Here is a 70,865-nt window from a genome sequence, read left to right as displayed (position 1 = left end):
CCTGGGCCAATGACTTCATTTTCCCCATGGAAAATGGCCTCCATTTCTGGCCTCTCACCCTGGCCAATAGGGTGGTGCCCAGCAAGAAATTTGCAATCTTTGCTGGATTGCTCCAAATCTAACGCTGCCAGTAAGAAGTACCCTGCATGTCCTTAGAGCCCCAAAGGCCACCTTTCATTTCATTTGAAGACCGTGGGGAAAGGACTTCTTTTTCCCATGGGAAATGGCCTTCATTTGTGGCCACTTGGCCTGGCAGGCAGGGCAGTGCCAAGCCAGGAATCTACAAACTCTGCTGGATCCTTCCAGAACGAAAGCTGCCAGCAACTAGGACCCTGCAAGTCCTTAGAGCCCCAGACGCCACCTTTCATCTGACACCCAGAGCCTGGGCCAATGACTTCGTTTTCCCCATGGAAAATGGCCTCCATTTCTGGCCTCTCACCCTGACCAAGAGGGTGGTGCCCAGCAAGAAATTTGCAATCTTTGCTGGATTGCTCCAAATCTAAAGCTGCCACTTGTTGTTGTTCTATTTCTCTAGAGTCCCATCATGCTGTTCTCAGATTGCTAAAGTCCATGCCTCCTCGGTGTGTTCTTATGGCTGCAGATCTTCACAGCACAGACGCTTTCTTCTGCATGCTGTTCTTTCCCAGTTCAGGGCTCCTTCAAGGCTCTCCCTGAATGGCTAAGCCGCCCCCTTTTATCCCAGTTCTCTTCAATGCTCACAGCTGCAGCCCATCAAGGACAACCAGGACCTGTGGGGCAAAGCCTCTAGACAGATATTCAAATAGAATCCATTTCCTCTACTCTACCCAGTAAGTACTACCCTACAAGTCCTTAGAGCCCCAAAGGCCACCTTTCATCTGACACCCAGACCCTGGGGAAAGGACTTCTTTTTCCCATGGCAAATGGCCTCCCTTGGCAGCCACTCACCCTGGCAGAAAGTGGGAGCCTAGCTAGAATGATGCAATCGTTGCTGGATTTTTCCAAAAGAAAAGCTGGCAGCAACTAGGGCCCTGGAAGTACTTAGAGCCTCAAACGCCACCTTGAAAATATTACTGAGACCCTGGGAAAGGACTTCTTTTTCCCATGGGAAATGGCCTTCATTTGTGGCCACTTGGCCTGGCAGGCAGGGCAGTGCCAAGCCAGGAATCTACAAACTCTGCTGGATCCTTCCAGAACGAAAGCTGCCAGCAACTAGGACCCTGCAAGTCCTTAGAGCCCCAGACGCCACCTTTCATCTGATACCCAGAGCCTGGGCCAATGACTTCGTTTTCCCCATGGAAAATGACCTCCATTTCTGGCCTCTCACCCTGACCAAGAGGGTGGTGCCCAGCAAGAAATTTGCAATCTTTGCTGGATTGCTCCAAATCTAAAGCTGCCACTTTTGTTTGTTCTATTTCTCTAGAGTCCCATAATGCTGTTCTCAGATTGCTAAAGTCCATACCTCCTCGGTGTGTTCTTATGGCTGCAGATCTTCACAGCACAGACGCTTTCTTCTGCATGCTGTTCTTTCCCAGTTCAGGGCTCCTTCAAGGCTCTCCCTGAATGGCTAAGCCGCCCCCTTTTATCCCAGTTCTCTTCAATGCTCACAGCTGCAGCCCATCAAGGACAACCAGGACCTGTGGGGCAAAGCCTCTAGACAGATATTCAAATAGAATCCATTTCCTCTACTCTAGCCAGTAAGTACTACCCTACAAGTCCTCAGAACCCCAAAGGCCACCTTTCATCTGACACCCAGACCCTGGGGAAAGGACTTCTTTTTCCCATGGCAAATGGCCTCCCTTGGCAGCCACTCACCCTGGCAGAAAGTGGGAGCCTAGCTAGAATGATGCAATCGTTGCTGGATTTTTCCAAAAGAAAAGCTGGCAGCAACTAGGGCCCTGGAAGTACTTAGAGCCTCAAACGCCACCTTGAACATATTACTGAGACTCTGGGGAAAGGACATCTTTTTCCCATGGAAAATGGCCTTCATTTGTGGCCACTTGGCTTGGCAGGCAGGGCAGTGCCAAGCGAGAAATTTGCAAACTCTGCTGGATTCTTCCAAAACTAAAGCTGGCAGCAACTAGGAGCCTGCAGCTCCTTAGAGCCCCAAATTTCACCTCTCTGCTGATACCCACATGATGGGGAAATTACTTCATTTTCCCATAGAAATAGTATCCCTGTGCTGCAACTTGCCCTGGCAGAAAGTAGGGTGCCAAGCAGGAAATTTGAAAATTCTGCTGGATTTCTCCAAACCTAAAGCTGGCAGCAACTAGGACCCTGCAAGTCCTTAGAGCCCCAGACACCACCTTTCATCTGATACCCAGAGCCTGGGCCAATGACTTCATTTTCCCCATGGAAAATGGCCTCCATTTCTGGCCTCTCACCCTGGCCAATAGGGTGGTGCCCAGCAAGAAATTTGCAATCTTTGCTGGATTGCTCCAAATCTAACGCTGCCAGTAAGAACTACCCTGCATGTCCTTAGAGCCCCAAAGGCCACCTTTCATTTCATTTGAAGACCGTGGGGAAAGGACTTCTTTTTCCCATGGGAAATGGCCTTCATTTGTGGCCACTTGGCCTGGCAGGCAGGGCAGTGCCAAGCCAGGAATCTACAAACTCTGCTGGATCCTTCCAGAACGAAAGCTGCCAGCAACTAGGACCCTGCAAGTCCTTAGAGCCCCAGACGCCACCTTTCATCTGACACCCAGAGCCTGGGCCAATGACTTCGTTTTCCCCATGGAAAATGGCCTCCATTTCTGGCCTCTCACCCTGACCAAGAGGGTGGTGCCCAGCAAGAAATTTGCAAGCTTTGCTGGATTGCTCCAAATCTAAAGCTGCCACTTGTTGTTGTTCTATTTCTCTAGAGTCCCATCATGCTGTTCTCAGATTGCTAAAGTCCATGCCTCCTCGGTGTGTTCTTATGGCTGCAGATCTTCACAGCACAGACGCTTTCTTCTGCATGCTGTTCTTTCCCAGTTCAGGGCTCCTTCAAGGCTCTCCCTGAATGGCTAAGCCGCCCCCTTTTATCCCAGTTCTCTTCAATGCTCACAGCTGCAGCCCATCAAGGACAACCAGGACCTGTGGGGCAAAGCCTCTAGACAGATATTCAAATAGAATCCATTTCCTCTACTCTAGCCAGTAAGTACTACCCTACAAGTCCTTAGAGCCCCAAAGGCCACCTTTCATCTGACACCCAGACCCTGGGGAAAGGACTTCTTTTTCCCATGGCAAATGGCCTCCCTTGGCAGCCACTCACCCTGGCAGAAAGTGGGAGCCTAGCTAGAATGATGCAATCGTTGCTGGATTTTTCCAAAAGAAAAGCTGGCAGCAACTAGGGCCCTGGAAGTACTTAGAGCCTCAAACGCCACCTTGAAAATATTACTGAGACCCTGGGAAAGGACATCTTTTTCCCATGGGAAATGGCCTTCATTTGTGGCCACTTGGCCTGGCAGGCAGGGCAGTGCCAAGCCAGGAATCTACAAACTGTGCTGGATCCTTCCAGAACTAAAGCTGGCAGCAACTAGGAGCCTGCAGCTCCTTAGAGCCCCAAATTTCACCTCTCTGCTGATACCCACATGATGGGGAAATTACTTCATTTTCCCATAGAAATAGTATCCCTGTGCTGCAACTTGCCCTGGCACAAAGTAGGGTGCCAAGCAGGAAATTTGAAAATTCTGCTGGATTTCTCCAAACCTAAAGCTGGCAGCAACTAGGACCCTGCAAGTCCTTAGAGCCCCAGACGCCACCTTTCATCTGATACCCAGAGCCTGGGCCAATGACTTCATTTTCCCCATGGAAAATGGCCTCCATTTCTGGCCTCTCACCCTGGCCAATAGGGTGGTGCCCAGCAAGAAATTTGCAATCTTTGCTGGATTGCTCCAAATCTAACGCTGCCAGTAAGAAGTACCCTGCATGTCCTTAGAGCCCCAACAGCCTCTTATGAACTGATCCCGAGACCCTGGGGAAATTACTTCTTTTTCTCGTGGAATTTGGCTTCCGTTTGTGGATACCCGCAATAGCTGACAAGGGGTGGCCAAGCTCAAATTTGCCAAACTGAACTTGATTTCTCCAAAGCTAAAGCTGTCAGCATCTAGGACCCAGCAAGTCCTTAGACCCCGAAAGGCCACCTTTCATCTGCGACCTAGACCCTGGGGAAAGGACTTCTCTTTCCCATGAAAAATGGCATCCGTTTGCAGACACTGGCACTTGGTCTCTGGAGGATGCATAGTGTGAAATTGGCAAACTGAGCTGGATTACTCCAAAACTAAAGCTGTCAGCAACTAGGACGCAGCAAGTTCTTAGACCGCGAAAGGCCACCTTTCATCTGAGACCCAGACCCTGGGGAAAATACTTCTTCTTCCCATGGAATATGGCCTCGGTTTGTGATCACTCACACTGGTTGACAGTGCAGTGCCAAGCTGGAAATTTGCAAACTTTGCTGGATTTTTCCAAAGTTAAAGCTGCCAGCAACAAGGACCCTGCAAGTCCTTAGAGCCCCAAAGGCCACCTTTTATCTGAGATGCAGACACTGGGGAAATGACTTCTTTTTCGCATGGAATATGGCCTCCATTTATGGCCATTCACCCTGGTTGATAGAGAGGTGCCAGGCTAGCAATTGGCAAGTTTGCTGGATTTTTCCAAAGCTAAAGCAGCCAGCAACGAGGACCCTGCATTTCCTTAGAGCCCCAAAGGCCTCTTATAAACTGATCCCCAGACCCTGGGGAAATGACTTCTTTTTCCCATGGAATATGGCCTCCAAGACAAGCTAGGACGGAGATATGGAGCTCTCTGAAGCTGCACTCTGCTCCTGGGTGTCTTTTGGCTGTAGTCATTCTCCGGAGAGCACCGCGACCAGCACTATGCTCTGAGCATGACGAAGTCTCTTCTTTTCCTCCGGGCGACGGAGAACGTGACACCATCCAAGAGACCAAGAACGGAGCCACACAACTCTGGTACTGTGGGCGCAGCTTTCAATCTGAGGAAGAGTAGTATCTTACTACTCTCCTGCCATTTCCATTCACATTAACATTTGAATAGAAGGAGTTTTGGACCACTTTCCTCTCCTTCTTGCTAAACACTATGCAGCCCTCTCTGGAAGCTCTAGGCCAAGATCGGGGGACGTATTATGTACCGGCACAGTTTCTTCGTGCAAGACATAGTGGATAAGCTTTTCGCTTAAATATTGGCAACAATAGATGGAGAATACAGAGGCACGGAGCTCTCCGAAGCTAAGTGCCCATCCCGGGCATCTTTCGGCAGAAGCTGCGCTCCGGAGTGCACCACGACCGGCACAATGCTCTGTGTGCAAAGAAGCCGCTTCTTCGCCTCCAGGGAACGGAGAAAGTGCCACCTTATGAGAAGTGAAGAACGAAGCCGCACAAAACCGGGATTGTGTGCACAGCTTTCAAACTGAGAGAGGACAGTACCTTAATACTCTCCTCTCTTTTACATTCATATTCACATTGGCATGAGAGGAGTTCCAAAACAACTTTCTTTTGCTTCTTGCTAAACACTCTGCAGTCCTCTGTAGAAATTCTATGGACAGATCGAGGGACGTTTTCTGTGCTGGCATAGTTTATCCTTGCGAGACATAGTGGAAAATCTTATCGCTAAGATGCACACGACAAGAGATGCAAAACACGGAGATATGTATCTCTCTGAAGCGACAAGCCAGAGCCAGGCGTGTTTTGGCAAAGAGTAGGCGGCACCATGTTAGAAATTAGAAAACTTTGCTGGATTTCTCTCAACTAAAGCTGCGAGTAACTAGGACCCGGCAAGTCCTTAGAGCCGCAAAAATCACCTTTCAACTGATACCCAGACCCAGAGGAAAGGACTTCTTTTTTTCTATTGGAAATGACCTCCATTTGAGGCCACTCGCCCTGTCCGACATGGCAGTGGCAAGCACGGAATTGGCAAACTTTGCTGGATTATTCCAAAACTAAAGCTGCCAGCAACTAGGACCCTGCATGTATATAGAGCCCCAAAGGCCATCATTCATCTAAAACGAAGATGCTGGGGAGAGGACTTCTTTTTCCCATGCAAAATGGCCTCCGTTTGCGGCCACTTGTCCTGACCAACACGGTGGCGACAGGATAAAAATTGGCAAACTTTGCTGGATTTCTCCAAAACTAAAGCTGCCAGCCTGCAAGTCCTTAGAGCCCCAAAGACCACCTTTAAGCTGATACCCAGACCCTGGGGAAATGACTTCTTTTTCCCAGAGAAAATTGCCTCTGTTTGGGGCAACTTGCCCTGTCTGACAGGGAGGTGCCAAGCTCGAAATTGGGAAAACTTTGGTGTATTTCTCCAAAACTAAAGCTGCCAGCAACTAGGACCCTGCAAGTCCTTAGAGCCCCAAACGTCACATTCCAACTGATACCCAGACCCTAGGGAAAGGATTTCTTTTTCCCACAGGAAATCACCTTGGTTTCTAGCCACAGGATAGAGCAGGCGACAGGATAGAAATTGGGAAACTTTACTGGATTCCTCCAAAATTGAAGCTGCCGGCACTAGGACCCTGCAAGGCTTTAGAGCACCAAAGGCCACCTTTCAACTGATACCCAGACCCTGAGGAAAGGAGTTTTGTTCCACATGGGAAATGGCCTCTCTTTGCACCCACTCTCCCTTCTGACAGGGTGGTGTAAAGCTCGAAATTGGCAAACTTTGATGGATTTCTCCAAAACAAAACCTGCCAGCAACTAGGACCCTGCAAGTCCTTAGAGCCCCAAGACCACCAGTCATTGCATACCAAGGGGAGCGGACTTCTTTATCCCATGGAAAATGTCCTCGGTTTTTGGCCACTCACCTTGACTGACAGGGCGGCACCAGGTTAGAAATTGGGAAACTTTGCTGGATTTCTCCAAAACTAAAGCTGCCAGCAACTAGGCCCTTGCAAGGCCACAGAGACTCAAAGGCCACCTTTCATCTGATACCCAGACCAGAGGAAAGGACTTCTTTTTTCTATTGGAAATGGCCTCCGTTTGAGGCCACTCGCCCTGACTGACAGGGCAGCACCAGGTTAGTAATTGTCAAACTTTGCTTGATTACTCCAAATCTAAAGCAGCCAGCAACGAGGACCCCGCATGTCCTTAGAGCCCCAAAGGCCAGCTTTCAACTGATACCGAGACCCTGGGGAAAGGACTTTTTTTCCCATGGGAAATGGCCTCCGTTTGCAGCATCTCATCCTGACTGACAGGGTGGCACTTGGTTGGAAATTTGGTTAACTTTGCTGGATTTCTCCAAAACTAAAGCTGCCAGGAAACAGGATCCAGCAAGGCTGCAGAGCCTCCAATGCCACCTTTTAACTGATGCCGAGACCTTGGGGAAAGGACTTATTTTTCCTTTAGGAAATGGCCTCCGTTTGCAGCATCTCATCCTGACCGACAGGGCGGCGCCTGGTTGGAAATTTGGTGAACTTTGCTGAATTTCTCCAAAACTAAAGCTGCCATCAACTAGGACCCTGCAAGTTCATAGAGCCCCAAAGGCCACCTTTCATCTGATACCTAGACTCTGGGGAAATTACTCTTTTTTTCCTATGTAAAATTGCCTCTGTTTGAGGCCACTCGCCCAGGTGGAACTTCGGCCGCTTTTTCTTCAATGTCCAGGGCCAGCTGACCACCTTTGAGTTCTGCCAGTTGACTTGATCCACCTTGTCCTTCAGTGGCCTCTGCGACCTGCCATGTGGGGCTTCATATGGCTGCTTTCAACTTCTGGTTCATCCCTAAGATGCGACAGGAACTGTCAGTGAAAAGAACATAGCGCCTTTCCTCTGGTGGCCTTTGGTTATAGGGAGAAGCCTCTTCAGCCCATGTCACTGGTTCCTGTCCTTCATCTGTGACACCAAAATTCTCACCTTCGGGCCAATTTGTAATTACCTCCAAAATCCCAGGGCAATTCAGTTTCCCTATATGGGCGTGCTGGGTGATAAGAGCAATCCAGTTGCTCCATGTAGCACTGGTGGCATGGTGAGTGGAAGGAACCTTGCCTTTGAACATCCACCCCAGCACCGGTAGTCGGGGTGCTGGGAGGAGTTGTGCTTCTGTACCAATCACCTCTGAGGTGTCTTGGACTCCTCCATAGGGAGCCAAGATTTCTTTCTCTGTTGAAGTGTATTTGGCTTCAGAGCCTCTGTAGCTTCAACTCCAAAATCCTAGTGGTCGACCCCGAGTCTCCCCAGGCACTTTCTGCCAAAGGCTCCAGGACAAACCATGGTTCCTGGCTGCAGAGTAGAGCAGGTTCTTCACCTCTGGTCCCATCCTGACTGGGTCAAGAGCTACTGCATGAGCGATCTCCTGCTTGATCTGGACAAAGGCTTGTTGCTGCTCAGGGCACCAGTGGAAATTGGTCTTCTCGTGGGTGACTGGGTAAAGAGGGCTCACCATCTGACTGTACTCAGGAATGTGCATCCTCCAAAAGCCTATGGCACCTAGGAAAGCTTGTATCTCCTCCTTATTGGTGGTGGAGACATAGCTGTAATCTTGTTGATGACATCTGTAGGAATCTGATGCTGTCCATCTTGCCACTTTACTCCTAGGAACTGAATCTCATGAACTGGTCCCTTTACTTTGCTCTTTTTAATGGCGAAACCAGCTCCCAGGAGGATTTGCATGATTCCCTCCTTTTTCAAACACTTCTGTGGCTGTGTTCCCCCACACAATGATGTCATCAATATACTGTAGATGTTCTGGAGCCTCACTCTTTTTCAGTGCAGTCTGGATCAGTCCATGGCAGATGGTAGGACTGTGCTTCTGTCCCTGGGGCAGTCAGTTCCAGGTATACTGCACTCCCCTCCATGTGAAAGCAAACTGAGGCCTGCATTCTGCTGCCAGAGGAATGGAGAAAAATGCATTGGCAATGTCTATAGTGGCGTACCACCACGCTGCCTTGGACTCAAGCTCATACTGGAGTTCTAATATGTCTGGAACAGCAGTGCTCAGTGGTGGAGTCACTTCATTCAATGCACAGACCACAGTCTACAGTCCACAGTCCACTGACAACAGTCAATCTCCATTCAATGCACAGTCCACAGTCAATCCTCATTCCCCTTTAGATTTGCACACAGGTCAAATGGGGCTGTTGAAGGGTGAGTGGGTTTGGCTGACCACCTCTTGGCTCTCCAGCTCTTGGATCATCTTATGGATGGGAATCACAGCATCTCGAGTGGTTCTATACTGTTGATGATGCACTGTGGAAGTGGCTATTGATACGGTTGCTCTTCTCCCTTCAGAAGTCCTACTGTAGATGGATTCTCGGATACTCCAGGCAAGGGGTGTTCAATTGCTGGATGCCCTCTGTCACTACAGCCGCTATCCCAAATGCCCACCTGAGTTCCTTTGGGTCTTTGAAATACCCTCTTTGGAGGTAATCTAGGCCCAAGATACATGGGGCCTCTGGGCCAGTCACAATAGGATGTTTCTTCCACTCATTTCCAGTCAGGCTCACATCAGCTTCCACCAAAGTGAAATCCTGGGATCCCCCTGTCACACCAGCAATAGAAACAGACTCTGTCTCCACAAGTCTCGATGGGATTAATGTACATTGCGCGCCAGTATCTACCAAAGCTTTATACTCTTGTGGTTCCGATGTGCCAGGCCAACGAATCGACACAGTCCAGAAAACACCGTTTTCCCTAGCCTCTACCTGGCTAGAGGCAAGGCATCTCTAAGCCTGGTTATCCTTCTTCCCTTGGACATATGTCTTGTATGTCCCTTCAAGGGGATTGGACATGTCATCATCATCATCATACCTGGCAGTTCGGTTACGGGCAACTGGAGCTGCTTTCCTTTTGGTGGAACTCCCTCTCTGAGCCCTGTCTTCCCTCAATTCACACACCCTTTGTGCCAGAGCAGCAGTAAGTTTTCCATCCCATCTCCTCGTGTTTTCTCCACAATCACGCAGGTAGAACCACAGCTCAGCTCATGGGGTGTACCTTCTCTCACCATCTGGGAAACATCTGCCTTGGATACCTGAACCTCTGATCTATACTGCTGAGATTTGGAGAAGGTCTTCTTTAATCTCCTCTCTGAGCTTCTTATGATTCTCCTCTATCTTGTCCTCTAATTTCTGCAGATGTGTTTCCATCACTGCAATTCTGGCATGTGTTGGGCCATGTACAGCATCTGCATATGCTTGGAGCTTCTTTGCCATATCAAGCACAGTCTCATCCCTCTCATCCCTCTTCATTACGGCTAAAGTGGAAGCATATTTGTGTGGCCCAAGTCATACAAGTTTCCACCACATCACAGATGTGCATGGCACCAAGTCTGGGTTCCTAGTTGTTACATCATCTGAGAAGATAATCTCTGCCACTGCCATTTCTCTCAGGCGTTGGATCCCTTGCTATATGGTCTTCCACTGGGTTTGCTGCTTATAAAGATCATCTGCAGACAGGTATCTTTGTGCTACACTTTCCAAGACCCCTGCCCAGAGGCTTTGAGGGCTAGCCCCTCTCATCATTCCTTGGTCGATGACAGGATCATGTGACAGGGATCCCAACTGCCTTGCTTCAGTGCCATCCAGAATTGTAGCCTCAACTGAAGCATCCCAGAGATGGACTAACCAATTAATTATGGATTCATCAGGTCGTCAAGTTTAATCCTTCTGTAGGCCACGAAGGTCCTTCAGGGAAAAGGACTCAATATGCACCTGCTGCTTTGACTCCTGATTTTATGTCAGGAAGCGTTGAGGGTCCTTCTCCTGCATCATCATCATCATCCACTGGCCGATCGGTCTTGTCCGTGCACTTTCCACTTCTAGTGCTGGCAGCAACAGCCATTGGTTGAGGCTTATTGTCTGGTTTGGCTGCTGGCTTCGAGCCTGGGGTTTTTGTTGTAGCCTGAGTGATTGGGACTGGGATAGCTGCTGATTTATCTCCCTGCCCCCCTGCCTCTGTCTGCTGCCCGACAGTATCTAGCAATGTGCAATAAGCACAAGCCAGGGCCCGGCTCACTGCAATGATCTTTTCCTCCTTAGGGTCATCCTGCTACTTCTCTTTCAGGTATTTCCCTACCTCAGCTGGGTTCTGAATTTGTTCATGGGGAAAGTCCCAGACTAGAGGATCAGAGAATTCCTTCAGGATTTGGCCCATATCCTCCCATTTCCCACACCACTCAGGATTTTCCACACCTGGGTCTACTCCTGGGTCAGGGGTCTCATCAGCCCATCTAGAAATCTCAGCCCTCATTCTAGAGAAGCTGCAGACTGTATAGAGGAAGGTTACCAGATGGAATACCAGAAAGATGGTTTCTTTAACATTCAGGGGAAACTGAACATTCTCCAATAGCCATGTAACAGATTCAGAGGAGAAGAAGGAAAGCAAAGGCTGAAAACCCTCATTCCCTGCTGCTCCTCCTCTAACAAACTGGGTGCATAACCATAGCCATGAACCATTCATACTTGGAACAGACCACAGCATGTTTATAACCTTCTTCCAAATCATTTACCACCAAGCTATTCTGGTCACTGCCCCTCTGCTGTAAAAACTACCTATTAGGGACAATACTAGAGATATTTCTGGATAAGAAAATAAACCTAGGGACTACAGAGGTATTAAGATCTCAAAAAAACCTAGGGACCAGAAACGCATGCAAGCCTTCACCCCAAGAGACAGTATGAATTCAAAAAGCATGGCTATTAACTGCTTTATATGAACACAGAGTAATGGCAACCAAAATGCACTCGAAACAGGGTTTTTTCCTCTCTCTTTCGAGCCCCACACGTTGGGCACCAAATTTTGTCCATTTGATGGACAAAACCATCAAATTTTGGTTTAGGGCAAATTTGGGAGAAAACCTCCAAAAGTGTGCCCCTCCAGAAAGCAAACCCACATGGCCCCTCCCCACAACTGGATCGGGAAGGATTCCTTGGAGACAAGTGGAAAGAACCTGTTTATTTAACAGGCAAAGCACCCCCCAGCACACAAAAGGAACAATACCAGATGACACCACTCTTTCACCGCTCTGAAAAAGATGACAACTTCAGAAAGTTTCTCTTGGGGGTGGTCACTCTGTTATCAGTCCCTCCGGTGCTGGAGTAGCTGCTGCAGGCCACAAGGTGCAAACTCTCGATGTTTCCCAGGTCCCACTCAGAAGCAGGTTCGAGTAGGTCCAAAAAAGGGAAAGGATAAACAGTCCAGGGAAAATTTGGACTCCTTAGCTAAACTAACTAATGAGCAGAAGGAAAAAAATCAAGAGCAAAGCAGGAGCAAAGCAGAAGCAAGAGCAAAGCAAAAAGCAAAGCAAAAAGCAAGAGCAGCACTATGTACTGCCCTGTCTCTGTCCCGCCAGCCATGGGGGAGCAGCTGATAGCAAAACCAAAACAAAACATTCGCTCTTCACAGCCAGTCTTGAAGGCACACAACATGATATCCAGCATCAACAGAACACACGGATAGGGATACAAGCATCATAACGTCACCCTAGGACAGTAATAGTTTGTGAATCAGTCTTTAATTGGATTGTAAAAGGTAATGGGAGGTAACTGGAGCTTCTGAAGAAAAATCACATCCCTCAATTTTGTAAAGATACAAGCACAAAAATTTGAATGATTTTTACTATCCACTACTACATTTTCTACGAATACCATATCACAAGCAGTTCTAAGGCACCCACACCCATTGCCTATATATTTAAGGACTGTTTCGAAAGTCTCGTTAGGATGAATTTCAAAATGACAGATATTTTCTTCTGTGTCCAAAGAAACGTCTTGAGCTATAATTGCATTACTTTCACAGATGAAGCCTTGTTCTCGGACAATACAGGATTCCAAATTAACATTTTGCCATTTTTTGCCAGTTTGACGGGCCCATTCTCTATGTTCAGAAAGATAGGGAATAGCTCCATCATGATTTAGCCCTAATGCAATAATAGGAAATCTCAAATGCACTGAGGCATTGCGTACGGTTAACACAAGAGCTGTGGCTGTGTTTGCAATGGGGTCATAAGTAAAAAACCAAGCTCCACCAGGATTGGAATCCTCTTTCAAATCAGTGGCACTGTCCCAAATTCTTTTCCGAATTTCAGTAGGAAAATTGCCGTCTTCACCTTCTCTTATCATTGAGGCAGCAACTGACTGCATCGACAACTGTGCCTGGATACAGCTGAGAGCCAAAGAAAAGTTGTTTTGTGTAGCACAGAGTGCATCAGTTACCAATTTGTGATCATTTACATTTACCTTTTCCCAAGATGGTAATATGTTTGATAGCAAGCACTGCTGTGTTCCCAAAGCCAATAAGGATGATCGCAGTGGTTATTATAATTCGGTCAAATCTCTATTTGTGGCAGCCAATTTATCCATAAGTACTTCAGAATCAATACTATTTAGAATTCCCAAACCTGTTCCCACTGGTTATGTCTCTTAGTGTCCGTTTTTAAAAAAAAAAAAAAAAAACTTTCCATTTTTGCAGCCAGGAGGTCCAACCCTCAAAGGAAGTCTGCAAAAAAGGCAAACAGGCTGGCTGAATTTCTGAGACATTGTTTTGCATCATCAGCAATTTGACTTGTTTAAGAGACCATGCCAGATTGAACAATATGTGTTGTTGACCAGTTTTCCTGATTATATATGGTCCAATTTCAAAACTTCTCGGGCTAAGCATAAGCAGTGGTTGGGCTGAAGTGGTGGTAGTAGAGGGTTGGGTCATACCACTTCTTATCAACTTAAAAGAAAGGCCTTTAGTATTTTTGGACCAAAGACAAACTACTTCTGCAGTTTGTTTTAATGTAAAATTGTGCCAACAGTCTTGTACGCTTGGGGGCATACAACCCTGTTCACGCTTATTTGTCTGATCTGTCAAAACACTGATTGAGATTGCTTTACTATAAGTAGTTCCGCAAATCATTCGGCATCCTATGCTAATTTCTTCTCCCATTAACCCTTGAAGCTGCCAGGCTTTTTGTTTTTCCCATTCCTGCAAAGTGAACAAAAGCCTGGGACCAAGGCCATTCGGTAACACATTGACTAAGGGGACTCTCGGTCCCTTCCACCAATTGGGGTATAACAATTGTACTTAATGTGGGCTTCGTAGTCTCAGTCTCTTCTACCCACTGAGATGTAACTACTGTACTCAATGTCAGCTTTGTGCTCTCAGTCCCTTCCACCCATTGGGGTGTAACTACGGTACTCAGTGTGGGCTTCATGCTCTCAGTCCCTTCACCCATTGGGGTGTAACTATGGTACTCAGTGTGGGCTTCATGCTCTCAGTCCCTTCTATACACTGGGACGTAACTACGGTACTCAGCGTGGGCTTCATGCTCTCAGTCCCTTCTATCCACTGGGACGTAACTACGGTACTCAGTGTGGGTTTTGTAATAGCGTCTATCTTAAATTTATGAATTAAGCCTTTTCAACCTAATGGGTCAGTCAAGTTTTTTTTGCCAGCAGCATGTCACATAAATCGGTTTAGTTAAAGTAAAATTATGCCAGCAATCAACTGGTTCATTTTTACAATCCTTTGTACTTGCAACATTGTTCGTTTTGGCACCTAGAGGGTAATTACCAACATACTCCTGGCAGCAACACAGAGTAAGGGGAATTTGTTTGGCACACTCCCACTTGTTTGTAGGACGTAGTGTTGCTGAAGGGATATCCAGATCATTTTTCCCACCTGGTTCCATAAAATTTCCTGCAACTGTAATGGAGGTGGCTTTCTCATAGAGAGATCCTTCCATTTTTCTGCATGCTTCCACAGTCGACTCACCAATTGTTCCAGTTAGGGTTCTAGTCCAGTCCTTCTGATCCCATCCCCACTCACTTGGACGATATACCTGGGAGTCATGCAGCACTAGAGGCTCTAGGTTCAGGTGGCCACCCTTGGGATACGCTCCTAGAACATTAGTGGGATGGAGGGTAGCTTCAGACCACAAACACTCAGCAGGATCCTGTCCATGGAATTGTGGTAGGATGCAGAAAAGCATCACCAGTGTTATCATGGTTCAGATGATTTTCATGTCCCTCAGGGTTCTTCTGTAAAAGTAAAAACAACAGAAATCCTGCCACTGAGAGGCAGAAAAGAGTCAAATTGATGGGATTATCCAGCATGTATTTATCCAATGCTCTTTCCCTAGAGCATCAGAGGCTACCCATGCATATTTCTTCAGAGGGATTTTCAGCACTAGTGCTACTTCCCCTACAGTAGGGAGGTCCACCAGAACAGGTTGTCCAGGATAATGTACTGGACTTTTTGAATCATCAGGTCCCCGTTGTGAGGGAATGATGCTTGGAGCTGTTGGGCAAAAGGCAGTGATTTTGGGACATCCATTCACCCCCCATCTACTGTTCACTCTTTTAACAGCTTCCCATAACCGAACGTCCCAATTTCCCTCCCGAGGCTTCAGAAGTCCTTTCAAAAAACCATTGGCCCTTTCTATGATCCTGTTTGCTTGAGGGTAGTAAGGGGTGTGGAAAGCCCACTTAATTCCTTCACCTTTTGCCCAATGATGTACACCTCTAGCAGTGAAGTGGACCTGCTGTCAGATTGAATTTCCTGTGGCTTTGGGAAAGTTCCAAACCACCCTGCAAAGCTTTAACCATATTATCACCTGTAGCTCTTCTAAAATCATCAGCTAGAATTTCTACTCCTACTAGCACAAAATGTTTACCTCCTGACTTCTTAAAAGGGCCAATTAGTCTACCTGCCACGTGTCTGATAAACCTTAACCTTTTCTTAAATGCAGAAGGATGTCTCTCCAGTCACCTGCGACATTGCTCGCAGGCTGATATGCATATTTTATACTTTTCCCTGGTAACCGGCCAACCACGAGCATGAGCTTCTTTGTACAATCTTTCACACCTCTGTGCTGCATTTTTACATGTAGCCATTCTAATAGTTGATCCCAGTCCTCAGTAATTAGTTCCTTTTTTCAGGGGGCTGAGCCTTGCTAGTTCATCAGCTCTATTCTTCTACTCTCCTGCTGGATTTCCATCTGTTTGCTGAGAAGCTACTCAACCAATAGCAAAGTTTCCTTGGCTTGCGACATCTAAAATTTCTTGCCACTTTTCCTTTTGCCACACTGGAATTCTGTGAGCTTCCCAATCATTTTGCTGCCAGAAAGGAAGCCACTCGGTACAACCTTTGTACACTGCGTAGGAGTCAGTGTAAATGCAGACAAGAGAAATGTTCTGTGCCTCACATCGGAAAACACTCCAAATAGCTATGAGTTCCCCAGCCTGAGCGCTGCCTTCCCCTTTGGTAATGATTCTTCCACCAGATGAAATGTATAAGGCAGCTGTTCTATATCTCCATACCTTCCCTTCCCGTTTTGCAGAGGCATCTGTGAACCAAGAACTTGCTGCTTGTTTGAGGGAGAAAGGAAGGGCAGCTTTGATTACAGAGGCAGATTTATCTTGGCTGCTAACCAGGCTCTCAGTGACTTGGATTGCTAGATTTTTAGCAGCATCTTCTGTTATTGAGACGGTATTACAGTGGGCTTCCATCTGAGCATACCATTTTCTAACTGAGGCCCTTTGGGCTACCCCGTCAGGTGGGGGGGGTCGTCCGATTAGTGACGATTTTGATAACTTTGAAAGGGTCTCTTACTACAATAGGCTGTTGTGCAATTTTTTCCTCTTCTAGGAGAGCTAAGCTAACTACAAACAACCCCTTTTCCCAGGTAGTGTATCTTTTCTCAGCATCTTTGAAACCGCAGGAATAAAAACCAAGTGGCCCTGTTGGACCCTCGGGACCCCACTGCCAAATGTGTACTGATAGCCCTGAGGAGGCAAATCCCCATTCCACCTGAAAGGGATCTGTGGGATGGATAGGGCCTAGTGCTTGGTGAGCTGTTGCCTCAAAAATCAGTAATTGCAATGCTTCTTCCTGAGAAGGGGTCCAATCCCATTTCATCCTTTTCCTCAGCAAGTCAAAAAGTGGCCTAGCAATTATTGGGAAATCTGGGATGCGTTTTCGCCAGAACACTAATAGTCCTAGAACTTGCTGGAGATCTTTCCTGGATTCAGGCACTTGAATCTGATCTAAAGAGGTTAGGGTATCAGGTGGAATACATGTCATACCTCCTTTCCACTAAATTCCCAAAAACTTCACTTCCTGAGAAGGCTTCTGAATTTTCTCTGGGGGCATCTGCAAATCAAGACTTTCTAAGTGAGAGATTATTTTCTGCTGATGTTTCCCTACTACCTCTATTTCACCACACCACCCCCCCGCCCCCACCAGAATGTCATCAATGTATTATCACCTACAGGATCAGGTTTGGGTATTTTTTCTAATTCCTGGGCTAAAGCATGGTGGGCCAAAGTGGAGGAGTGTTTGTAGCCTTGGGGAAGCCTAGTGCAAGTGTATTGCTGTCCTTTCCCATGTGAAGGCAAAATGGTCCATATCTTCTGGCTGTATAGGTGTCATAAAGGAGATGTCTTTGACATGTATAGTTGCCATGATTGAGTGAGCCTTTTCTTGAATTGATGTTATTAATTCAGCTAAGTTTGGGACCACTGCTGTAAAAGGGTCTGTGTTGGCATTAAGCTTGCAAAAATCTACTGTTAATCTCCACTTTCCATTGGCTTTTTGGACTGGCCATACCGGTGAATTAAAAGGAGAATGTGTGTGAATTATTACCCCTTGGTTTCTCAAGTCCTGTAGAACCACTTTCATACCTTCTCTGGCACCAGAAGGTAGAGGGTATTGTTTTACATTAGTTGTTTTATTATAGAGTAGGGAGGGTGTGGTTTGAAGCAGCCTAATGTTAAGTGGCAATGAGCCAAAAGACCACAGAAATCCCTCAGAGTCTTCCCACTGCCTCCCAGCAAGGACATCCATTCCTAATCAATTATTTGGAATGTTCCCAATTACCATTTTGATGACTAGTTGATGCTCATCTCCAGGGAGTGTCGGTTTGACTAAAGCAACATTCATAGATTCTGGAGTTCCCAGAGCATTAAGAACACAGCATTGTCTCTTAGTTGGAACAATTCCACACCTCTGGGCATACTTTTTTGTTAGTGCAGAGATTTGAGCCCCAGTATCAATCAAAAAGGTCACTAGTAGCCTTTGGAGGCCCGTGATAGCTGGGATTAATATATCTCCTAATTTATTTTTAGTGAGCATTCTTAAATAAACCCAAGCTCTGCCCCTTTGCCCACCTGTAAGCGGCGGAGAGATTAGTTTCCCAAAAACCCTGTTGGTTTTGGTTCACTGCCTGTGTTCTGTGGGAGAGGCTGGGGGAGGGTTAGTTTTGGTTCCTGAGAAAGGAGGGGTGCACTGGGTTGAGCTGATGGATTTGGTTTTCGCTGGTACCAATTGTCCTAGGGTGATGTTATGATGCTTGTATCCCCATTCAGGTGTTCTGTTAATGTTGGATATTATGTTCTGTACCTTTGAGACTGGCTCTGAAGAGGGAAAGTTTTGTTTTGGTTTTCTTATCAGCCTGGCGGGACACAGAGACTGCAGCTTTTGCTTTTTCTGCTTTTGCTTTTCGCTTTGCTCTCTCTCGCCCTTGCTTGCTTCGCTTCTGCTTGCTTTTGCTCATTAGCTAGTTTAGCTAAACTGTCCAAATTTCTTCCTGGACTGTTTCTCCTTTCCTTTTTCTGACCATTTCGAACCTGCTCTGGACTGGGACCTTGGAAACATTTAGAGTGTGCACCTTGTGGCCTGCAGCAGCTGCCCCAGCGCCGGAGGAACTGAGAACAGAGTGACCACCCCCCAAGAAAGACTTTCTGAATTTGTCATTTTTTTCCAGAGCGGTGTCATCCAGTATTGTTCATTTTGTGTGCTGGGGGGTGCTGTGCCTATTAAATAAACAGGTTTTTTCCACTTCTCTCTGAGGAATCCTTCCCAAACCAGTTGGGGGGAGGGGCCGTGTGGGTTTGCTTACTGGAGTGCCCTAATTTGGAAATTCTCCTCCAAATTTGCCCTAAACCAGGACACCAATTATTTATTATTTTCTGCAATTTATCAAGGGGCAAACCATCCATCACCTCTTTGGGGACCCACTTTTTAATTCCCAACAACCACCAACGTTGGCGGTTAGAGATCTGTTTTCCTTTCTCTGTATTTTCACTGTGAGGAGCCCAAATAAACCAAACACCTTTGGTTTTTTCTGATTTCTCCTCTGGGGTTTTTATAGGTCCATATTGTCTACAATAATTAATCAGATCTACTGCAACTTCACCCTATGTCCAAACTTTATGGCTACTGGCAGGTGAATCAGATAAAGCTGAGGGCTCTGAGGGGGAAGAGTATGGAGTGAAGCCAGGATCTCCAGATCCACTTTGGTCAGTGGAGTTCCTGAGGAATCTATCTAGTCTTTCTACAGGACTCAAAGCCATTATGGTTTTCTGTAGAGTCATTGCTGTAGGTCTAAGCGTTTCTGGAAGCCCACGAGTTCAATTGGTCATTAGTTCTGGCTTCACCAGTACTTGCATTGGGGATTCAAAACCAGGAAGTAATTTCTTTTCATGAATCATTTGCAGGCAGGCAGCTTTGTGGACACTTTCTAAGAGCTGGTCGCTGGTGCCAACAATTGCCAGGGGGTCACCCCTTTCCAAGGGATTCATTCTCCCAGCCCAAAATGCCATGCACTGTGTCAGGGACCATGCATCACGCTTACCTCCTTATCTCCTGTTGTTAAGAAGACTCCATGTCCTCAGTACCCCCTGGCCTCCTGTTCAGTTAATTTAATTTGATCTCCACCACTGAGGGACACTCAGAAGACTCTGTCTCTGATTCTTGTGGGAGGTGCCCGAATTCTTTTTTCAGCTTAGCTAATTCGGTAGCACTGAATGGTATTTTTTTAGTTGCGATATGTGGGTCAAGATCCTCATCATTAATATAGTTCTATTCTGTTTGAACCAAGGGTCTCAAGCGAAGACAGCAGTATTCTCCCCAATTTTTTACTGCCTCAACTTCCTTATGGGGATAGATTTGTTTAATGTGAGGAGTTTCCTTTTCCTCTGCCTCTAGAGGAATCAGTATGATGTGAATTCTTAACATGTTCATCTCTAAGGGCAGCTCGCAACATATAGATCTCATTTCTATCTTCCTTTAATTCTTTCTGCAAAATTTCAACTAGGTTTTGAAGGGAATCTATTCTCGCTATTTCCTCATTTCTTTGCTTAAAAAGGGTTTCTATGGCTGCTGTGAGACAAGCTCCCAAAACTGAGCCGAGGATGGTTTTATTATTGCCCAGTTTAACTTCTGTTTCATGTTGTAAAGAACAAATTCTATCTATGACATTTTCTAAATTAAACCAGCTGTTCTCTGCCCAAACCTCCCTGCCTTGAAGAAGGCTTGGCATTGTATTTAGCAAGCAGAGCAGAAAATTCAGCTTTAACTTTTGTGCTAGAGTTTTCAGTCATTTTGTGAAGGGACCAAAACCATGACAGGGAGGTGCAAACTTAAGTTAGACAATCTCACAGCCTTTGCTGTGTTCCCCTTTGCTTCCCTGGCTGGGTGAAGAGACCAAATCTGCCTGGGAGGCCCTGCTTAGTTCCTTCAAGTTGTCCCTTCCTTCCCAGACAGTCCAAATTCACACATAGACAAAAACAGTTTCCCCTTTTGCACTAAGAGATCTTTTGGGAAATTCTAAAGACAGAACCCTCAATAGAGTATGGGGGTGTATTTCACCTGGGCGTGTGCAGTTTGCAGGAAATTTGAAGAGCTTTCCTTGCTTTCCAGCTTCGTTCAACCCTTTCGCGATGAGGGGCTAGGTGTGGCTGAAGCAAATAGTCCTTCCCCTGTTACAGACTACAAACAGCCTTGCAGACCCTTCTGTCTATCAGAATCCTGTCCATGATGCCAATTTAATGTCACGATCCGCTCATACCAATGGGGGTGGTGATGGTTGGTTAACTGATCTCGGAGTGCAACAGAAAACATGGAAAGGGGATTGCAGTATCAATCAAAACAAATTCACCTTTATAGAATGACCACAGCAAATGCATGAAAGGAATTAGGGAGAGGAAAAGAATAGAAAAGAGAGGGAGAAAGAGAGAGGGAGTTGTCCTTCGTTGACTATATGATGCTTTTATCCCAAATCGTCTTGTTCTGTTTCTGCTGAATAATAAGTTTGGCACCTTTAAGACTTGTTGCAGAGAGTGAAGGGGGAAGAGAAGAAGCAGCAGTTTGTTTTCAGACACTGCACTCACTCCTCCACATTCCTGCTCCTGGACTGTGTTGTCTGTGGATGAACAGACAGCGGGACAGAGCTCTCCTCTGCTTTTAGTCAGTTTTAGCTTGCTGAGGCAAGGAAGTTCCCTGGACTGTGTTTTTTTTTCTTTTTTCCCTTTTCTTTGGACCTCTTGAACCCTGCCCTGGATTGAACACCCAGAAGAGCACCAGCAGCTATCACCTGTGGCCCACCAGGCCGGGCCTGGCCCGCGACATTTCCAGCACCGGAGGGATGATAAGAGCCTGAGTGAGCTGAACTGCAACCCGGGGAGGGGACTTTCTCAGTTTGTCATCTCTTTTGGAGCAGCAAGGGGTTTTATTGTTTAATATTGTTTAGGTTTTATTGTTTAATATTGTTTCGGTTTTATTGTTTAATAAACAGGTTTTTTCCACTTTTTTCCAAGGAGGTATTTTTTCCCGGACCCATTGGGGGGAGGGGCCAAATGAATCTGCTTTCCTAGAGGAGACCCTTTGGGGGTTCTCTCCAAAATTTTCTCTGAACCTGGACAAATATCTTATAAATGTTTTTTCAGCCTATTTTCTTTTGCCACACAATGCTACTAATACTTCTAACTCCAATCACCAATTATTTAACCCCATGTGATTTTGCTACAATGCATCTTTCACAGTTCTAATTCTCCAAAATATCTGGTCTTTTTGCAAGGCCATTGTTTGAAACTTGTTTCTAGTTCAATCTCTCTCTCAACAAAGTCATCTCTATTCCATGGCCTTCCTAAGGCACCACACCTTATCTCTGAGTTTGCATACAGATGTACAAGACTGTGTGAACTTTCTGTCAGGTTTTGAGAATCCTTTACAAATCCATTTCTCACAGGAAAATAAGATGACATGTCCAATCCCCTTGGAGAAACCTCTAGAATGTATGCCCAGGGAGGGAAGGATAACCGAGACTAGGGGGGCCCTGCGTCTCCCTAGGTAGAGGCCATGGAAAACTGCATCTTTTGGACACTGTGGATTCGTTGGCCTGGCACATCAGAACCACAAAAATACAAGGCCTTGGTCAACACTGGTGCGCAGTGCTAATCCCATCAAGACGTGGGGGAAGAACCTGTTTCTGTTGGTGGGGTGACAGCGGGATCACAGCAATTGGCCCTATTGGAAGCTGGGGTGAGTCTGACTAGAAATGAGTGGAAGAAACATCCCATTGTGACTGGCCCAGAGGCCCCATGCATTCTAGGCATAGACTTTCTCCGAAGTGGATATTTCAAAGACCCAGAGGAACTCAGGAGGGCATTTGGGATAGCTGCTGTCGAGACAGAGGGCGTTAAGCAATTGAACACCCCTTGCCTGGACTATCAGAGAACTTATCTGTAGTAGGACTTCTGAAGGGGGAAGAGCAACAAGTGCCAATTGCCACCTTGACAGTGCACCACTGTCAGTACTGAACAAATGGAGATGCTGTGACTCCCATCCATAAGATGATCCCGAAGCTGGAGAGCCAAGGGGTGGTCAGCAAGGGCCACTCACCCTTCAACAGCCCCATCTGGCCTTTGAGCAAATCTGAAGGGGAATGAAGATTGACTGTGGACTATCGTGCCTTGAACGAGGTCACTCCACAGTTGAACACTGCTGTGTTGGACATGATGGAGCTCCAGTAGTAGCTGGAGTCCAAGGCAGTGAAGTGGTATAAAACTATTGGTATCACAAAGGCATTTTTCTCCGTTCCTCTAGCAGAGTGCAAGGCCTCAGTTTGCTGTAATCTGGACAGCACTGCCTGTCTCCCCTAGGAACGCACGCATACAGCCCACCTGAGTGGATCTGTCTTGGCTGCTGCCATGACCATGCAGCGACCATCTGGTCCCCAGGTGTGCTGCTGTATGTCATGGTCTGTGGGAACCTTTCCTTCAAGAACAACCATGACATCGTGCTGGGGCACCTCTTCTTCTGGCAGCAGGTCTCTCCAGGTTGGTATCTGGCCCCATGAAGGCAGGCTTTGGCAGATGGCGGCGCGCAGCCCGGCATGGCCCTCACACAGCTCCATGCAACGTCGATCTGCCCCCAAGGCCAGCCGCAGGAGGTGGCCCATGCCGACGGGGTCAGAGTGGCATGCGCAGCCGAAGGAGGCGGCCGTGTCCTGCCGTGCCACTCTCCTGCACAGGGCAGAGTCGGTCGGGAGGCCGGTGCAGCCCCGAGCACACACAGCATGGCCCGGGCCCCATGGGCACTGGGGGCAGCTTGGCAGGAGCTTTCTGCCAGTGACCAGCACTGTCTGCCCTCTCTCCCCAGAGTGCCAGCATCTGATCCACTGGCGTTTGGCCAAGCACCCCGCAGACAGGCCAGAGCTGGAGGAGATCTTGTGCCACCCTTGGGTGCAGGGCAGGCATTTTTGATGCCTTGCCGGAGCCTCTGCAGCCTCCACTTACCAAATGGACTGAGGACCCAAGAAATAAAAAAACAAACTCATTACGGCATGTCAAGTCTCATCCTTGTCAGCAACTTCAGCTAAAGAAACCTCTTGGGAAAAGGGGAAATCAGAGTGCTCCCTTCTGCCTTTGTCAAGCTTTCCATGCCTTTCCTCCAGGATGGTACTTTTGTGTCTTCAAGCACAGGCTGTCATGCGCGTAGAAGGGGCTTTACTGAGCCAAGAAATGCAACAGTGATACAACAGCTGCCCTTTCAAAGTGAGGGGGGTTCTTGGTGTGTCTGCTGCAGTGACACACAGGTCCGTGTCTGCATTCCAAGGGTCAGCGGGTGTCAGGGACAGAGATGACTCCTCTCCAAAGCTCTGAGAAAAACTAGAAGCAGCAGAACGTCATTTGAGGTTGAGCCCCGATGAACTCTTCCTCTTTCTTTCCCTCCCATCAGCAGCAGGCAAATGCGCACCAGGCCTCGTGGCTCACACCAGAGCCTTCTTCCTCCCCAGGAAGCCTCCTCCCAGTAAGGGACGAGCCCCCTCACAGCCCAGGACTCTCCAGCTCAGCCCCCCTAGAGCCAGGCTGCCATCGGACCCCCACATGCCCTGGGCCATGTGGATATTGGTGGCCCTCTTGGCCACAGCCACTACAAATTAATGGAGGCTCAAACCTCTGACAAGAGGAAAGGGCACCAGCAAAGCCTCAGCTCGGAGCATGAAGAGAGCAGACTTCAGGCTGCTCAGGGAACTGCTAAGCAAGGTCTCCGGGGAAAATATTTTTGAAGGTACTGGGGTCCATCAGTGCTAGTCACTTTGGAAACATCACCTCCTAAGGGCACAGGAGCAGGTGATGCCCAAATGTCGGAAGACAAGCAGGTGAGGCACAAGGCTGGCTTGTCTGGACAGGCATCTTCTCTGGGAAAGAAGATGGAAAAGGAAGCTGTGTGCTCTGCGGAATCCAGGTCAGGAGAAGAATACACAGGTGCTTCTAGCCAAGACCCAAGCTGCCACCACTGCCAACTCAGGCTGCTTTCACAGTGCCAAACGCCTCCTGCAAAGTGACATCAAGAACCTGGGCTGGTGAGTTTTGTTTCCCAGGGAAAAGGCCGGAATTGGTGTTCAGGGGCCTGTGGCCCTGAGTGGCCGGCTACCTGCTGAGACTGGCGTCTCTGTTGCTTTTGTTCAATGCATTTGTGTGTTAAGGTAAAGGGCACAGTAAATGCCAGCTTTGTATAATTTACAGCACTGATCTTGTGCTGCCTGAAAGCAAACAGACTCTTTATGTGCATGAACAGTGACAGCCATATCCTGGTCTTCATCATGAGCAGTTGGGTGTTCCATTTTACCTAGAACTGGAACAGCTGGTATGAACAGAAGCTTAAAATCCAGGAAAAGAAGCAAAGGACTAAAGAATGATGTGTCTCACTAGGATTTAGTCTAATGTGAGCCTAGAAGGAAAGGAACCAGATTAAACCTGCAAGGAAAGGAACCAGAGGAGCCCTGCATAATTGTCTCTACAGAGCTGAGAGGGCAAAAAAAAAGTTTAGGATGGATATTAAGAAACTACAAAAAGTAGGCAAAACTACTCACACTGTAAGAGTCAATTTCAATTTCACACTTATCAGCAAGAGAGTGCTGGCCTCCAAAATGTTCCTCTGTTTCATTGTTAACCAAAGTGCTCCTGAGTGTGTCACAGGTACACGTGGCAGAGGAATTAGGGAGCAAATAGTGGGACTGAGAGAGATTCTTACTGGTGAAGGACAGCTGGAAAGCAATGTGCACGAGTAAGGTGACTTGCTTGTTGAAAATAGAAAAGGGTCCAGAAGAATTCACATAATTTAAAAATTATGTAAAAACTTACCTCCTGCTCAAACACAATGGACATGATGAGAAATCTCTGAGACACATAAATCACATAAATCCTCTACTTTCTGGCATAATTCTTGCTTCATGTGAAGGAGAATGTTGAGTAGAAATATGCACAATTCGCACAGGGAACAGTGGGCTTTGTCCTTGCAGTAAAACATTGAGCCTCACTGCTAAATCCCTTTGCCTTTGTTTTCCAGTTTGTAATGCTGGATGATCGCCCATTTGGAATGAAGTTATTTAACCATAAAGGTACTATTTGACAAAAGCTTTAGATTTTTTTAGAATTTTTACATTTTTTTATGAAGTATTGTGTGGCCTTAGTGCTGATTTTCCTAGAATTAAAATCCCTTCCTCAAGCCATCTGGGGGACATCAGTGATCTGAAACTACTATATGGCACACTTGTATGCATTCCAGCAAGTTTTTTTCCTTGCGCTTTTGAAAACATCGACAATTTTGACTTTAAGAGAAATGTTTAGCTATAATTCATTAATTTTGAGAGTTGTGATAAAAGCTGTTTCATCTCAATGTGAGAGCACCATCTAGAGGCAAATAACATAAATTGTAGCATAAACCCATACCAATCCCTTAGGTAATTGTGTTTTCCTTCAGAATTCTAGTGGCTTTCAGAATTATGTTCAATATACTTTTGTCCGATTCAGCTGTCTGTCTCTGCCCGGACACGGGTAGGGTGGTTCTTGGGTGGCACGCGTTTCAAAGGACGAGTCTGGACTCTTCAGCTTTTCGATCTTCAGATTGTTTATTGTTTCTTATCTACAAAATTTTCTGCCTGCCCAGCAGAGGTCTGACCTGCAAGGCAGCCAAGGGCACTCTGACCACCCACGGGGCAGTCATGTCTTTTTATACTAAAATCTACGTACATGATATTTACCTTTATTTTCCAATACTTTTCACCCATGTTAGCAAGTGCACCTTCACCATGAACCAATCCCCAAGTGCCAACATCACCACAGAAGATGGAGGACAAGAAGAAGAAAGAAGAAGGACGAGACACGCCCTGATCCCTCCATCTTGTCTCCATAACCTCCCTGTACCAGAAACCTTGAAGTTTATATTTCACCCTATAAATGTGTCCTTTTTACACCCTTCACTCTAAAGTGATTCTCATGTCCTCAAACTGCTGTCACTTCTGTGGATGGATCAAAATCAAGCCACCAAACACTCCTGGCAACATTCCAGGATTTCCGAGACCCCCAAGGGTTCTCTCGGTAACTCTGGACATCCGGAGTGATGTGCTGAGTTCCCACATACTTTTAATAAATATTCCCAAATTGACACTCTCAAGCAATTACAATGCTGTTTGAGGTTTGCAATTAGCCAATTACCTACACATATTCAGCCAGAGAAAGGGTCATTTCAGATTGGTAGGTTCATCCACACCAGCTAGAAATGATTGGCTCAAGTCATACTGGCATCAATAAGAACATCTGAAGAGATCTTTTTTTTAGCTGCCAGGGCATGGTGAAGCTCGTGCCACAAAGCCTTCACCATTCTTCTTTTATAAAGTGGCTGGATTATTTAGTTAAGCTTTATTGCTTTTTCAGCTTCACCTAGCTGTGCAGAGATGCCTTAGATATACATTTTATGGCATTACAGTCTGCTTTATAAATTCAATCACTGACACTGATGCAGCAATTCTCAGTGGTTTTGAAGATTCCTCTAAATCAGGGGGATGAATTATTGAGTCTCTTGTTTCCATCCTCTGGGATGTCAGTATCTCCTTTTCTGCCATCACAAAGTAATGTGGTAATCCTAAGATAGGAAAGGTCTTAATATCACTATTAAAATACTTCTTACACTTTGTCCTTCTAGTGCTTCCTAAGTGTTTGCTTAGGAGGATAAGATCTAAGTGGTCATGGATTTCTTTTTCTTTTAGGTTTTGTGCCTGGAAATCCTGTGACCTGCACACAGCACCTGCAGAGGATTAAAGATGTAGCTCAGTATGTGGCTAAACTGGCTTTAACTTCCTGTGCTAGGAACGAACGTCACCTGACAAAATGTCACAACATGCACTTGTCCCCACTCCTTATAATTCCAGCAGAGAACAAAATTACCTTTGAATGTTGCAGGAGATTTCAGCCTTTTCTGGGATGGCAGTTGAAATTTACTTGAAGGATAATTCCAGGTTTGAAGGATAATTTCAGGTCTAAGGATACCAGAAGATCACTGAAAGCAAGGATCTCCAATGCAAGACAGATTGGAAGGGACTATTTCAAGAGCGTGTAGTGACAGAACAAGGGGGGTTGGCTTCAAACTGAAAGAAAGTAGGTTTTGATTAGATATTACAAAGAAATTCCTTACTTGGAGGTTGATGAGGCACTGGCACAGGCTACCCAGAGAAGTTGGTGCTGCCTCATCCCTGGAAATGTTCAAGGCCAGGCTGGATGGGGCTCTGAGCAGCCTGGTGTAGTGGAAGGTGTCCCTGGCCATGGCAGACAGGATGGAACTGGATGATCTTTAAGGTCCATTCCAATCCAAGACACTCTGTGATTTTCTAAGGATCAGATCATATCCCTGAGGATATATGTGGCTCTCCACAGGGAAACCAACAAAAAAGTTTGTCATGGTTTAACTAACCCCAGCTGGCAGCTCAGCCCCACACAGCTCCTTGCTCACTTCCACACAAGTGGAATTGGGCGGGAGGTGGGGGGGAAATCAGAAGGGTAAAAGCTACAAAAATTATGGGCTGAGATAAGGACAGTTTAATGAGGAAAGTAACAGCCATGCACACAAGCAAAGCGAAACAGGGAATTAATTCCCTGCTTCCCATGAACAGGCAGGAGTTCAGCCTTCCCCAGGAGTTCAAGACTCTGTCATGAGTAAAGGTGACTTGGGAAGGACAAACACCATCACTGCAAATGTCCTCCTTTTCCTTACTCTTCCCCCCACTTTGTACACAGACCATGATTCCATACAGTCTGGAATGTCCCTTTGGTCAGTGGGGTCACCTGTCCTGACTGTGTTCCCTCCCACCCTTCCAGGCACCCCCAGCTCCCTCACCAGTGGAGTTAACAAAAAGCAGAGAAGGCCTTGGCTCTGTGCAGCCCTGCTCAGACACATCAAAAATACCTCTGTGTGATCAACCCTGTGTTCAGCACAAATCCAAACACAGCCCCACACCAGCCACTGCAAAGAAAATTAAATCTACTGTAGCTGAAAACAGCACGAAGATATGCAATTAAAATTTTATTCTTATTGGGAAACAAAAAACTGTCAGGGTATTTGTTTTCTGCATGCCTTGGGTTTTAGGGGATGGGTTTTATACTAGACTTAAGGAGGAACTAAGAAGAAAGTGGGAAAATAACATAGATCAGTGGTTCTCAAGTCTTCTACATTGAATCAAATTGTATATCTCAAGTGCTAAGAAAGTGGAGAAAAAAACCATTTTCAAAAGCTTGTTAATGGCATGCTTTAAAATTATTAAAAGTTATATTTTCACAAAAACCATGTGACAGTTGTGAATTAGGAACAGTTTGGCAGAGTCTGTTTCCAGACTGAACACATCTTTGGAGATTGCTGATTTCTGAGGTTAAAACTTCACCACTGCATCAGAATACTGATGTAAGTGCTATTGTGTAAGGTACTGTGTGAATCACTACCACTGCATCTTGCTTCTTACATCTGATTTCTCTCAAATACACAATTTTTCATATAGGCCCAGTTTCTGCTGGTTTTTTTCTGTCCAGGAATCTGTCAGTCTTTGCTCTGCAGCTGATTAGAAATATTCATATGCCTGATTAGTGAAGCTCCGTATTTGTGGTAGTGACTCAGCTGGGAGGAGAAATCAACAGGAAGGTGGTAACATCCTAAAGCATTCTTTCTAAATCTGTAGGAGTTCACCTGTCAACCCTTCAACTGAGCAAGAAATCAGCCACATCTCAGTCCAGATCGAGCCTTTGTGCAACCACAGCTCATTGACTCCACCAGGATTCCTGCAGGGTTAACTTGGCCCAGTTTCTCTTTGTTATCATGGTGACTGTGGAAAGGTTCTGTCACACCTGGGCTGCACCAAAGGCAGCAAGAGCAGCAGTCTCAGTGAGGTGACCCCACCTGCAGGGCTGCATCCAGCTCTAGGGTCCCAGCACTGCAGGGACATGGACTTGCTGGAACCAGTCCAGAGAGAGGCCTCCAAGGCTGTCACAGAGATGGAGCACCTCTCCTGTAAGGAAAAGTTGAGACAATTTGGCTTGTTCAGTCTGAAGAAGAGAAGGCTTTGGGGGGATCTCCTTGCAACATGCCAGTACCTGAAGGGAGCCTGAAAGAAAGATGGGGAAAGATTATTTACAGGACACAGGGAATGGCTTCATATTGAAAAAGGGCAGGTTTTTATTGGGTATTAGGAAGAAATTCCTTCCTGTGAGGGTGGTGAGGCACTGGCACAGGTTGCCCAGAGAAGCTGGTACTGCCCCATCCTTGGAAGTGCTCAGGGACAGGTTGGATGGGACACACAGCAACCTGTGATAGGAGAAAGTGTCACTGTCCTTGGCTGGGTTCTTGTATTAGAGACCTTTAAAAGTCCCTTCCAACCCAATCCATTCTATGATTCTATAATTCTATATTCTGTATTATTTGAGCAAATTGTTCAGATTCTTTTTTTCTTAGGAATAAGGTTTTGGGCTATCTGTTTTCTTCTCACAAATGGGAGAGATTTGTTTCTCAATGACATGAATAAGGAACCCAATATTACTAGTTTCAGTAGCAGAAGCAAACCCATTACTTGTGCACCTACTCGTCCCCCATGCCCAGGAGAGGGCAGCAGTAATAGAAAAATATCTTTCTAATATATTCAAGAATTGAAGAATACCCATGTAAAGCTGATAAGCAATTTCCCCTCAAGATTCTTACCATTCTTCCTCATTTCCCCAGCAAGTAAACCCCTGTCCTTGTTGGTAGTACATGGGATTCTTGTAACTTTTATTGTGGATGTCATCAAAAGAAACAACCATCAAAAAGAAGGTCCCTAGGCCAAACATCAATTAAACCCTAAGTTCCAGAACTTATATCTATAAGAGTTAGAGGAAGTTTCTTAGAAACCCATGGTCTCCCTAAAATGTCACCAGATCCTGAGGGACACAATTTACAGACCTTTTATTAAATTTAAACTTGTGTGGTTTTGAAACATGTGAGTCCATTGATGACATCAATACACTCACATCAGGTATCAGGATTTAATAAAAAACTTCCTTTGCCAAGGCTGAACTTCCTGCTGAGCACCCCTGCCTCTACAGTACTTAAAGAACCATCTTTACTAGGGAATGCCTGCTTGCCTCTCAAAACAAAGCTGGGGAATTTGATCTGTAGGCCAGATTCTCCTTCTGAGATCACTGCCACAGAGAATATTTCCCAGCAAGAACGTTTGGCTTGTGGGAGCAGTGGAACCTCACACAAGAGTCTGTTTAAAACTGTACCAATAAAAAAACCCAACACCCTGGCAGTCTAGTTTCAAGAACCATCCAGGAAAATTTGGTCCATTGAATTTACACTGAAGGAAGCCACTGCCACTGAACTCTTGGAGGTGTTGTCACAGTTGTTTTGGGTCAGCAAACTTAATTATTCAATATTTCAGGCATCGTGTGCTTACACTGAGCAAAGAGAGAAGCATTACAATGGGCTTCTTCTCCTTGTCGCATGTGTGATTTGGTGTGATGAATTCAAACTACACCTTCTCCTGTCGCTGTCGAGGCAGTCACGACATAAAGCAGAGACCACAAGCAGTCTCAGTTGGCAACACTTTATTATTGAATATGGCTGATTTTTATACACTTTCTAATTGTTAATCCTTCTTCTATCTTTACTATTGGCCACAATAAATCAACATAATACTATTGGTGAGAAGTTATGGTGACTTAATTAACTTTCTAAAAATGTTTCATTCAGCTGCAAAGTTCTTCTATCTTTCTTCCCTCAGTCTCCTTGGCTACAGCCTTGGAGAGAGCTCCTTATCAGTTTCTTCTTACTTCTCAGCTTCTTCTCGCTCCTTTAGCTAACAGGCCCACTGTTAGCCCCTTCCACATTCTCCCGCATAATCTTTTGTACTTTTGCTTTGTTTTTCTAGTTCTGAAACAGATATCTGGAAAAATCAATTAGATGTACAGATGTAATGATAAGATGAGGCAAGAAAAGTGCATGGTAGGCAAAAAATTACCTTTGTGATACCTTCACCTCAGCAGATCCGCCCTTGATTGCAAATATTCATGACTAATGGCATCATTTTAATTACAATGGAACACTTGTTGTTGAGATGCTGCAAATACATCAGACCTTCAAAAGCTTTTGTATTCAAATGTTTTGCTTGCTGAAACTCCTTGAGCTGCAATACTTTTCTATGAAACTTGCCGAAGCCAACTTACAGCCTAATATCCTAAATGAGGTAAAACACATTGATGGAAAAGCTGTTTAAATACACAAGTGTTCTCTACATAAATACTTTCACATAATTTTTCTTTCCATGTCTGGATTCCTTTTCTGATGAAAACAGAAAGTGAGGGGACAAAATCCTTGTGGGAAACTCATGCACGGGTTCATGATATCTCTTGACATGTGATACTCTTAGGAATATAGAAATTTCTAAATCAGGTCGTATTCAAGATCCATCTTTTCTGTCTACCACTTATTAGCATGTTCAAACAATTCTGAGAGATTAGTGAGGCAGGAACTTCTTTTTTTATGTTGGTTATTCTTGCAGTGGTTTCCATTTTAATTATTCAGGCAACCAATGTACCTAAGAAAATCTTAGTGTTGTATAATACACCAGATTACCCAAAGAGCCTTCTTCAAAGAGAGATACAATCTGCTCACTGTTCCCTGGAACAGAGGCTATTTCTATTCAATGGTTTGCTTAGTGTAAACAAAACTGAATGCTGATGATCCTCTACCTACCTTACATAACTTGTTTCTTGTCGTTGTTGAGGCGGTCACGACACAAAGCAGAGACCATAAGCAGTCTCAGATGGCAAGCCTTTATTATTGAACATGGCTGACCTTTTGTACACTTTCCAATTGTTTATGCTTCTTCTACCCTAACTATTGGCCTCAATAAATCAACATAACACTATTGGTGAAAAGTTACAGTGACTTCAACTAACTTTATAAAAATACTTTGTCCAGCTGCAAAGTTCTCTTCTTATCTTTCTTCAATTCCTCACTTCTCTTGGTCTCCTTGGTTACAGCCTTGGAGAGAGCTCCTTATCAGCTTCTTCTTGCTTCTCAGCTTCTTCTCACTCCTTTAGCTAACAGGCCCACTGTTAGCCCCTTCCACAGTTTCTTTCCCTAGTTACTGTACCACTTGGCTTATAATTAAGTGGCATTTGAAATGCCTAATTCAGTTTCCTTTGGACAGCTAAAACTTTATTATTTTCAATCAACCTCACTCTATATATCTTTAAACATGATATTTCCTTTATTTCCCCCTTGCTTTTTATTTCTCATTGTAAGCTGCTAAGTAACTACCTCAGCCTAGAATCCTTTAAAAAAACCAACAATTGCTTCAGAGACATGGTGAAAACTGTCATCTGAGTTGTTTGCATGTCTTTCACACGGTTCTTCCCTTCACTTCAAGAAGGATGAGCCCAGAAGCTGCAGGTCAAATATTTTCAGCGTTCCCGTACAATCACATCTTGGGCTGGACTAGAGCAAGATATTCAACTTGCCATAGCAATGGCTGGGCATGGACTGGCAGGAAAGATCACTGCTGCTTGAAGTACAGGAGATTCTGATTAAGGAAAAAAGTGTTTCACTCAAAGGTAATTAACCAGGTTGCCCAAAGAGCTTCCTGGATTTTTTTCTTTGCAGATTTTCAAGATCCAACTGAATAAAGCATGCTAGTTCATTTGCTCCTCTGAGTTGATGTAAACCTAACAGCTGCTGCAGCAAGTGCTGAGCATAAACCAGAGGGATGCACTAATTTTAAAGTGGTGGGCAAAGAACCCAATATGCAGAGCGAATGAGGATGTTTAGACAACAGAGTTATGTAATTAATCTGTCTGGGGGATCAACCATCCCCCAAGTTCTGGAAAAGGTAACTGAGTTGGGCTGTTTATAGAGTCTAGTCCCGCAGTTACAGCAGAACAACAGAGCAACATTCAGCTCAAGCTACCTTCTCTGTGCATCAGATTTATACATCACAAATGTCTACAGATCTCTCAGATACAAAGAGATTCAGGGGTCCAGGATGCACTCCCACCTCAGCATCTGTTGGCACATTAGCATGCCCTATTTCCTATCAGCTTCTGACTATGCCTTGGCTTTTCAAGTCATTTGTATTACAGACACGCACAAAGATCCCTTTTAGGTCTCCTGATGTAGGAAAGAGGAGAAGGGACACTAATCTTGAGAAAAGTAATGCAGCAATTGCCTGAATTATTCTGCTCTGTAATTTCACAAGGCTGCTGGGGAAGCTGGCTTAAGATCCTTCCTTCACATGATTCTCTGTTTCTAAGATGCATTTATAGGATCACTGCAAAAGTATGAAGCCCACTGTTACTGCCACAGGATGATAATTGTGCAGAATTAATGAAAAACTACAATCTGTACTCAGAGTCCTCAAACTTGAAGTCATACAAAATTGTACAAATTACAAGAAAAGAAGGAACAGTTTATAGAAAGATTGTATAGGCTTGGTCTGCTTCTTATGGATTCTGTTTTTACGTATAAATATTTCTGTATATATAGTAATTGTTATCTTTTCTTAAATGCTGAGAACCAGCCATTTGTTTAGGTAGTGGGCAGTGAGAAAAGGGCAGAGGAGACAATAGGAGGAAAGTTATCAGGGTAATGGTGAAAAGTCTGTTCCTAAGAGAGGTTTACCCAGAAAAAAATAGAAGAAGGGCTGGATTTCATAGGGTTCACCATTTTAATAATGACTAGGAACCATGGAAAATGAAGTAATTGCTTGGGCAGAATTGGTTAATTCTTACCCTCACTAGTCTATCCCACAAGACAGGGAGATCACAGTGAAAAAAAAAGAATAACAGAAAATTAAGACAGAAATACAGGGTTAGGTCCTCAATTACTCATCATTCTAGTTTGTCATTCATGCCCAGTGTAAGCTATGCAAATTTTGATTTTTTACCTAGTCCAAACTGCAGAGATTAAAATGACAATGTGCAGTGCATGCAAATGGTGATCTAGGCCTGTTAGAAAAAGCAGAGAAAATTACGATGAAGAGCCTGAATGTCATATGGAAGGAGCCACAATATATGAATAGATTTCAGTGGAGGTTAAGCAAAGAAAAAACAGTTAAAGATGAAAACTTTAAAACTTCATATAAGGTGCTATACTTCTTGGTGAACTAGATTGTCAGAATTACTGTGATATTTTCATGTTAGTACTGATATTTCAGGAGATGCTAGGATAAAAAATAGTTTTGAGAAAATTTCTAATCAACACAGGAATATTTTTTAAAAATATAATGAAAATAATATGCATGGATTTAAAATGAAGACAATTATTAGTTCAAGAATTTGACTTTGACAAATATTAATATTCAAGACAATAATTTAGTGAAAAGACTGTATTAAATAAAGCAGGGAAAATACAGAAAATGTGTTATCCCTCAAGCAAATAATGTAAATATGTGTAAAAGTACATTAAGTGATTATCACGAAGAAACTTCAGGTCAACATATATATCTTTGGAGTTAATTTTTGATAAGTATTCACCTAGAAGTTTTCATTTAAAGGGGTTTATTTCTGGAACAAGGTCCTTAATATATAAAATAAAGCATTTTATTTGCTGCAATTTATTGCTCAAATAATGAAAAGATTTGCATTAAATACAACATATTTTTCATTCTTACTATCACCTATTAGAGGGTCTGCATCTCCTTGCATCTTCTGCATAGCACAGTATTTTCTTTCAAAACCCAAACAATGATTTATGCCAGTTCTGTATGTCTATGAATTTTTCAGCAGCCTGTGGACTAAGATTTTTTCAGGATAGTCACTAGATTGCAGGAAAGGTCTGAAATGTCATCATTCTTTTGTGAATTGCACTCGTCATTACTATGAGATTTTATCAGGCTCCAGACTGCTTGCTTGTGTTCTATCTGCTCATCTGCAGTGGCTGCAAAAATAGGGGAATATGAACTTGAGCTATCTTTTCAGGAGGAAGGACAGAAAAATACACAGCTACCTGCATAAAACCTGCAGTCCTTCTCTGTTTTATCCTGTATCATCCTGAGTCTTCATGGTTCTTTTATGCAGAGCTGGCACAATCATTCTTACACTAGTTTTGGTAGGTCAAACCTGACACTTGCAGGTATCTGCTGTTCCTAATATTAACTATTCAAACCTTTTTTAGTAGATGTCCTAAATGCTTTTTTAATGTTGATTTTTATAGAATGTGCATGTATGTGATTGTGTGTGCAGATTTTTACTTAAGAAGAATTTTTACAGATTTTTCACTTCCTGAATCCCAAAGTCTTGAGTGAAGTGCTTGAGACTGGCCAAGGAATGGGAGTGGATTTTAGACTCATCCCTGTTTCAATATTAGATGCATTTCCCTCTGGGATTACTTGTGCTCTAAGATGTACTGTCCTTGTGTGGCTTGTCAGGGATGCCATGGTGGTTTCAGGGATGACACAAAAGAACCTGAGCCCTCATTAGAGTTCTGAGTGCCCTGCATGGCATTGGAAGGGAACTCAGGCCTGCTCAAAGCACTCAGTGCCAGCAAGGGCCTGGAAATATTCTGGCCTATATATAGATGTGTGTGAGTATACATGTGCATAATCCAGTTTGGTATTATCCCTAAAATTCAACGATCCAACAGCAGTTTTGAGTATTGTACCAGCTTCCTGTCTACTGGAAAAGGTCATAAAGTACTGTATTGTTCATTATAGCATTGTATTCAACAGTGCATTTGATAGCATGGTGTATCAGTGTCATGAGGGCTAATATTTATTGATTACTGACTGTAAAATAACTTACCAGAACTTTAAAATCCAAATCAAAATCTAGACTTACACTGAAAATTCTATAAATACTTACATATTTAGTGTACCATTCACTAAAAGAACTTTTAAAATGTGCCAATATGTACCTGTTGAAACTAACTAAGGTTTTTCTTATTGTTCAGGATGCACAACAGCATTTTTGTTACTGACCAGTGAAATACGTAGAAGGTAGCCCTCCTTCATGGCTTCCCTTGACAGCCGTTTTAGCATTCCTTCAGGCTGCTCTGGGCTGCTTCACCAAGCTTCAGATTCTTCTCATGAGAGAGAGATGAGGTAAACAGGAGCCTCCATCTGGTCTTCAAAATATCCATGTAATGCCCTGTGACATTCTAGGCAGCCATCCTACAAGGTGGCATGCGAGCACTCCTGCATTCCTGATCCCACCAGAAAAGCCTGTCATGCACACGAGAAATCAATAGGGAAATTCTGGAATAAACTGGACATGACTGAGTTACACTGAAGGCAAAAGGAAGTGTCCATTCATTGCATGTGTCCCACTGAATTATCTAACTCTAGAAATAATTTGGGTCACAGCTATAATGACAGTGCTCAGTCCATCTCCCCAGGTAAGTGAACTTGAAATCAGGTGACTGGAACTAGAATCTACAAGCTTCTGTTCCTTCTATGACCTTTCTCTCAGTGATATTTGCAATTAATCCATCTTTGTCTAAATGTCTATAGCCTAGAAATAAAGTATTATATATTAAAGTATATACTTTAATCAGAAAGAAAACAGGGAGATTTGGGAATGCTGTGATTCTCAAGTGAAAGATTTTATGTAACTGGAGAAAAGACATACTGGTAAGCAATTATGTCGAAATGCACAGTTGCCAATAGCTGCTAAAACCAAAATGTATGGACACAAACTAGAACTGTGATAGGTGGTCTTTTGAGAAATCCTTGTGCTGTTTTTTATCCAGTTGGAAACTGTCATGGGCTTGAAGCTTCATCTGGCTGCATGGACCCAAAATCCACCTGAAGATGCCCAACATTGCTTACATAAATTACTGAACATGCTGCTGTGGTATTTGAAAAGCCACAAATCTTGTCAATCAAATGAAGTTCTAATGAGTTTACTGACTGTCACTTCTAGTCATTTTCCAAAACACAAACTATTTATTTCGGCTCTCAATTTAGTCCCCAAACCTCTAAAAAGCCAAAACCGTTAAAGGCCCAAACTGTTTTCACAGATGGCTCTGGGACCTCACACAAATCTGTCTCTACATGGAAAGACCCCACAACCCAACAATGGGACTCAGATACTGAATTTGTTCATGGGTCTTCCCAAATTGCTGAAGTCGCTGCAGTCATTAGAGTCTTCTCCAAATTCAAAGAACCTATTAATTTGATCACTGATTCGGCATATGTCTATGGTGTAGTGCAGTGGGCCGAAAATTCAATTTTAAGAGATATTTCTAATCCCCAACTATATGATTTACTTTCCCATTGTCATGGTTTGACACTGGCACCATGCCAGTGCCCCCATGAGGATACCTTCTCCCTGGTTTCTGCTGTGAGATGTGACCAGGAATAAGCAAAGCAGGCTCCTACTTAGGAAAGAAAGAAAACAAAACTTTATTAACTACACTACAACGACAGATAAAAAGGAACACACACATAGGGAAAATGAAAACCTTACAAATACATTTCCTCCTCCCCCCACCAAATTTCCAACACAATACATCTATTCCTCAAATCACCAACTCTTAGTCCAGCACCACTCTTCAAACAATCAGTCCTCAGTTCATCAAGAGGAGAGGAGTCCTTCTTGTACCATGGGCTTCCCCTGGAAACACAGCTGAAGCCTCGTGTGTTTCCGTGTCACTCATGGCACTGCCCGGAGTACATCTGCCCATCTGCCGTCCGTCGTGACCTCTTCCTTTTCATGTCCAGTGCTCTCACCACTGAACATGGACCAGAGCTGCTTCTAGGGGTGTCCTTTTTAAGGATGCTCTGTTCCGATCTAAAAAAGGCACAGTCTCTCCTTTGGGACACCTGTCCCCCCCATATTTTTTCCCCCCTTGGGGCCGAGGGGGAGCAACACTGAACCCTCTTGGTTCCGTGGCCATTGCCTCCCCCTAGATGCAGTCTCTGTGTCACAAGGAACATGGTTCTGTCCATGGCTATACAAAAAGAGTCCAGCAAAAGCCACTCCATCATCTCTTCCCACTAGGATTCTTCTCTATTCTTCCACTATTTCTCACTCGCCCAGACCTCTCTCACACTTCCACATTCCTTCCTCATCTTCCACTCTATCTTCCAGGAGAGGTCAATGATCTGTAAAGTTCTCATTCTCTGAAAAGGGGTTAAAAGCTCCTACAAGCAGCCGGCTGCACCCCCCCTTCTTCTCCGTCCCTGCCGTGCTGCCGGCACAGGCCCATGTTTATCCAGTTTCAAGGTTACAGTCCCAGGCAGCGGCTCTCTCTCTCTCTCTCTCTGTGTCTCTCGGGGTGGGGGGTGGGGGGGGGGGGCTGCCCAATGGCTCCCGGTGTCTCTCTCTCTTTCCCTCTCCCACCCTTCCACCCCCGGGGTCAGGCCTACCTCTCCTGGCCACATGGCTTTCCCCTCCCCCTGCCCAGCCAGCAGCTGCGCTTTCCCGCCGGAAACCCAAAAGGACCCTCCCAGGGGAGAGCTCTGCTTTTAACCCCGTGTTCTCAGAGGCGGATCCATGTCCAAAATGGCCAGGTTAAATGCCAATATTAAAGTCTGAATATCCATTGGCCAAAACACAGCATCCCAAAGAACACATTTCCTGTCAAACCACCACACCCATTTAATTTATCTTTTGTCCCACAGATAACAACCATACTATATCATGCACACAAGATCTCATACCACCCTTGCTGGATTTATAGCAGATGGGAATGCTAGAGCAGATGCCCTAGTGATGGTTGTACAAAACACCCTACCTAATGTTTTTGAACAGGCTAGGATCAGCAGCCAATTCGACCATCAAAATGTTCCTGCACTCGTTAGGATGTTTAAAATTACTTGATACCAGGCAAGATCCATTGTAGCCACCTGCCAAAATTGTCAGGAACACGCCCTTTCTTCTGTCAGAGCTGGAGTCAATCCAAGAGGACTACAGAGTTTCCAGGTCTGGCAGTCAGACATGACATACTATGCCCCTTTTGGGGGACTAAAATACATCCATGTCTCAATCGACACCTTTTCCGGTGCAGTTTTTGCCTCTGCCCATGCTGGCAAAAAATCAAAAGATGCTATAAAACATTACTTTTTAGCCTTTTCCACCTTAGGAGTTCCACAGGAAATTAAAACTGATAATGGGTCTGCTTATACCTCCCTCCGATTCCAACAATTTTCTGACCAGTGGGGTATAAGACATGTCACAGGCATACCACACTCTGCCACAGGACAGTCCATAGTCAAGAGAGCCGACCTTTCCATCAAAAGGATCCTTGATCAACAGAGAGGGGGAGTCCAGATATTATCTCCCATTGAGAGACTGGCCAAGGCCCATTATGTGTTCAACTTTTTAAATAACTCATTTATGGAGCCAACTCCCCCAGTCATCAGGCATTTTACTAATTCGACTGCAGCCCACTTAAAAGAAAAGCCACCTGTGTTGATCAAAGAGCCTGAATCTAAACAAATTATGGGCCCTTTCCCATTAATTACTTGGGGAAGAGGGTATGCTTGTGTCTCTATAGCAGCAGGCCCAAGATGGATTCATTCCAGCAAAAAACATAAAGCCATTTCTGGGAACAGCAAGGCAAACACCAGAGCAACAATCAGAAGAACAGAATGAAAGCCTAAGAGAGACAGCAGCAGCCTGGAAAAGAAGAAGGAGAAGGACAGAAGAAGATCTCCTAAGCAGCATTGACCACACAGACCAAGACCAGGATAGCTCAGACATCACTAACCAAGATATATGACTTAGCATTTGTAAAAACTATGTTTTAGCATTGATATATGTTTCTTCTAATAAGCTGTGTTCAAACCCTTGGCTTACAAAAGAGAAAGTTTAGTGGGACCAGAATTTAAGTTTTACCTTTTAATCTCTTTGTTTACTTTTAGGCTACCCAAGCCTCCTGATACTAAATTAGCTAAAGTCAAAGCATGTCGTCATTTGTTGCCGCTGCAGCAGGAATCTGTACACTCTTCACTATGCTGCATGCCTTCAGCTGGGTGGTTCCACAGCCAAGCCACAATTTCTTGCCCATGGCCATGTCTATGGCTGTCAGACATTTGAAAGCATGTGTTTTTCCAGCCTGTTGTTGCATAGTGAGTCAATACAACAGAGCAACCAGCTGCTAAAAGACTGAGTACATAAGATCTACACAGAAGGCAACAACGACTGGCTCACTGGACTTTTCAAAGACTGGGGGATGAAAGGCTGGCTTTCATCTTTGGTTAAAACTGTTTTGTGGACTTGGTTTAATGCATTCATTGCGCTGGTTATTTTATCCATTTTTGTTAAATGCCTGCAAAAAACTACAGCAGAAGCCTTCTTTTTAGAAGACAAAAAGAGGGGAGTTGTGGAGGCCCAGGGGCCTACTGTTGGAACTTTAACCTCAGGGCAAAAAGAGACAACTGTCTGAATGTAATGGTCTCGCCCATGGGCATTTGCAGACTCATGTTGATGCAGCAGGTTTTGTTGGTACAGAACAAAACCGGGTGCACAGTTGATACACCCAGTTCAACTGCTGTTATTACCTTATATGTACTCCCCCTAGAATGTTCTCCCCTCTCTTGTCCCCTCTTGGTCCTGACTTACTGTATCGCTCTGCCCTTTTTTCTCCCCATAAAGAAGCCAGTGTTCTCAGCCCCATTTTGTCTCTTACCCCAGACCCCCTTCAGTGCAATTAACAGCATTTGGAGTTTTCACACAAGGAACCTGACTCTCACCTCATTTGTCAGCAGTTTAAGCCAGAGTGCTCTGGGCTATTGAAGTACAGGTTGTTCAGAGATACTAGTAGCTGACATGCTGCAACACTGGGAAAATTACTTCTTTTTCCCATGGAAAATGGCCTCTACTTGCAGCCACTCCACAGGCAGAATGTCTGGTGCCAAGCTAGAAATTTGCAAACTTTGCAGGATTTCTCCAAAACTAAAGCAGCCAGCAACAAGGACCCTGCAAGTCCTTAGAGCCTCAAAGGCCACCTTTAATCTGATACACAGACCTTGGGGAAAGGACTTCCTTTTCCATGGAATATGGACTTCGTTTGCAGCCACTTGCACTTGCAGATCATGTGGTGCCAGGAGAAATTTGCAAATTTTATTGGATTTCTCCAAAACTAAAGCTGTCAGCAACTAGGACCCTGAAAGTCCTTAGAGCCCCAAATGTCAGCTCTTATCTGGTACACAGACCCTGGTGAAATGACTTCATTTTCCACTGGAAAATGGCCTCTGTTTATTGCCAGTCGCCCTGGCAGATAATGGGGTGCCAAGCTAGAAATTTGCAAACATTACTAGATTTCTCCAAAACTAAAGCTGCCTGTGACAAGGAGACTGGAAGTCCTTAGAGCCCCAGACGCTATCTTTAATCTGATACCCAGACCTGGGGGAAATTACTTCTTTTTCCCATGGAAAATGGCCTCCATTTTTGGCCACTCGCTCTGTCAATAAAAGGGTGCCAATCATAACATTTGAAATTTTACTAGATTTCTACAAACATACAGCTGCCAGCAACCAGGACCCTGCAAGTCCTTAGAGCCTCAAACACCACCTCTTATCTGATCCCCAGACCCTGGGGAAATGACTTCTTTTTCCCATGGAAAATGGCCTCCATTTGTGAACGCTCGCACTGGCTGATAGTGGAGTGCCAACCTTAAAATTTGCTAACTTTTCTGGATTTCTCCAAAATTAAAGCTTTCAGGAACTAGGAGCAAGCATTTCCTTAGAGCCCCACATGCCACCTTCGAGGAGATATCGAGACCCTGGGGAAATGGCTTCTTTTTCCCAGAAGTAAAATGGCCTCTCTTTGCGACCACTCGCACTGGCCAATACCGGGCTGCAAGGTGAAAAATTTCACAAACTTTGCTGCATTTCTGCAAAATGAAAATTAGAGGGCAGACAGAATTAAGGGAATTGAAATTTATATATTTATCGAAGGGTCTTCACATTAAGGGCAGATGAAGCCTCCCCAAGGGGCTACACCTAAAATCGACGACCAAAAACTTTTCAGATATGTTTGGTCTATTTATATATCAGTGGTTAATCCTCCAAATACAGCTTCAGATAATGAAGTAATATACCCCCAGTTCCACATGTGAGGAGCAAAAACTGTACAGAGGAGGGTCTGAAGCCTTTCTCCCACTTGAGGTAATCAGCCTGATAGATGCAGGCACAGAACTCTCGGGGTATCCTGGAGTGCTGGAAACACTAAAAGGTTTCTTATGCTGCTGGCTTTGCACTAGGGAGGTCGGGACACATCTTGTTCCGCGGCAGCAGAAGGCTGCAGCCTGTCCGGGGAGTGAGTCAAGCAGGGAGTCCTGAGTGCAGGAAGGGAGACCCCGGAGTTCTGTGCACCTGATTCTTGAGGAATTTAGCCCTGCTCCTTCTCCTTCACTCCTTCTTCACTACTTTACACATCTCCCGCGGACCTGGGCAGGCTGCTCGCGTGGCCAGAGCTACTTGTCGTGCCGAGATACACCTGCTGCTTTTCTACAGAGCCTTCCCTACGAGAGCCCGGCCCAGCACGGCGCGCCGCCCGCCGCTACTTCCACCACCGTGGGCAATGGGCAGCGCAGGAAGCGTGTCCTGCGCAGGCGCGGAGTCCCTTCGTTTTCACGGGCTTAGACTCCATTTCCCAGGGGGCATAGGGCTTGCCTGAGTCGCGGTTCGTTTGCGCCATTTCCGCCGCGGTTGCGCTGATTCGTCTTTGTAGTGTTGGCGGCGGGAGAGACGGTGAGGGGCGGGAGGTTCGGGGCAGCTGGAGGCCGTGTCCTTGGCCTTCGGGGTGGGTCCGCTCGTGGGCTCTGAGGCGTCAGGAGGGACCGGCCGGTTTCTGGAGCTGGAACGTCAGAGCCGGGGTCTTCCACGGGCAGCGTGGGTGAAACCGGACGATTCCCTGTTGGGAGGTGTCCTTGAGCCCCTCTGGGCCCCTGGGCTTCGTGAGTGGGCAGGAGCAACCTGGGCTGCATGCGCTGCTGTGCGGCTGCAGCAGGGCACGACTGGGAGGAAGGAAGGGACTTCTGGCACCTGCGCCGGGGCGGGCTGGGCAGGCGGGTCCATGCCAAGCCCGGGAGGTTCAGCGAGGCCAAGGGCAGGTGCTGCAGCTGCATTAGGGCAACCCGACACACAAACAGGCTGGGGGAGAATGGATGGAGAGCAGCCCTGGGAAGGATGTGGGGGCATGGGACATTGACAAGAAGCTCAGCACGCTGTGGCAACGTGCACTGGGAGCCCAGAAAGCCAACACTGTCCTGGGCTCATCCCCAATAGCGTGGGCAGCGTGTGAGGGGGGGATTCTGCCCCTCTCCTCTGCTGAGACCCTCCCCTGCAGAGCTGCCTCCAGCTCTGGGCTCCCCAGCACAGGGAGGACAAGGAGCTGCTGCAGTGAGTCCAGGGGAGGCCACAGAGATGATCCAGGGGCTGCAGCCCCTCTGCTCTGGACACAGGCTGGAAGAGCTGGGGGTGTTGAGTCTGGAGAGGAGAGGATTCCAGGGGGACCCTAGAGCCCCTTCCAGGGCCTACAGGGCTTCCAAAAGAGTTGGAGAGGGACTTTGGACAAGGGCCTGGAGTGACAAAACAAGGCTTTCCACTGCCAGAGGGCAGAGTTAGATGGGATATTGGGAAGAAATTGGTGCCTGTGAGGGAGGTGAGTCACTGGCACAGGTTGTCCAGAGAAGCTGTGGCTGCCCCATCCCTGGAAACATCGAAGGCCAGGCTGGATGGGGCTTGGAGCGACCTGGGCTCGTGGAAGGTGTCCTTGCCCTTGACAGGGGGGTGCAATTGCATGGTCTTTACAGTCCTGTCCAACCCCAACCACCACCCTGTGACTGTGGAAGGCAGAGGCCCTGACATTGAAGCAGTTTTTGAATTTAAAAGCCCCATCAAGTGTCCTCACTGGTCACATCTGTAGTGTTCCTGTTGTCTCCTTGTCCTCTCAGCAGGGTGGCTGCAGAGGCGCCGTGTTTGGATAAGTCAGACCACGTGGCCTGAAGCAGGGAATTGTGCAGAGGATCATAAAAGCCACTGGAGGGAGTTGGTGGTTCTCAGTGGCTGGAAATAAGGAAGAATAATGTTGGAAGTGAGGAGCTGTGCTTTCTAAAAACTAATTCTGTTGCGTAAGACAGTGCTGGAAAGTTGCCAGGCTTTGCAAGGGCAATTAACCATTAGTTGCTAAAACTGATGAAATTGTTAATTACCAAAGCTTTTACTCTGGAAGTTACTAGAAGAGGCTTAGTGATCTGAAAGCTTTGCCCATTATTGAGATGTACAGGGCCAGGGCTTGGACTTGATGATCCTGTTGAGTCCCTTTCAATTCAGGATGTTTCATGATTCTGTAAAAGGGAATGGTACTGGCCAGGGCTTTGACAGGGGACAAGACTGTGAACTTTTCTTCCATGGCTGCAGATTTGGGACACTGCTGTGTCTCACAGGCAAGTGTTCAGAGATTTCAAATGATCAGTGATGTTCCATTTCTTTGTGCTTCTAGATGAAGCTCCCTCTTCTTGTCGTGTTTGCTCTGGTGTCCGTGGCTCACTGTGAGGATGGTGCCAGGCTCCTGGCCTCCAAATCTCTGTTAAACAGATATGCAGTGGAGGGCAAGGACTTGACTTTGCAGTACAACATCTACAATGTTGGCTCCAGGTAAGCCCTGTCCAGGCTTCAGTACTGACCACGAGCACATGTTCTCTGTGTGGCTGCAGGGTTGGCAAGGCAATTTCTGAGCTCCGTGATGTGCTGTTGCTTTTTGCTCTCTCTAACTCTCAGCTTTCCAGCAATGCCTGAAGGATTGACCCTGAAATTTGCCTATTCCTTCCTCTTCCCTGCTTTCACCTCATGGCTGCTCAAGCTGTCAGTCCAGCATGGTATAGTTCCTGTGGTGTCCTGTGACACTCTGTTCCCCATGCCTGCAGCTCCCTTTCTTGGCTTTGTAAGCTTTTTTTCACATTTATTCTTTTTAATGAAAATTCCTTTTTGCTATCAGGATTTAACTAAGGACCTGTCAAAGATAAAACAGAATGGTAAAAAGCTTCATTTGCAGAATGAAAAGCTGACTGGACAAATGCAGGACACTATTAAAGGGCTTTGAGATTTTGGTTTTTTAGATTTTTTTTTTTAAGGCAGAATAATGCATACTGAGTGCAGTACTGCTAACAGAATAATATATGGTGCAGTAATGTTGAATTGATACAACATTAATGTGATCCTGTAATTTTATATGTGGGATTTGGTTATTATTTAGGCCAGCATGTGTATCCATGGGATGGTATCTGAAGTTCAGCAAACTGCCAAATTGTGTTGTGGAAAAAATGGTGGTTTTCCTGTCCTTGTGTTTGTTTCTCTCAGCTTTGCCTTCCTCCCTCTGCAGTCTCCCTGTAAGATACCTCAGCTCTCCTCCCTGTCTTCTACTGGTGACATTTCATCTCTGAAAAATCAATTCTTCCATTTGGTCAAGATGGAAGTGTCAGTGCACTTTGCTGCAGAGCCTATGAGCAGATGGCAAAGCTTAAGATTCCTGTCTCATCCCTCTCTTTGTTGTGTTCAGTGCTGCCTTAGACGTGGAGCTGTCGGATGATTCTTTCCCTCCAGAAGATTTTGGCATCGTCTCTGGCATGCTCAGCGTCAAGTGGGACAGGATTGCTCCATATCTTTTCATGTTTTGAAGTTTCTTCCAACTCTCTTTCTTGCCCCTGAGCATCCTGCAGCTTGGTCCTATCTTCATCTGCTGTCCCTGAAATTCCTTCCAGAGCCTGCACAGGGTGCCAGATCCAAACCCCTCCTCTTCTGGATGGTGCAGTGTAAAAACAAAGTTCCTTGCAGACAGGACCAGGTCCTGGGGTAGTTCCTCTGCCTGTGGAGGAGCAGCTGGGTCAGCCTTGGCTGGGTCTGGCTGTCTGCGACCACGAGCACTCAGATCTGTTAGCAGCACTGACTTTTTCACCTGGATCCTGGTTGCTCTTTCACATCTCCTCACTTTTCTTCCTGGGCTGAAATACAACAGTGTTCCTTAACGTCCAGCTCCCAGAGCGAACAATGTGTCCCACACTGTGGTTCTACGGCCTCTCAAGGCTGGGTACTTCAACTTCACCTCTGCCACCATCACGTACCTGGCACAGGAGGGTGCCCAGGTGGTGGTAAGTGGCTGATTTATGGGATCCCTGCAGACACACCTGACCGTGCTCCCGGAGCTGCATGGTCGAGGTGATGCATGTCTGTGTTGCTCTCACCCTGCCCAGTTCTGGAGCAAGCAGGAAAGGTGGCAAAGCCTGTCTTTTCCCTGCCTTTTCCAGGTTGGCTTCACCAGTGCTCCTGGGCAGGGAGGAATCCTGGCTCAGCGTGATTTCGACAGGAGGTTCTCCCCTCACTTCGTAAGTACCTTTCAATTGACAATGGAAAAGTGCACCACGGCAGCTGCAGCCCAGTGTGGTGGCTTCCTGCTTGCACATGGTGTGTGTGACTTGCCCTGCAGTCACCTGGAGAGCTGCAGAGGGAGCTGGAGTTAGTTCCTGTCAGTTCTCCAGAGAACTATCACAGAAACAGCTCAGTTTCCATCCCAGCTCCCTCTGTGAAGAAGCTGCACTGTGGCATTTGAGGCAGAAAATCTGAGAGTAGAATCTTAAAACCAACTAGGCTGGAAGGGACCCACAAGGATTGTAGAGTCCAACTCCTGGCCCTGCAGAGGACAACCCCAGGAATCCCAATCATGTGCCTGTCAGCCCTATCCAAACTCCTTGAGCTCGTGTCAAGCTCGGTGCTGTGACCACTTTCTGAGGAGCCTCTTGCAGTGTCTGGGAGAGCATCCTCTGGGAGAAATAGCCTTTTCTTAATATCCAGCCTTTAATGCTGGCTGTCCTGACACAACTGCAGGCACTCCCTTGGGTCCTGTCACTGGTCACTGAGGGCAGAGGTCAGCGCCTGCCCCTCTGCTTCCCCATGTGAGGAAGCTGCAGACAGTGTGAGATCTCTCCTCCCTCTCCTCCTCTGACCTCATTGCTCTAAGACTCCCCTGGCCTGGATTGTTTTGACTTTTCTCTTAACAATTTCTCCCTCTAGCTGGACTGGGCGGCATTTGGCGTGATGACCCTGCCCTCCATTGGGATCCCCCTGCTGCTCTGGTACTCGAGCAAGAGGAAGTATGACACCCCCAAGAGCAAAAAGAACTGAGCAGAGTCCAGTGCTAGCAGCAGCAGTCCAGAGCTCGGGAAAGGACACCCCCAAACCCCCAAGAACAGCGGCTGGGTCAGGATCCATCCCCCGCGAGGTGCTGCCTGCATTGTGCTTCAGCCCTCTGGGCAAAGGATTCGGTGGCTGCTGCAGCAGCTGTGAGGTGTCCTCTGTTCAAATGGAGAAACAAGCAAACAGAAAAAAGAACAAGCAGAAGTCCCAAACTGCCTTGTCCAACCCTTTTGGAGGCAGAACCCCTTTCTCCTCTGCAGCTGCAGCAATCCGAGCAGCGAAGTGTGTTAGTGCCCAGAGGGGCCTGTCTGTGGGGCTCTGCCCCCTGTGCTGCCTCCAGCTCCCATTTGCCTGCTGCAGTTTTCTGCAGGGTGTCATATCTCAGGGTCCCCTCCAGGTGCTGCCTGCCCTGTGGGACAGAGATTGCTCTGCTAATGCCACAAACCTGATTTGATAGAGGATGTCACAGCTGCTGCTTTGTCCTGTTGATGCTGTTCTCTGACCCACCAGCCTGCCCAGGTCCATGGTGGGCTTGTAAAGCCATGAGGGTGGAGTGCAGGGAGGAGGATCAGGGTTAAATTCCTCGAGAATCAGGTGCACAGGCTGGGAAACTCTCCCTGCACTGGGGATGCTTTGCTTGACTATACCCACTCACAGCCCACTCGCCATGACAGGTTCCAGCTTTCTGCTCACAGTGGATCAGGACATGTTCTCTGCCATCAGCTCTTTTCCTGTGCCATTCTCTGACCCTCTGTCCCTTTGGATGACATGGAACCACCTGGGACACAAAATGGCCGTTGGTGGCTGAGGAAGGCTAAGGGCCCTGCTAAGAGGGGACACTGGAGCCCAGGGCACAGGCTCAGTTGGTTCCAGCAGCAGCTGGATCCAGTATTCCCAGTCTGCAGGAGGGGACTTAGCTGAGGCACAGAGCCAAGGGTGGGGAGCTGAACCACAGCAGCCCCACCAAGCCTTGCTGTGTCTTGAGCCACTACAAGGCCTTGGGGGGCTCCCCCTTCTTATTTTCCATAATTCCCAGGCCAGTGGACATGCAGTATTGTCCCTCAAATTCTTGTGGCTGTGTCAGGGGTCTTCCCACTGCAAGACTGAAGTCCTCATGTTTGCGGAGAACCCTTTTGGAATTCTTCTGCCAGTCCTGGCAGCACAGTATCACCATGTTCCCCTCCAGCAGTGCCTGTACCAGCCTCTGCAGCACCAGCCAGTCTGAGGGACATGGGACCTGTCACACCTGATGTGACCATTGACTACCCATTGGATAACATCCAGCACATGGATGTTGTTGGACAGAGCAGGAGACAGGCTCTGGTCACACCAGGGGGGTGACCCATGAAGCTGAGCCTACCCAGAACCCTCGGGGTCCCCATGGGTGCCAGGCTGGGGACACAAATGCCCCTCACCATCTGAGACTCTCACGGGGGGGTTGACCACTGCCAGGTCTGTCACACATGTAGGTGCCACTCTCAGTGACAGAGAAGTTGTCATGTCTCTCCTGCCCCCAGCACTGCCCGTCCTTGTACCAGGTGGTGGCACCAGTGAGCCCTGGCAGGTCAGTGTCACCCGGTCCCACAGCACTGGCGTCCAGGGAGGCTCTACGAGGAGCTGGGTGGTCTGAGTGCCTGTGGGTGACAGGGGACACCAGCCTGCCAGGGCCAGTGTGGGGCTGGGGACAGCGGGATGGGGACGTGGCATCCCCTGAGGACTCACCAGTGAGGCCGAGGGTCTGGGCTGGAAGAGAGAAAGGACAGGGCTCAGTGGGGGTGGCACTGCAGGTACAGCGGCAGAAGGGCATGGGGTGTGAGGGCTGTCCCCAAAGTGTCCTTGTGTGACGTGGACCCCTTGGAGACAGGGACACTGTGGCCACCCTGTAGTGAGGCAGGGCACGGGGACGCTGGGGACACCATGGCCACGCCATACTGTCAAAGATCACGTCCACCAGCCCCCTGATGCCTCCCCAAATCCCTGTCCCACCATTAATGTCCCCACCTTCCTGCCCCAATGACCCCGGTCACCTCACGCACAGGCTCTCCTGGCACTGGGGACTTGAGGGAACCCTGCAGTCCCCCTGTGCCAACTCCCCTCCCTATCCCCGGGGGGTGAAGCCCATGCCCAGGGTGCTCACCCCACAGGAGCAGTGCCACCTTCCCGACCATCTCGGTGTCCCCAGGCATGTGCACTGGCTGTCACTCACTGCTGTGGCCACTGCTCCACTGGGTGGTGGCTCTTTGGATGAAGGGGAAGGAAGCGAGGTCACCTCTTGTCCCCATGTGTAGGTGGCCCTTGGTCAGGGCAGGGTGGGGACCTTGTGGGACATGGGGTGATGGTGGGACATGGTGGGAACATTGTGTTGCCTGAATTTGGAGGCTGAGGCTGTGTAGGGAGCCAGGGAGGGGTGTCCAGGGCAATGGGGTGCCCAGGGATGGAGTCCCATGGGAATGGGGATCCCAAGGCTTGGGTAGACTCAGAATCGCAGATGAGGGTCCCAAAAGAATGTGACCTCCAGGGATTTGTGATCATGGGGTGGACGCTGAGGAATGGGGATGCCAGGGGAAAGGAGGGACTCTTGTGAGAATGGGGGTCCTGGGGGAATCAAGGGAAGGGGTGTCACAGGGTCTGGAATTACCAGGATGGGGTTCCTTGGGAATGGGTATCCCAAGGAATTGCAGTCCAGGGTTGGGGGGGGGGGGGGGGGGGGGGGCCAGGGAAGGGGAGATAGAAGGAAATGAGATTCCATGGTTGGGATCCCAGGGGAATGGGGATGGCAGGGATGGGCAGTGGCTGGGTGGGCCCATGGGTCACAGCTTCTTCCCTGGATGCCTCAGATTTTGGGATGACCCAGGGCCCAGCATTGCCTCCCTGGGGTGCTCATTTCCTGTGCATGCATCACATGGAGGTCCTGGGTAGCTTGGCCTCTGTGCCCTCCCCTGCCCTTGTCCTTTTCTTCTCTTTATTTTTCTAATTTTTCCTCATTTTTGTGCCATGTCCCCTCACCCCTGGTTCCTGGCTCAGCAATCCCGGGGAGCACATGAGCAGGGAATGGACTGGGGGACCCAGGTGAGGGGGGAAAATGGGGTGAGGTGGTGCAGGGAAGAGTAGGGAGGCCATGTGGGATGGAGGTGTTGGGCTGTGCCCTCTCAACACTTTCTTTTTCCTGGACAAGAAGGAAGAGGCCATTTGTGCTGAGTCAGATGGGGAAAGGGGGGGTTCTGTCTTGGAGGGCACATCCAGAGGCTCCTGTCCTGGGAGGTCCCTGTTCTGGGGTTCACCTGAGGGAAACCAGTCCAGGGGGTGACACATCATGGCATGGGGCATCCTGTCCATGGGGGTGGTGGTGCCACCTGTCGAAGAGGTGGCACATCTTCGGGACTCCTGTCTATCCAAGTGTGAGGCCCAGCCATGGCCCAGCCCCACTGCACAGGGATGGCCATTGCCCAGCCCTGCTCTGCCCAGCCCCAGGTTACAGCCAGCACCTGAGGGTCCCCCCCGCCCTTTTGGCTTTGATTCTGGCAGCTTTAGAGCTGCTGCAAAGGTGAGAATTCTGGGGGCGGAAAAGGCCTGCCTGTGGTTTGCTCAGCCCTGCAAGAAGCACAAACCCCAAAGGGAGCCCAAGTAGTGGCTCTGAGAGGGCCTTTGATGGTTTTCAGAGCAGGACTGGATGGAAACCCCCCATGCAAGGGCAGCTGTGAGGGAACCAGTCTGGAAATGCAGCAATTGATCATTTGTTCCCTCTTGCCAAGGGACTGAGAGAACCACAAAACTACTGAAATCCCACAACAATCTGCTCAACAGCCTGACCTGGACCCTCCTTCTCCTTCCTGCCGGATGCCCCGCACCCACCACAGCCGCTCTCTCACTGCCCTCTTGCACCTGGATGGGGAGAGAAAATTGAACAAAAGTTTTCTGGTTTGAGACAAGGACCAGGAGAGATCACTCATCAAATCCTGTCACGTGAAATGCAGGCTCAGAATTAGCAACATGAATTGAATATTTGCTGACAAAATCAGAGCAGGATAAAGAGAAGTCAAATAAACCCTTCAAAACACCTTCCCCCCCACCCCAACCTCCCTCCAGCAGCACAGGGAGATGGGAAGGGGGGCCCCGGGCAGTTTGGCACAGGTTGTTTCTGCTGCTGCTCAGCCAGAGTAGTTGCAGTTCTTGCCCTTCACCAAACTGGGGTCCCTGCCTTCCATGGGAGTCTCTTCTCCAGCGATTTCTTCAGTGGGAGTCCTTCCTGCGGGCTGCAGCTCTGCCCCAGCTGCTCCAGGCTGAGGCTCTTCCTTGCCCAGGCTCAGTGCCCCAGGAACTGCTCAAGCAGGGGCTTTCTATGGGCTCACAACTCCCTTTGGGCATCCTCTGCTTGGCCAGGGGCTCCTGCAGGGCTGCAGGGGGGTGTCTGCTCCCTGGAGACCCCCACAGGTTTTGGGCAAATCTCTGGAGACCCTTATGCCCCTCTTTCCTTCCTGCAGGGCTGTTCCTCTCGCAGCCTTGGAGTGAAAACCAGGTTCACTCTCCTGTGAAAATTTTAAAAGTTTAATAAAGGACAATAGGAGACAAGGACCATAAAGCAAAGGTTGGCACTCAGCCAAGAGCATGCTGTTCTCTTTGGGGATCCCCCTTAAATACCTTTTCCCTTATATCAGCCTGTTGGGTATTCATAGACCCTTATGCATAGTAAACTTTTCCCCCAAATTAGTTTACATGTTCCAAGAACTGTTCAGCATATCTCCACCTTGGATCCGCCTTTTTAGAGGATGCATATTTCTGGGTTGTGCTTTTAGTCCTTTTTTATCATCATCTTCAGTTTTGGGCCTTGGTCCACACTGTCTTCAGATGGTGAGTGCTGATAGTTGGCAGATCTGTAGCAGGTGTCCTCATCCTATGTTCATCGGATGTTATCCAATCCAAGCAGGCATTTTAACACAAGCATACTTATATCAGCTATTTCACTACTATGTCTAAGATTAATTAATACCAGAAATAAAAATTATATCTTTACAACAAAGCTACTTTCACATCCCACATATAAAATCCATTTTAACATTTGCAAAAAGCCAATATTATAATATGTATCTATCCTCTTGGCTGCCTCAATTCCATCTCTGCCTTCCCTTGGATTTGCCCTTCCCAGCTCTCAGAGCTTCCACACCAACATCCCCGTCCCCCATGCCCCGTCTGCTCCAGGACATCCTGTCAGTCCCGGGAGCTGTTGGGGGCGCTGCCATGGCAACAGTCGGTCCCGACGTGTCTCGACAGTGGCTTTGGGCACTTTGTCACAATCGGTTCAGACACATCCCAACCCTTGGTCCCATCACATTGGGATGTCGGCTCCAGGACATTGTCACACCTCCCACACTCTATGAGAGTGCCATGGCAGGCGCGACTACTGGCTCAGGGTCTCGGTCCCTCTGTCCGGGAGACTCCTCCCGGGGATCCCTCCTCCCGCGCCGTCAGCAGCTTCGCCCACCAGGATTTCAGTCCCTCCTTCCCAAGGTCTGCCCTCGGTCTTCCCCTGACCCCCAGCCCCTCCGGCCCCTTTTGGTCATGCCCCTGAGGGCACATCCCGATTGAGGATCCAGAGCTCCTCCCAGGATCAGTTGGTGTCCAGGGAGCACTGAGCGTGGGGATTTCGGATCCCTCACATCGTCCTTTCCCACAGGTCACGGGCTCCAGCAGCCCCATTGTGATTCTTCAGGATGTGCCCAAACCGCCTGAATCACAGCCCTCTGTCAGATATAAACCAAAGACCACCAGAATCATCACCAGGGACCTGATCCGGGACCTCGTGTAAGGCTGTGCCCAAGCCCTGAGGGGTTTTGGGAGAATGGGTGTCAGCGCAGCATCCCAAAATCTCTAGGGAACAGGGATTGGCAGTGTGCCCTGGCCACCCCTGGGGATCCTGCCCCCTGCATCCCAGCCTGGTGCCACTTTCACCACACTTTCCCTTCCCACCTCACCCCAAAACAAGAGAGCCAGGTCCCCAAGGCTTCCTCAGCACTTCCCATATTGATCTGGTCTGACATGGTGGCTGAGTGGGCAGCTCAGGGAGCACAGGGACCTGTTGTGGTCACCATGCCACTAAGCTCTCTCCCTGTGCCCCCCAGCATTCCCCAGGAGAAGCCCCAACTGTGTCTCATCATTGGAGAAAAGGAATATGAGAAACTTAAGGAATCAGCTCGAGCCCCAACTGAGGTGGAGCATTGGGACAGGCTGAAGACGCTGAGAGCCAGACAGGACGCTGCTTTTGTAGGCATTTCCCTTTCTGCTTCCCCCTTTTCTGGCTCCACAGCTGGGTTTGAGGGGTGGTGGTTCCCGCAGGGGGTCCTCCCTCTGTCCACCACATTTTGGGGCACAGGGGAGGCTGCAGGGCTCAGGGCTTCACTGAGAGCTGGGCAGCATCCCTGAAGGCCCAGCACTGCCAACCTTCGAAGGGCATGGGGTGTCTGCCCAGAGATGTGGGGAGGGGTGCCCATGGGCGTGCCAGGAGCCCGACATGTTCCCACTCAGTGTTGGGAATGCAGCACCTGAAGTGTGACCCCTGTGAGCCCTTGGGAAGGTGCCCAGGATTGGGCAGCACTCTCTGTCCCCACAGGAAGCCCTGAAAAAGGCCCAGATCGAGGAGCAGAGAAAGGCAGAACTGGAGGCCGAGAGAGACCATCAGAGAGAAGTGGAGGAGGAGCTGCAGCAGGAGGAGCAGAAGCTGCTGCAGCGGGTGACAAGGATGAGGCTGGAGCAGGAGGAAGACGTGCGGGAACTGAACGCGGTAGGGCCGGCGCTCCCCTCTGTCACCTGGCACTGCTGAGCCTCCCTTGCTCCTCGTGCTCCCAGGCTCTTCTTCTCCTTCCCTGGCCCTCCCTGCTCCCTGTGTCCCAATGCGGCTCCAAGCCACTGACACCTCTTGTCCTCACAGCTGTTCCTCAATGCCAAGTGCAACATGATCCGGGACAAGCAAGTCCTGGAGAAGCAGATGATCCTCAAGGAACTGGCGGAGGAGGAGAAGCGCCTGGATAAGATGATGGAAATGGAGCGGGAGAAGGGCATGGAGGTCCAGGAGGAGCTGGAGCGCCAGAGGAAGCAGGAGCTGATGAGGTGAGCAGGAGGCTCCCTCTTCCCCATGGAGGCATCTGGTCCATTCCAACCACACCAGCCCTGTCCATGCCAGTGTTCCCAAGATGGGGAGCAGGATGGAGCCACAGGAGACCCTTCTGCTCTTGTATTCCCAGAGCCCGGCAGGACATTGTGAAACAGATGGAGCAGAATGCAGAGGAGAGGGCATTGAGGGCTGAGGAGCTGTACCAGGAGGGCCAGAGGCAGCTGGAGCGACTGGAGCAGATGAAGAGGGAGGATCGGAAGGTGGGAGCAGGGAACAGGGGGGTGCAGGGAGGTTTCCACCTGGCTGGAAAGGGATTGGCAGAGCTGGATCAGCTACACTCAGGGAGTGGGGACAGCATCCAGCAGGATCAGAGCTATGGTCCCTTGGGGACATAGTGACATCCCAGGGTGGTGGCCCAAAGCCTGCCTGCCCTGAGTGATGAGGATGGAAGAGCACTGGACTTGGTGGTCTCCAATACTGCATGGCATTTCCAGGCCTGGGAGCAGAAACAGGAGCGACTAAAGCAAATCCATGCTGATATTAAACATTTCAATGTGGAAAGCCAGAGGCTGAAGGATCAACAGCGGGAGCAGGAGAGGTTGGAGGATGAGCGGGTGCTGGAGCAGCAGCGGCAAAAGGCTGTAAGAGCAGTGGGCTCTTGGTAGGGTGGGCAGGGGCTGCAGGAGCTGTCCTCGGGCTCTGTCCCATCCTGGGGCGCTGTCCCATTCTGGGGCTCTGTCCCACTCTGGGGCTCTGTCCCATCCTGGGGCTCTGTCCTACCCTGGCACTCTGTCCCCCGTAGGAGCGTGAGGCCGCCTTGGAGGCGGAACAGCAACAACTGCGCCTGGAGAAGGAGAAGGAGCTGGCCCGGCTCAGGGCCACACAGGAGCGGGCCCAGGACTGGCAGGCAGAGCAGGTGAGTGGCCCAGGAACAGGTGACGTGCTCCCCTGCCATTGTCCCTGTCCCCAGACTGGCGAAGGGGCAGCACCCCTGGATGTGGGGGGTCTGTAGGACCAGCCCCTGGAGCCAGGGTATGTCCTGAAGCAGAGCCAAAGCCATGGCCAAGGGCTTCCATGGGTGCCCCTGAGGGAAGCCTAGCACTGTGTCCTATTTGGGCAGGATGCTCTGAGGGCCAAGAGGAACCAAGAGGTCGCAGACCGGGAATGGCGGCGGCGGGAGCTGGAGAAGGCGCGGAAGAAGGTCGAGCTGGAGCAGCAGCTGAAGCAGGACCGGCTGGAGCAGGTGGCCCAGAAGGAGCAGTACCTGGCCATGCAGGTGCAGCAAGACCGCCAGGAATTCCAGAGGGTGCTCAGGTGAGGCACACGGGACTGAGGGATGGCTGAGGTTGGTGGCCAGGGGCTCCCAGTTCCAGCTGGTGGCTCTGGGGGCTCCAGTGCCAGCCCAGGTGCTGTGCCAGATGTGGGGGGATGTGGTGGGGTCACTGAGCCAACCCAGCTCTCCCACAGGGCCCATCAGGAGCAGCTGGAGCGGGAGAAGCTGGAGCAGGAGCAGAGGGAGCTCCGGCAGCGTGCCCATGCCGAAGATCTCCGGCGGCAGATCCAGGAGCTGCAGCAGGAGCGGGAGCGGGAGCGGGCGGCTGTCATTGAGGAGGGCCGGCGGCTGCAGAAGGAGGTCTGGCAGCGCAGCCAGCGCCTCACCCAGTTCAGACAGCAGAAGCTGCAGGAGTTCAGGTCAGGGGCTGCCAGTGCTGCTTCCCTGTGCTCCTTGGGCTCCCCGAATCCTTCCTGGTGTCCCAGCCTGGGCCACCACCCAGGTCCCTCTGCATCCTCAGCAAACGAGACCTGCTCTGGGGCCATGGTCCCAGATCCATTGGGAACCTGATGGATTCTTTCCTCTGCAGAGCCACTGGAATGCCCGAAAAGTACTGTGCCCAGGTGGAGCGCAAAGCCCAGAGCCAAGCCAACAGAGCCCCCTCCTAGGCCCCAGCCCCACCAGGAACCAGCTCCAATTCCCCACGGATTTGGGGTTCCATTTGCATTGACTAAATTTTCCAATAAACAATGTTTCTGAGAAGATGGTGTTTTCCGTCCTTCCCTGGCCTCAGGGCTGTTTGGGAGGAGCTGTCCTCAGGGCTGGAGGAGCCTTGAGGTTCCTTGTCCCACATGTCCCACTCTGGGGTTGTGTTACAGGTTTAGGCTTATTAGTGAATTTTTGCCATTTGTCATCTTAAAGATGATGGAAGAAAGAGGGGGTGATGCCCCAGGGATGGATGGCAGGTGAGTAAGTTAACAAAAGAAGTGGGTGATCGCTCTGGCTAACCACCTGTTACAAACAATCCAGACCCCAAGTGGGAATGAGTTATAGAAGTTTTACTGAGAACAAAAAAAATCAGCAAAGCAAAAGAGACTGTGCTTGGGAGCATGGCAAAATGCCAGAGGCTCATGCGCAAAAATGGTGGGTCCATCTTTTATACCCCTGATATTGCATCAGCTTTATGCACATTTATGCATATTCCCTGACTGGGAAGGACTGGCAGAAACACCCCATTCTAAGTGGCCCAGATGCCCCATGGATCCTGGGCATTGACTACCCCAGGAACAGGTACTTCGAAGACCCAAAGGGAAGTCGATGGGCTTTTGGAATCGCTGCTGTGGAAACAGAAGGAATTGAGCAACTGAACACCTTGCCTAGACTGTCCAGTTGGTTCTGGACATCACCAAACGAGAGAAACGGCCAAAGCTCTCCCTCTGCACTGACACATGGATGACAGCCAATGTTCTGTGGGGGTGGCTGGACAGACAGGAAGAGGCCAATTGACAATGTAAAGAGAAACCCATCTGGGCTTCTGAAATGTGGCAAGACATCACCATCCAGGTGGAGAAGCCGATTGTGAGAGTCCACCATGGAGATGCACACGTGCCTAAGAGTCAAGCCAACAAGGAACATTGGAATAACGAACTGGCAGACCAGGTTCCCCCAGTCAAAGCATCACAGGTAGATCTGGACTGGCAGCACAAGGGAGAGTTGTTTCTGGCTCCATGGGCCCATGATGCCTCAGGTCATCAGGGCAGAGATTTCACTTCTAAGTGGGCACAAGGCCAAGGGGTGGATTTAACCATGGACGCCATCTCCCAGGTTACCCACGAGTGTGAGACATGTGCTGCCGTTAAGTAGGCTGAGAGAGTAAAGCGTCTGAGGAATGGTGGGCGTTGCAATAAGTAGAGGTAGGGAAAGGCCTGGGAGTTTGATTACATTGCACTGCCGCAAACCCGCCAAGGTAAGTGCTATGTGCTCACCATGGTGGACACAATCACCAGATGGCTGGAGATGCACCCAGTGCCTCACACTACTGCCCAGCACACCATCCTGGGCTTGGAAAAATAAGTCCTGTGGTGACATGGCATCCCAGAGTCAGATCATGGAACTCATTTCAGGAATAGCTTAGTTACCACCTGGGCACAAGAACACAGTGTTGAGTGGGTGTATCACATCCCCTACCATGCACCAGCTGCTGGAAAGGTTGAACAGTGTCATGGATGGTTGAAAACCACTCAAAGAGCTTGCATCGGGGGACCTTCAAGCACTGGGATCAGCATTCAGCAAAGGCTACATGGCCAGTCAACACCAGAGTCCCTTCACACTGTAGATGGAGATAAGGTCCCTGTGAAAAATGCCAATTACTTGTTTTTAAAATTTAAAAAGTTTATTAGTAATAAAATGGTTATAAAAATAGTAATACAATTAGAATAATAATAATTTGGACAATTTGAATTAGGACAATATGAGACAATAGAAACAAAGAGTTACGGACGTCTGGGTACCTTTTCCTGGGCAGCATAAGTTTGAAAAAGGACATCCGTTAACAAAGGATTAACCCTTAAAAACAATAGCCTGTTGCATATTCATACATCTCATACATGATGCATAAATTCCACTAAAATACAGGATTCTGTCTGGTCATCATCAACTTCCTCATAATCCTAACAGCGTCATCCTGCCCGAGCGAGGTGGGAAGAAGTTAGTTTCTCCTGATAATGGAGCAATAAATTCTCTTTCTTTGAAAGATTTTTTAGGTGTCCTGTGGCTGCTATCTTGGTGTGAGTTCTTTCTTTAGGAAAAAAGTATCCTACGTAGCATAGTTTCTATTTTAACATTTTGTTATAACCTAAAACAATATTTAACACACTACTTGAGAGAATTAATACAGCACTTCTTTCTAACACAACACATATAATATTCATTTTAATATTTGCGAAAAGCCAATCATAAAATATGCATTTTTCACAGTCCCTGTGGTACAGCTGAGAGGCCTGTTAGGGAAAACAGTTTGGATTAACCATGCCTCAGGAAATGGCAAACTCACTCATGGGATTGTTTTTGCTCAAGGACCAGGTTGCACCTGGTTGGTGACATGAAAGGCAGAGAAACATGATGTATCCCTCAAAGAGATCTTATCTTTGGGTGAACTGTCTGTGATGCCACTGCACCTGTAGCTGTATCTTGATGTGTATATATATATAAATAAATATAAATATCTATAGAATTTGAATAATGCAAGTATGTACATAGTTGAAAAGTCTTAAGTTCAATGTTCATATGGGGAAAAAATTCAGGATGGGTAATGTTATGAATTTAGGGTTCTCAGTGAATTTTTTCCTATTGGCATCCTGAAGGTGCTGGGAGTGGGAGAGGGTGACTCCTAGATGAACAGCCAGCAGTCAAGTCACATGGAAAGAGTGGCTGATAGCCCTGGCATTCCAACAGAATCACTTGGAGGGGAATAAACCTTTTAAATTTTAAAAGTGTGCAGTTGTTTCTCACAATGGGGCACTTGTCTGGATTATAAAATCTCTTTTATGGCCCAAGAGATTTCAGATGAATGGCATGCCCTTGTTGATTTTATCAAGTCAAGTGAGTACTAGTGCATGTAAGAGCTAAGAGTAATGCTTAAAATGTGAGTGAAGTAGTGTGCTTGGGGTGGGTATGAGACTTAGAAGATCCTCATAACTATTTTTAGCCAGATTGAAATTTCCATAATCCAGATGTATAAAAGTCAGCTTCAGACAATAAATTGGACCTGTCCTGGTCTGTTGAAGCTTTAAGATATTGGATGGTCGGAAGAAACAGAACGGAAGGACACGTGGTGGAGAAAGAAAATGGGGACCCCATGGCTGGCGGGACATGTGTGAAAGAGGGAGTGAGAAGCTGCAGGCAGGATGCATAAAAGAGGAAAGCAGGGAACCTGTGGCCAGCAGGATGCATGAAATTGAAGGATTTGTAGGGGCTGGAGAGCACCTGAGGGTTGCCAGGTTGAGAGTCACGGTGTTAGAGTGAAGGCAAAAGTCGCCATTTAGTAGAGACAGTGCTCATGTGGAGGCGAGTAGTCGAGGCAACTTTCCCAACCCACCAGCACAATAGGGGGAGGGGAGAGCTAAAGATATAAAAGGTAGAGCATCCATTTTGTAGAGGAGCACGTGGCTGGTGGTCACAGGGACTCCCAGTGCTGAAAACTTTTTCCTTATTCAGTCCTATTTTTTTTTGTTAAGGTTTAATAAACATTTGAAATTTTAAAAGTGAGCAGTCATTTCTCACACCCTGGAAACCCAAGCACTTTCCCCTCCCAGGAAGCCTTTCCCCTGGCCTGTTTGGAGCTGGGTGTCACGATCAGCTAGTACAAGTGGGGGTTGTGATGGTTCGTTAACTGATCTCAGAGTGCAAAAAACAACACAAAGGGGATTTCAGTACTAATCAAAACAAATTGCACTTTCTATTGAGTGTTCACAGCAAATGCGATAGAAGGATTAGAAAGGAGATAAAGGATAGAGAGAGAGAGAAAGAAAGGGAAGGGGAATATAGCTACCAATGGAGAGATGAAATCCTTGTGGTCCAGCCAATAGATCTGTCTTGTCACATCGAGGAGAATCCCAAAGTCTTGGTTAACTCAGGAGTCTATTATAGTCCTCTGCCAAAGGGGGAACAGGTACAGGACCGTGGAGAATAAGTCTGTAGAGAACAAGTACAGACAGTCCAGTTCAGAACCCATTGTTCCAGGACTGGTTTATATGGGAAAACAGTCTTGGTCCAGTGAACACACCTGCAGGCAACACCTGGAAAACATCCTGCTTCAACAGGCCAGCACCCCCTGTGTTAGAATTATAGGGGTCTACGTCCTAGGGAGGGAGCTTCAATCTCCATCTGTCACAGTGGTCGTGAGGCAGATGAGGGATTTTCCATGGGGGATCACCAAAATTATCCCAGAAAGTTCATTTGGCCAAAAGGTGGTGTCATGGTTTGACACTGGGACAATGCCAGTGCCCCCATGAGAATACTCTCTCCCTGGTTTCTGCTGTGAGATGGGACCAGGAATAAGCAAAGCAGGCTCCCACTTAGGAAAAAAAAAAAAATTATTAACTAAACTACAAGGGGAAGGAAAAAAAGAAACACACAAGGAAAATGAAAACTTCACAGATACATCTCCTCCTCCTCCCCACCAAATTCCCAATACAATACATCCCCCAAATCACTGACTCTCAGTCCGGCACCATGCTTCAGAATACTCAATCCTCAGTTCATCAAGAGGAGGAGGAGTCCTTCTTGTGCCAATGGTGACCTCTTCCTTTCAAGTCCAGTGCTCTCACCACTGAACAAGGACCAGAGCTGCTTCTAGGGTCAACTTTTAAGGATGCTTCATCCCACTCCTGTTGCAGTGTGTTGCCATTTCCTGTCTCACCTATCCCATCCCCCTCAAGTATGCCAACCTTTCCCCCTCCCCCTTTTCCCTCCTGCCTGGCACCTTCCAGCAAGGCGTCGTGTGATTGGCAGATGCCCCCCAGGCCTGGGCTCATTGGTTTGTCCTAGCGTCCACATCCCCTGACCCTTCCCCTGCTCACACCTGGTTGGCCCTCACCTGTCCCTCCCCTCCCCCTGTCCCCGGGACTTAAAAGGACACGAGACCATGCGGTCGGGGTTCGGTCTCTGCCGTGTCTCTCTGTCTGGAGCTGTTACCACAGTCAGATGTCTACCAAGCTACAATAAAACTCTGGATCTAAGCTCCACGGCAGAACCCACTCCTTTTCTCTTCACCTTCATCTCGTCTGAACCTTTTCCACCAAAGGTAAACTGAGTTCCTATTTTGCCTGGACTTGTTCTGAGCGCCCAGCTGCAGCACCTAGCCAGCCAAAGGCATCTCTGGGGTGAAAAACGCCACAGCTGCCGCCTTTGGTCCAGCAGCGAGGCCAGACAAAGCCAGGCAGGACACACCCCGAAACATTCGGGGCTTAATATTTAATACACTCCAAAAAGGCACAGTCTCATCTTTGGGACATCTGTCCCCCCATATTTTTCACCCTCTGGGGCCGAGGGGTACCTACACCGAACCCTCTTGGTCCTGAGGCATTGCCTCCCCCTAGAATGCAGTCCCTGTATCACAAGGAGCATGGTTCTGTCCATGGCTACACAAAAAGAGTCCAGCAAAAACTACTCCATCATCTCTTCCACCTGAGTTCTTCTCTATTTCTTGGCCCATTCCCTCTTATCTCATCTGTATCTCTCTTCTCATTCAGCTTCAGGAGGATTAGCGTTTGCAAGGTTTTCATCATCCAAGGAAAGGGTTAAAAATCTGAGGCTCTGTCTGTCCAGAACTCCCATAGCTGCCCAGCCAGGCACCTTCTCGCACCCCCCCCTACTCCTTCTCGGCTGGCCAAGCACAGATGCAGGCTCTCTCTCTCTGTCTCTCCTGGGGGGGGGGTGGCTGCCTGATGCCTCTCAGTGCTCCTCCACCCTTCCATCCTGCAGGGGCCTTCACCTCGCTACTATCCAGGGCCCCGGCCTACCTCACCCGGCCGCATGGCTTCCCCTGCCCCGCCCAGCCCACAGCCAGGCAGGGGAGCTCTGAACCTTTCCCTGGCCAGAACGCAAGAGAGCCTCCCAGGCGAGAGCCCTGCTTTTAACCCCGTGTTCTCAGAGGTGGATCCAATGTCCTAATGGCCACATTAGGTGCCAATATTAAAATCTGAGCATCCATTGGCCTAACCCCAGCATGCTGGAAAACATATTTCCTGTCAAACCACAACAGGTGGGAAAATTCACAGGCTAATGTGATGAGTGGGGATCGTGAAGCAGGTGTAAGCGTATAGAGCAAGTTGCTCCTGGCCAGGCCCTGCTTGAAGCAGTGTACCATGGCAGCACAGCAAACACACCTGTAAACAATCACTTGGCAAGCATCAACCTCAACCAGGCCCAGAACTCTACTCAGGGTCTTCATGGTCTTAGTCTCTGTCTTTGCGATGATCATGAGGCAAATGAGGGAAACTTCAGACCATCTCTTACACTGGGCTGCAGCTACCCAGTGGTGCTTTTTCTCCACCACTGCCCCAAGGTTTCTTTGCTACACTGTAGTCCCCACACCCCCTGCCCTGGTAGGATGCCCCGCGGCTCCTGCTACAGCTACAGAGTTTATGATATATCTCATCTACCACTCTGGGACTTTGTTCATCCCTGCATTCCCTGTACTCACCCTCTGCCTGCTCGGTGCCCACAGTGTCAGTGTCCAGCACCAGCACCTCTCCCTCCTTTGGGGGGGGAGCAAGGGCTCCAGGGGGGCCCTGCAGGGATAAGAAAAAAAGGTTTGGGGGTGTGGTCTGGGGAGGAGGGAAAGGCCAGAACTGCCTACTCACCTGTCCTGGGGTTTCCTGGTGGCTGCAAGGAAAAGGAGATTGGGCTGTGACTGTGGGACCCCCAGGGCATCTGACCCCCCCGGTGACCCCTGAGCTCTCAGTGTACCCCTGATTCCCTCTAAGACCTCTGAGCACCACCGAACCCACCATAACCCCAAACATGGCAGGGAGGGAAACTCCCCCAGGATCCCTGAAGACCCCCCCAACATCCCTGCGTGATCCTACAGCAGCGATCTCAAAGATCCCAGGATCTCCTGTTGCCAGCCCAATATTCCTTAAGGGTGCCCCTTCCTGGGACTCCCCAGGACATGCCAAAATGCCCCCAGGTGCCCCAGGACCCTGAGAAAAGACTACTGAGGGCTCAGCCCCACCGTGTCAGGGCTTTGATCACTGCCCCATTGCCCCCCAAACCTGGGGACTTGCCGCTGCCCTTTGGGAGCCCATCCCCCTCCTCTTGTTACCCACCCCAGCAGTGCCACAAGTGACAGCCTGTGATGACAGCCAGGAGCAGGAGCAGGAACAGGAGGGTCCTGCTGATCTCCACAGCTACTGATGGAAACAGAGAGGGACACATGACACATTGGGGTCACCTGTCACTTCAGGTGTCCTGCATCCCTGGTGACCCCATGTGACCCCACCTGTGTCCATATGTGCCGGTGGTGTCACCTCCAGGGCCAGGTCTGGGCTGAGTGCCTGGAACATGCGGTGCCCATCCTGTCCCAGCTGGTTGGTGGCCACGCACTGACAGGTGACTGAATGTCCCACATCGATGTCCCCAAGCTCCAGGAGGGGACTTTGGACCACGTCCTAGCCGTCTCACAGCCAGGTGAAGGTGACAGGGGCTGAGCCCACCTGCACCAAGCAGCGCAGGGTAATGGGGTCACCTGCACACACCTGGTGTGACAAGGTACCAAGGGTGATGGTGGCATTGGCCAGGGGCACTGCAGGGGAGAGATGGGGCTGAGGCTGGAGGGAGGGTCTAGTGTTGGATAGGGGTACAGGATATGGGAGACTGTGGGTGAAAGACACCCAGAACCAGAAGGTCCTACTCGCACAGAACTGTGTCTTGCGGTGGACATTACTTAAAGTGGGATGCCATCTGTGGGGTGAGGGTGGGATGGCTGCTATGGGGGGGGGGGCGGGGGGTGCTGTGGGTCCCAGACATCCAGGACAGTGACATTCAGGGGGACACTCTCGGCCACTCGGCCACATTGTCCCCTTCACTGGCCTGGCAATGATAGCTGCTACTGTCATTGTCCCCAACGTGGCACAGCTCCAGGTAGGGGATGGTGCCCAGTGGTACCTCCAAGGCCCCCCACAGTGCCCAGAGAAGGACAGGGGACATGTCCCTGCAGCCACCACGCAGCTCAGCATCAGGCAGTCCCCCAGTGTCACCTGTCCCCTGGGGGGCTTCACCCACAGGGACACCCCTGTGGGATGTGGGACCCCTGTGGGGGGAGACAACATGATTGGGGGATACAGGGAGATGCAGGGGGGGTTGGGGTAGGAGGGGAGTAAATGGGAGCCCAGTGTGGGAGAAGGGACCCCAGGGAGGGCTTTGGTGACCCAGGCAGTGACAGGAAACAAGAGAACGGACAAGAGGGGATTCAGGGAGAGACATGGTGGGCTCAGAGGGGGGTGGGGGGTCCTCAGGGTTGAACGAGGGCACCAGGGAAAGAATGAGAGACTATGAGGAGGTTCTCAGGTAGGGCTGGTAGAAATTTTGGTGTGGGGCCTCATGCCCATCCTTGCACTCACTGCGCACCGTGACACGGAGCCATGCGCTGCTCTTCTGTATGGCCCCCCTGACTCGGAACGCACCTGCCAGCTGTAATTCCCCGAGTGGTAGACCTCAACAGTGGACAACAGCAGCTGCGGGGACCCTTGTGGGACCCCACCACCTGCCCGTCCCAGTAGAACACCTGCAGGAAGGGGTAATCAGGGCCACAGGGGTCTGGGGTGCTGTGGTAGCTGAGATTCAGGGAGGACTCCTTGGTGGGCTCGGAGGAACCCTCCAGCACTGGTACAGGGAAGAGGTCAGGGCAGGAGATTAGGAGCAGTGGGGACAGTGACCCCAAGTCCCTGGGGAGGGGCTGTGGGGGTGTCAGGGTGGCGACTGTGGGGTGCTCACTGTGCACTGTCACTGTCAGCAGCAGTGACTCCTGCAGCCCCCAGGATTTCACCCGAGGTGATCGTGCTGTTCCACCAGCCCTGGCAGCATAGTGTCACCATGTTCTCCTCCAGCAGCACCTATACTGGCACCTTCAGCACAAGTGGGTCTGGGGAACAAGTGGGTCCTGTCACATCACAAGGGCCTGGGGGGTACCAATGGCACCGGGACCCCCTATTGGGTCACATCCAGCTCACCAGCAGTCCTGTTATAAATGGTGCTCAATTTGTGTTGAATTTGGGCTGGGTTGGGAATTGTTGTTTTGGGGCGAGTTGATGGGTGTTTGTTGTGGGTCCTGGGGAGGGGAGGTCAGGGTTTGGTGGGGGTGATAGTCGAAGGGGGGTGGGAGGTGATTGGACAGGGGACTTGACCAAGCATTCGACGCCCCGAGAAAATATTGGTCCAGAATGAATATCGATAAGGACCAATGAGAACACCGGAAAACGACCAATCAATGTGCGGATCCAAAACCCACCAGTCCTGAACCTGAGAGGGGTTATAAAATGAGGGTTTTGGTTGGGTTGGGGGTTCTTCTCCTTCAGAGGGAACTACCTTGTAGGGGAGAACCTAGCATGTTTGGGACACGTTATCTTTGGGTTGTTGGGTGGGAGTTTGGGCTTATCTCAAACTCCCCGTCCTCTCTAGTTTGTTTTAATAAACGAGAGCTTTTTTCTTCTCAAAATCTGGCCTCGGTTGAATTCATAACAGTCCAGTCCACTGAGATGCTCTGGGATGTTCTCAGACCAGGGCACAGGCTCTAGTCACACCAGGAGGTGACCCATGGAGAGGGGCCCACCCAGAACCCTTAGGGTCCCCATGGGTTCCAGGTTGGGGACACCCAAACCCCCCTCACCCTCTGAAATGCTCATGGGAGGGCTGAGCCCAGTGCCAGGTGTGTCCCACATGTAGTTGCTACTCATGGTGACAATGAGGTGGTTGCATCCCTGTTGCCACCACTGCTGCCCGTCCTTGTACCAGGTGGTGGCACCAGCGGTCCCCAAACCCTTGCAGGTCAGTGTCACCCGGTCCCACAGCACCGCGGGCCTCCAGGGGGGCTCCACCAGGAGCTGGGTGGTCTGGGCACCTGTGGGTGACAGGGGACACCAGTCTGCCAGGGCCACAGCAGGATGGGGACAGTAGGAGGGGACACGGCATCTCCCAAGGACTCACCAGCAAGTCTGAGGGTCTGGGCTGGAAGGGAGAAGGGACAGGGCTGGGTGGGGGTGGCCCTGCAGGCACTGCAGCACCTGGGATACAAGGTGTTGTGACTGTCTCCAAACCGTCCCTGTGGGGACAGCAGTTCTTGTGGGAAAGTGTGTCTGGGTGATCCCCAAAAGATTTGGAGAGGCAGGGGGACATGTCTGTGTCACAGCCACCCATGCACCACATCCCTGTGGCACACACACCTTGGGAACAGGGACACCAAGGCCACCCTGGGCTGAGGCAGAACATGGGGACACTTTGGATACCCCAGGCACAAGGACACCACAGACACAGCCCATGCTTGCCCCGGTACCCCCACCGGCTCATGATCCCATCCCCATGATTCCATCCCCATGGCCACATACTCACTGTTCTTGTTCCCTTCTGTCCATGCATCCCAGTTCCCTTGTCCCTATCCCCAGAGCTACCTGAGCCCAAAGGTGCCAGTCCCCACATTCCTGTCCCCACATCCCCATCCCCCAATTCCTGTCTCCTGTTCCTGTCCCCAAAGCCACCCTACATCGCCAGTCACACCAAGGTCTACTGGCACTGCTGGCATTGGGGACCTCAGGGCACCCCACAGCTCCGCTGTGCCGCTTCCCCACTCCTCTCTGCCTCATCAGGGCCCATCCCTGCCATGGGCATCAGGCCCATGCCCAGGGCACTCACCCCACAGGAGCAGTGCCACCTTCTTGGCATTTCAGTGACCCCAGCCATGTGGACTGGCTGTCACTTGCTGCTGTGCCCACTGCTCCCCTGGCTGGCACTTCTTTGGATGAAGAGCTGGTTACTATCTGGACTTGACATGGTATTGCACGTGGTAGGAATATTACACTTGCTAGTGGACACACCACAAAGAAGGCTAATTTCTTCCACCATTTACCATTCCATTACCATTACGATGACTTCCATTACCATTTTCCAGGTGAACAAGTTGTCCCACCAATTGGATTCTCCAAACAAGGGGGTCCATTTTTGTGTTCCAACATAGGTTAATTTTCTAATATTTTGAGTAATGTTTTTAGTTACATGACGTTGGTCATCAATCTCTAGGCAGCATTCTGAAGTATTAAATTTGCCGTAGATCCTTCCTTCCTCTGCAAGGAGGTAGTCCACTGCCAATTGGATCTGATAAATTACTGATCGTGTTTGTTGTCACTGCTGGTTTAAGAGATCAATCAATCAGAGTTGTTTGATTGGACATTATTTCAAGTACTGTTTGTAAATGGATGATTCAATTGAGCATATATACTGGGCTTCTGTACCCCCAGGATCCATCTTGTATCCTGTACCCAAGTATCTGGGCCATAAGTATCAATAATCTTTTGTGGGGTCCAAATTTCATTGTTCCAATTTTGCGTTCCACCAAATAAATTCCTTTTCTTTCTGGCCAGATCATCATGTACTGGGACTCCCAAGTTTGATTTCGCATCCTTAGGCAGTAAGAAAAAGGATGTTTTTATTGCTCCAATTGTGTAACTCTAGTCCACCCTCCCATTAAACTTCACATACGCCCTGTTACCACAGATCCAAAATAAATTTTTAGGTGCATCCCAGAAATTAGAATCTTGTTTTGTTGTATGTTTCCAATATTTGGATATGGTTTCTATTGTCCAGAATGGGTTAAAATAATCTCCTAAGTATTCAAACATTTTTTCTTTTTCACTGTATACACATCTTCTTTCAGTTTTTTTCTATCGACCAAATATGAATGGGGGGTTTCTGGGATCCACCTGGTGTGTGTGTCATTTGCTGCTAGATATCTTTTACGTGGCGTTTCTCCTATTTCGATAGTATACATTTTCCCTTTTCTTGATAAACACTCTTCCCCTATTATTGTTGATTTAACTTCCACTCTCCTTCCCTTCTTTTGGGAGCTACCATGCTTTGTCTTGACATAATATATGGGGAGATATCGCGAGGTCTCAAGATATCGCAAGGTCTCAAGCTATCGCGATGTTACGCTTAGGTGGAACCCCTCCCCTTTTACTGTTAACTGACCGTTACCCTCTGTTATAAAAGACCCTCCCTATCCATTAATAAAGGCCAGTTACTGTCCACCACATTGGTGTATGCATGTGCTTGGCCCGTGTGGCAGAGGCGCCGCCACTGAACCGTCCTCAACCCGGGACACCACGCCCCAAGCGGCGGCAACAGTAATCCATTTTAAAATGTCTAGGGAACCTAAACTGATACCATCCCATGGCCAAATCTCACTTAAGTGTGTCCCCCCCAACAATCAGTCAAATTAAATTCTTTTGAAATCTTTTCCACCATATCGATGAAAAGATTCTTACCATATATTTGTCCCTCTCTATCCCTTTGTCTTTTCAATTGCATTTCATTCTCTTTGAATGTATCCTCTAAGTTTGTTTCACTTTCTTGTTCAAAACATACCCATCTTTCTTTCATAGGGCACTCTCCTGACATCCTCTGGCTTGGATTTGCAATATTTTGAGCTAGAAAATATATTTTATTATCTTCTTTACAGGTTGTTAACTGGGTGTGATTAATACATTTAGGATTTATGTTTGTGTGTACTCTGATAAATACACTTACTGTATCTCCTCTATACAAGGGATAGTAACACTTCTCACAAGTGTTTCTCCACTTCCTCCCAAGTGGATGAGTAGTAGCATTGCTACGAGCAGGAGTCTGGTACAGGCTGGGCTCCTCACCTCTCAAACCACAGGGGTTTTCTTGGTGCCCAGAGAGTATTTCCTGCAGGTAGTTCCCAATCCAGTCTTACCTCTCACCTCTGGTTTTCCTTTCTTCTGGAGACATTCTGTCATGACCCTTATCGTACTGACTCCCTTCCCTCAATTTGGTCCCGATTCGGGGTGCAAGGAGAGTGCTCTATGGAGCAGTACTGGAAAGTGAGATGTTATTTTGATTGTCAATTCTTAGCTAAACAAAACTTAAATTTATACTATAACTATAACAAACATTAACAAACTTTAAAGACATAAGGTTAACAATGTAGATGTTTCCTGTGGCAGGGTTGTGTTCAGGGTTGCACTTCTTTCGGTGTTTTCCTCAGGACCAATTTCAAGTCTTTATTGTCTCTGCTGCCTATAGCCCATTTGCTTGTCTCAGCTGGGGGTGGTACTGGACCCTTCACTCGACTTGCATGAGTCCGCCCCCACTCCATTGTTCTTACTGCAGTGTTTGTTGTAAGCAGGACCTGGAAGGGGCCTTCAAAGCGTGCAGTTAGTGGAGGGTTCTTCCATGATTTAATCAATACCCAGTCTTCTGGATTAATACCATGTATTCTACAGTTCAGTGGGGAAGTTTGGGGAAGGTAGCCCTTTTTCCTTAATTCTTCTAGGGTTGTTGTTACTGTTTCTATATATTTTTGCATTGTCATCCCCCCCTCTAGATGTTCCCCAATACTGTATGGGGTAAGCAAGAAAGGCAGCCCAAACAACATTTTGTAAGGAGAGACCCCTAGATCTGTTCTGGGTCTCGTTCTTATTTGTAATAGGGCTAGTGGTAAACATTTGACCCAATTCCGTTGGGTTTCTATGACCAATTTTGTTAAAATATTTTTTAATGTTTGATTCACCCTCTCGACCCTCCCAGAACTCTGAGGGTGCCAAGGGGTGTGCAACTCCCACTTTATTCCCAGGGCTCTTACGACTTGTTGCAGCACACTGTGGTTGTAAAGTGGGGGCCATGGTCTGAATCAATAATATTTACTAGCCCGTATCTTGGAGTAATTTCTTCCAAGAGAACTTTTGTCACAGTTTGGGCTGTCTCCCTTCTCATGGGGAATGCTTCAACCCAATGGGTTAGATGGTCAACTCTGACCAATAGGTGTTTATACCCTTGGGCTGGAGTTAATTCAGTAAAATCAACCTGAGTACTCTGGATAGGTCTTATGGCTAATTTCCTCCATCCCGGAGTGGTTTTTTGCATCACATTTATGTTGCCTTTTTGACAGGTTTAAGATTCTCCTGTGATGGATCTGGCTATTTCATATATTCCTATGCCCATGTAAAATTTCAGTAAATGATCACATATTCCTTGTATTCCCCAGCGAGTTAATCGGTGTATCTCTTCCATCTTTCCTGGTTATTATTTGGTTGAATATTTGTCACCCATCTGGGGTCTACCACTTTCCATCCTCTGTTTTTACCCC

General features: G+C 48.1%; 2 protein-coding genes across 3 annotated transcripts; both read left to right on the top strand.

Annotated features, from left to right (window-relative positions):
* Positions 1-43,086: 43,086 nt before the first annotated feature.
* LOC129133551 (translocon-associated protein subunit beta-like) lies at positions 43,087-48,080 on the top strand. Its single transcript, XM_077191975.1, has 6 exons — positions 43,087-43,169; positions 44,923-45,077; positions 45,979-46,078; positions 46,460-46,567; positions 46,724-46,801; positions 47,487-48,080. Exons 2-6 carry the CDS (start codon positions 44,923-44,925, stop codon positions 47,595-47,597), a joined length of 552 nt encoding a protein of 183 aa, XP_077048090.1. The 5' UTR covers positions 43,087-43,169; the 3' UTR covers positions 47,598-48,080.
* Positions 48,081-50,323: 2,243 nt separating this feature from the next.
* Positions 50,324-56,749, top strand: LOC129133552 (cilia- and flagella-associated protein 45-like). Of its 2 annotated transcripts, XM_077191973.1 has the most exons (10): positions 50,324-50,678; positions 53,281-53,408; positions 53,726-53,867; positions 54,214-54,384; positions 54,532-54,710; positions 54,845-54,974; positions 55,209-55,355; positions 55,517-55,630; positions 55,835-56,028; positions 56,182-56,749. In XM_077191973.1, exons 1-10 carry the CDS (start codon positions 50,604-50,606, stop codon positions 56,555-56,557), a joined length of 1,656 nt encoding a protein of 551 aa, XP_077048088.1. In that variant the 5' UTR covers positions 50,324-50,603; the 3' UTR covers positions 56,558-56,749. The 2 variants fall into 2 exon arrangements, with proteins under 2 accessions (XP_077048088.1, XP_077048089.1); XM_077191974.1 differs by lacking the exon at positions 53,281-53,408.
* Positions 56,750-70,865: the final 14,116 nt, after the last annotated feature.

Source organism: Agelaius phoeniceus, chromosome 31 (assembly GCF_051311805.1).
Source record: "Agelaius phoeniceus isolate bAgePho1 chromosome 31, bAgePho1.hap1, whole genome shotgun sequence".
NCBI classification, from domain to species: domain Eukaryota; kingdom Metazoa; phylum Chordata; class Aves; order Passeriformes; family Icteridae; genus Agelaius; species Agelaius phoeniceus.
The sequence above is the reverse complement of the archived record's forward strand: the minus strand, read 5'-3'. Positions and strand labels throughout refer to the sequence as shown.

Coding starts and splice junctions, on each gene's coding strand:
- LOC129133551 (XM_077191975.1), top strand. CDS start 44,923: ATGAAGCTCCCTCTTCTTGTCGTGTTTGCTCTGGTGTCCGTGGCTCAC. Junction 46,079..46,459: donor AGTGGGACAGGATTGCTCCA/TATCTTTTCATG, acceptor CCAGCTCCCAGA/GCGAACAATGTGTCCCACAC. Junction 46,568..46,723: donor AGGAGGGTGCCCAGGTGGTG/GTAAGTGGCTGA, acceptor TGCCTTTTCCAG/GTTGGCTTCACCAGTGCTCC.
- LOC129133552 (XM_077191973.1), top strand. CDS start 50,604: ATGTCCCCTCACCCCTGGTTCCTGGCTCAGCAATCCCGGGGAGCACAT. Junction 53,409..53,725: donor GACCTGATCCGGGACCTCGT/GTAAGGCTGTGC, acceptor TGTGCCCCCCAG/CATTCCCCAGGAGAAGCCCC. Junction 55,631..55,834: donor AGGACTGGCAGGCAGAGCAG/GTGAGTGGCCCA, acceptor CTATTTGGGCAG/GATGCTCTGAGGGCCAAGAG.